The sequence below is a fragment of the Seriola aureovittata genome, chromosome 8 (genome assembly GCF_021018895.1).
Source record: "Seriola aureovittata isolate HTS-2021-v1 ecotype China chromosome 8, ASM2101889v1, whole genome shotgun sequence".
Taxonomy (NCBI): domain Eukaryota; kingdom Metazoa; phylum Chordata; class Actinopteri; order Carangiformes; family Carangidae; genus Seriola; species Seriola aureovittata.
The window spans coordinates 3,964,284-4,036,372 of NC_079371.1; the positions used below are offsets into that span (position 1 = coordinate 3,964,284).

General features: G+C 42.1%; 2 protein-coding genes and 1 long non-coding RNA gene across 3 annotated transcripts; 2 read left to right on the plus strand and 1 right to left on the minus strand.

The window, feature by feature from the left end:
- The first annotated feature begins 8,130 nt into the window (after positions 1 to 8,130).
- On the plus strand, positions 8,131 to 10,603 carry LOC130173716 (cathepsin Z-like). The gene is made up of 6 exons (XM_056383173.1): positions 8,131 to 8,294; positions 8,806 to 8,969; positions 9,513 to 9,692; positions 9,777 to 9,927; positions 10,101 to 10,263; positions 10,437 to 10,603. The coding sequence occupies exons 1-6, from the start codon at positions 8,173 to 8,175 to the stop codon at positions 10,560 to 10,562; spliced, it is 906 nt and encodes a 301-aa protein (XP_056239148.1). The 5' UTR covers positions 8,131 to 8,172; the 3' UTR covers positions 10,563 to 10,603.
- A 5,727-nt stretch (positions 10,604 to 16,330) lies between these two features.
- nanos1 (nanos homolog 1) lies at positions 16,331 to 18,948 on the plus strand. The gene has a single exon (XM_056383722.1). It carries the CDS (start codon positions 16,529 to 16,531, stop codon positions 17,207 to 17,209), a length of 681 nt encoding a protein of 226 aa, XP_056239697.1. The 5' UTR covers positions 16,331 to 16,528; the 3' UTR covers positions 17,210 to 18,948.
- A 10,880-nt stretch (positions 18,949 to 29,828) lies between these two features.
- Positions 29,829 to 31,784, minus strand: LOC130173726 (uncharacterized). The gene is made up of 3 exons (XR_008828479.1): positions 31,298 to 31,784; positions 30,757 to 31,190; positions 29,829 to 30,542 (listed from the first exon to the last, which is right to left on the minus strand). It is a non-coding gene; the product is annotated as an uncharacterized LOC130173726 (long non-coding RNA).
- Positions 31,785 to 72,089: the final 40,305 nt, after the last annotated feature.

The window sequence follows — 72,089 nt, forward strand, 5'->3', positions numbered from 1 at the left end:
TTGATCACCGTGGAGCAGAATGAGCGGGGCTGAGATGAATTGTGGTCCAAAGCTGAGGCACATTAGCAGCTGACCACCTGCCTTTCACTCCGAGCAGAAATAACAGATGCACCAAAACAGGCTCAAACACGCCATGACCACACTGTGGAAACCGCTACTTATTCTTTACCATAAATATCAATTAGAGGTTGTTAGGCCTTAGGAACTTTAATTATCAGCGTTTAAAGTAAAAACTGAAATTGTGCCAACAAATGAAGCCAGTCTCTTGTTTCGGCGAGTGAGGGCGTCCTGGTAATAGATTATATTAATAGGATAATGATAATAACATCTGAACCTGTGATTCATTACAAAGACAAAAACTTCTATTTGTCGAATTCAAGTTTAAATTGTTTAATTATCACTTTAAGAACCAGTTCAGCTGAACTAAATGTCTAATGGATAATCATCAAGTTATCAAGTCATTTTACAAACGTTGTTATCTTGGTTGCATATACAGTACTTCCCAGCATGCATTGCATTAAGGTTAAAATTCCCCAGAAATCCATCTTTTTTCCTATATGAAAAAAAGTTACAAGATGGAGTCTTTCTACATATTGTGTCTCCATGAAGAAGACGCAGTAGGTCTGTAATTCAGACACTTCCTGTATCTCTCCTCCTAACTACCTAAACTAGCATTATTAAATAGTACGGCGCTCGGATGTCATGTGGGTCATTCTAGATGTCAGTTTTTTTGTGACAGTAATTTTGCAGTAAAAGCTTCAACTAATCCAGAGTGCCTCACAAAAATTCAGCACATGCTCTCCGTGCTTCCCTGCAAGTCTCCAAACACAAATAAACTGGAGTGTTTCTGGGGACACTGGGACACATCTGGCGCTGCTGTGAGCCAGGGTCTGGTATTTAGTAGATATGAAGAAATCTTTCGATTAGAACTGGGAAATTGCTTCTGTCAAGACCACTCGACAGGGGGAGATAGCTCGTGCTTGAATTGGGTCTCAATTTGAAAAAGAGAGGAAATCTAATGTGACATCTCGATAACATTTATCATGGAAAAGAAGCAAAGGACATGTCCTGGTTTTGTATTTCCTTGTGCTGAGTAGAGACATGTCCCTAATGTGGTAAATGTGTTTAAAAGCCGTCAAACTACCTTTTTTATACTTTAACTGTTCTTGATCAAAGAACGTGAGACTGTAGCTCGGGATGATTCAGATTTACAAAATAAAATCAAAGCTTGCTCAGCCGCACCACTTTGGGAAAAAAAACCTCATTATCACAGCACTGCGGATGTAGCCTGCACATGCTCCAATTAGACTCTCTAAATGTTTAATAAGGACAATCAATGTGCAGAATGAAATCTGCCACACGGGGCTTCAAACTGAGTTGTAGGAACTGTAACTCACTCTGTGGGTTACCTTTACCTTATGGGTAACAAAAAAAAAAAAAAAATCCTTTGTAAAGGACTCAGGCATTCCTTTTGTAACCATTTTAATGGCCAATGCCTCCTGGTCAAGAGGTGGTCGCTGAATGGACTAATTCTGCAGGATTAGTCCTCTGTGGTGGTGATCTAGCCAGCCAAACAAATGTGACCTTACGGTGCAGAATCTGTGCATGCACAACTATACACTGACTCCATAGGAGGGGGCACTTCAGTCAGGGGATTAGTGGGAATCAGCCACTGAGGCATGCCCTACCGTTTTCAGATTCTTTTTCTTGACTTTCAAAGACTTGTTTAACAAAAATCACAGACGAGGAGGGAGGGTCTTTTTTTTGGGGGGGTGGGGGCGGGTGGGCGGGTGGTGCAACTAGCGAAATACCAGCTGAATGAAAAAGAAAAAAAAAAAAAGAGAGGAAATTCAGGGTAAGGTAAACCTATAGACGGGAGAGCTAAGCAAACTCATAACATCCCCAGTTTGTGCTCCTGGGGTTGTGTTTTCAGTCTCCAAGGGCCTAAGAGGAGAGTGGTGGGGGATAAAAGCACAGAGAGGTGGACATGCTAGAGCTGCAGTACACAAAACACAGGCTTCATGTGTGTCAGGTGACCTTTTGTTCGCAGCCGGGCTCAGTTCTGCCGGACTGCACAGCCAAATAAACAGTAAATGTTCCAGCAGGGTAGTCAGCGCTACGAGCTTAGGTAGCATCTGACAGATGATACTCGCCCAGAGATAATACACAACTCTCCTGCTCGGTGCACAAGATAATGAGTCACCGTGTCCGCTTTACAAAAAAAGCCTTTACGTTAGCTTTTCTTTTAACAGTTTCTGGTCGACAAAAAAAGTCCTCTGGCAAACCGGAAGCGGTGCCTTTTGTGACGCGTTCTACATTTCTTGCAGTAACTAAAATGTTGTTTTTTTTTTTTTTCCTATTGTGATGGAGTGGAAAAGATGGAGGTGGTAGAGGGTGAACGATTGGAGAGACTGAAACTACATTGATTTTGACATCTCCACCCATTGCATGGGTGCACATTGAATTTTCCTTCTGCAGAGCTCCGGTACAACTGAGCAGCGCACACTGTGATTTCCCCGAGCAGCGTGCATGGGAAAAAAAAAAGAAAAAAGTGTTTAAACATAAACAAACCAATCAACCAATCAATAAACACAGTGAGCCCTGAGGTGCCGCTGAGCGACTAATAAACAGAGCAACAATGAGGGAGAGAGCGCAAACAAGAAAAGAACACCACAGACAGAATCTCAAACATCATTAACCGGAAAAAAAAAATCCACAGGAAGACGTCACGGCGCGGCTCCGTCTGATGGATAACTTCTCTCTGGGAAAGAGCAGAGCAGAAACATCACAGCAACAGCTGAAAGATGAGGGCGACAAGAACGATCCCCTCGGGAGGAAATATCGCTTCACATAAGCACTTCCAATTCCAGGATTTCTCCCTGCGACACTGTTCTGCATTTAATTAGCCACATACTGTAAATAAACTCAACCAATAAACCTCCACATACTACACATGTACACCTCCAGCAGGACAGCACAGTGGTCTTAATGTGTTAACGTCTGTGGCGCTGTGGGCTGACAGACCCACAACCAGTGAGTCATGGTCATTTAAGCTGCTACAGCGCCCCCTATAAGTGGCCTGCACACAGTCTCACACGATCACTTGGAGTAAAAGTGTGTACCTGCCAAAGGTGCTGGAGATTGTGAAGTCTCTTGTGAATAGAGACGATAGCCAGGTGTCCATTGCAGCTTTGGGTTTTCTCCTGTCGCGATATCGTTCCCATTAAACCCATTAATCGGCTGGAACTGGCTCCCTGGGCCACGATACAGCAGATAAGCGATAAGCTTTCACTTTTATGAAATATTTCTCCGTCAAATCGTCTGGAAAAACCACCTCGTGCGAGCGCATACATTTTTTATGCAAAGTTTTGAGAGTTTTCTTTCTAAAATGAACGTGTCTTTTAGTTTGCAATTTCCAACTGCGCATTAAGCAGGTTTATGGAAACACAACTGTAGATGATGCAAAGATTCACAGTCGTAAAGCGAAGCGGTGGTTTAAGGCCGGTGTTGTTTGGTGCATAATTCTGTGCAGAGACGATTTCTTCGCTGCACATTTTAAGCATCAATCTCACATTAATTACTGATGTCTCTCCGAGTGAATGTATATGCGGCCTTCTTATCTGCTTAACTTCTCTTATCCCCCCTCACATCCCACGAAAACCACAGGGGCCGTCAACATCATCGGCTTTATGACATGACCGGTAAAGATCACTGGGATTCCTCCGAGCCCCCCAATTCCTCAGGTTTAAGTCCTCTGACCATATTCTAATGCTCTATTAAAAACCATTTACCACTGAAATGTACTTAACAAGTCTGTCATCGCTGCAGCTTTGTTATCATCCGTTGAGCCGATTGAATGTGAAATGGCTCGCTGGGTGACGAGGGTCCCGTGCCCCCCCTCCCGACAGTGAACTTTGAGGCTGGGGGATTTGGCGGTGGTGGACAGGTGGTTCCACTCGGGGAGGCAGGAGCTCGGTACGGAGCCTTTTGAAAACTCCTCGAGTGGAAAACGCGGCCGCTTTCGAGACGGCGACAGAGATCCAGCCTGCGGATGATAACAGAGTTGTTCGGTGCGGCGCAGGATCTTAAATGTCTTCACTTTATTTTGTAGAACGAGTGGTGAAACATCCTGCAACATTAATGAAATCAATTCCCCCGTTTCTAAATTAATCAGATGGTTCAAGGATGTTTTTCAATTAAATTAGGCTCCTCTACGTCTTTTTTTAAAAGACAATGTCACCTTGAAGAAGGTTCAGATTCACAGAGGCAGCTGAAATGAGTTGAACACATGTCGCAGTAGAGCATTTAAATTTTCTAACATTTCAGTCCCAGGTCATATATATATATATATATATATTTATTTAACCAGCTTTCCCTCCGTGTTTTTGTTGCTCTCTGCTCTTTTCGGTGCAACATGTGGCATAAAATACGTGTGGCGCCGACTCACATTGATCCATTTAGTAGCTGTTCCGCAGCTTTAAATCACATCACATGACCTTCATCAGCAGATGGGGTTTGTCAGTTTGTCATGGATTTGTAGATGTTGAAACTTATGGAACTTGAAAACTTGGAAAAAGTTAACATTAATATATTTCGCTATAATTCCATCAACAACTGAGACAATGACAGAATTTAATTTATTATTTTAGTCACTTTCTGTAATAAAACATCTAAAAGTAAAGATCTTATCAGATGTTGGACCCTGGGATGTTTAGGGGTCTTTGATGTGAAAAAGTTTGAGAGCCACTGCTGAAATACTCCAAACTCTGCTGTGAATTTTAGATGCAGAAATGCCATAAGATCTATATTCAGTTCAGTTACTTAGCCACAGTTTTCCTTGAGCTAACACACGCAGGCCGAAGATCAGATGTACGAGCTGTAGAGTCATAAAGTATCTCCTGGCATTGATCACGAATAAGCTGCAAAAAATCTTGACAATATTGAAAATGCAGCTGCGTCTCCAGGACATTTCAACTGCAGGGAAGAATGTGACACAGCTGGGGTGCGACTTAAACATGATGCAGCCTCATCCGTCAACATCTGGAGGTGAAGTTACAGTATGACGGTTTACCAACGATGATTTGAAAATGTGTCTTGCGAGAATGAGGAAGGAGAAAAATGAGCTGGTATAACAAAGTTTAATAGATATCTTTTGGCTTTAAATCTGACCTTGAGCAACGGGCCGCACTCTCTCCTCCTCCCTGTCAATACAGTATCAATACAGTACATGAAGAGATGGAGTCGAGCTGCCTGAGCGAACCTGCCTCAGGCTGCTCCTTTGAGTGAACTGTCCGGTTATCCCACGTTCACTCCTTCATGAGAGGTGACAGGTGAGCGGAGGGCGAGCGGGGGCGAGGTGTCTTCCTGCAGGAAATGCCAAAGAAACTCAACTGACCTCTAAGTTTCACACGGATCAGTGAACGGGGATATTATCTGGTCCACACGCGCACACACACACACGCGCACACACAGACACACTCATCAACAGTCATGTGTGCATGTGCCCACACATCACACACACACACACACACACACACACACACACACACACACACAACGCGCTCGCTTATCAATCACCTGGCTTGCGAGCATGCTAATGATGTTGTTGACATTAATGAGGGAGGGGACACGCTCGTGAAGGCAGCTAACGATGCTAATCACAGAGATATCACACTGATGCCCCCGTGACAGGCCGTCGTGTCCGGGAATGACTCATCGATTAACTTGCATCTGACATGTTTTTCATGTGCGCACATGTAGAGCACTTCCTGATTCAAGTCGAGCGAGCCAATCACAAGAAAGAGGAGAAATAAAAGAAAAAACACCATCTGCAACATGTGGAGGGTAGACATTGTCATATCTCAGACTCAGTTAGATTAGCTTAGCAAAACAGCTGTAAGTGAATGTGAATTCTTGCCGGGAGCGAGTGGCCGTGATTGTTGCTTGACATGAGCTTCAGCCGTCGTTGTCTTTATAATACAACAAATTATAATACGCCGTCTGAGCGGCGCTACGTCTTCAGGGCAGATTGGAGGCTGCAGTGAGTCGCTATCGGCCGGAGCTAGATGGTTAGCGTGCTAACTTCAGTAGGAGAAAAGACGTCACCTCTGGAGACGGCGTTCTAGACTGGTAAGTAAACAGCTGTTAATGCTAACGTTGGCTACGTAGCAATAGCAAAACTTACAAATAGCTCCTATAAAAAGGAGCACATAAGCCTTCAACTGAAATTTAAAACCTGAAAACCATTTTAAACTTTCTAATCTCAGCGATGCATCTGAAGAAAAACGTCTGTATCACTTAAAGTACTTGGACAGCTCAATTCCAAAACCATGGGCTATAATCTGCTGCTAGCGGCCTCCACTCTGCTGGTTTTAGGCTTTCCACAGGACTTTTGATCCTTGTTGCAGGGATTTGCTCCCATTCAGCCACAAGAGCATTAGTGAGATCCAACACTGATGATGTTCGGTGATAAGATCTGGCTCACGGTCCCCCTTCCAGTTCGTCCCCAGAAATGTAGGTTGGGGTTGAGGTCAGGGCTCTGTGCAAGCCGGTCAATTTCCTCCACATCAAACTGAGAAAACCATTTTCTCAAAAAGGGGCCTCCCCCAAAAATGTTGCCACAAAGCTGGAAGCACACTATTGTATAAAATATAATTATATGAAGCAGCGCACCAGGAAAACCACAGGAAAAACAAACAAACACGTGTGTCCACATACTTTTGGCCATATTGTGCACAAGAAGGTGAGGTTTCACAGCATCAGCCGTCAGAGTTCACGATAACTGAGAGGCTCGAAATATATAACGTGTAAAAAAAGAGAAAGACAAAGTATGAAAAACATACAAGAGGAAGGAAAAATGTGAGAAACTTATTTGCATTGCAGCCTGTGGTTTCCAGCTCACTGGCACCCTGAAATATCATTTACCATCCTCCAGCTGATTGCAAATCTGGGATCTGGTTTCCTTTCTATATCTAAATATTAATAGTCTCCATTACATGAAAATTACTTTCATCTCCGACTCACATGGAGGGATTAGATTTTAATCAGCGCATTAAATATGACTTTCTGTTCCTGCAGATGGGAGAGGATGGCAGGCAGGCAGTCAATTAGTATCATGCTCTGTTTGCGGTCTCACAGTGAAGCCTGATAAAGTCTTTGTTATCACAGAGAGGCTGTAAGAGCATAAACAAAAAGACACAGTGACATGTGGGGAATGAAGCGACGTAATGATGAGCTTCTGTCAAGGATCAGTGCATCAATATCACTTTAAAAAACCAATAAACCCTCAGATTCTGACCATAAAATTGCATCCATGGAGCGTCTGTGTTCTTCGGCTCACACTACTAAAGATTTGGTAATGTGACTTGTTTTCAAGCCTCACTCTGCAACACATCACTATAATCCAAACGATACGAAGTCGATCTGTTGTACTGTCGGCTTCCTTTTGGTGGAGGATTCCCTGAAGCATTTTGGCCACGAAAATCAAACCACTTCCTTTTTTCTGACACTATATCAGCGACGGACATGTTTTAAATGGTCTGCATTTATGTAGAAGAGAGGGCAGAGTCACGTTTACACACACCACGGACAATTACGGTGTTCAGCATCAAACCTCGCACTGCAGGACCTGGGGATCGAACCACCGACCCTCTGAGCGGCAGATGACCCACTCTACCTCCTGAGCCGCAGCCGTTCTCCCCCTCCAGCACTTCACTTCACTTTACTTTACTTTCTTGTTCATTCGAGGGAAACTTGCCTTAAAATAAAAATCTTAAATAAATAAAAACATACAGCTTTAAAGCTTTTAAAAACAGGAAGTGTTTTAATCAATCGTCATATTTTATTTTATAAAGTAAACTGGGCTACAACATCAAACATGAGCAGTTCCGTGTTAAATCAGAAGAACAGTCACAGTTTGAACACGTGTTTTAAAGATAATCTCAACCTAACTGAATGTGTTCACCCATTTTCTCCCCTGTGACCTGCTCCCAGTGATGGAGGCTCCCAGGTGAGATCAATGAAGCCCGATTGGCTTCATTGATCTCACCTGGCACCGCAGGTTTGCTCTCTCTCTCTCTCTCTCTCTCTCTCTCACTGTCAGTAGTTGTGGTAGGTTATTTATACCAAACCAGAGGTGTCTGTCGCTTGCTGTTTGACGCTCTGTGGCTCAACATGGCTCAGCAAATCATTTTTATTTTCATGCTCATGACACTTGCTGTTTCAGGGAGACACTTTTTTAGTGAGAAGCCAAGTTGCTACCAGCTGGCACCCAGGAAGCCCAACTTTGGGGTGAAGTGAGTTTACTGTCAATTTCACCCTTCTGTGTTTTCGCTTCTGCTTTATACTAATTATCACAAGATAGCTTCTCAGACTGAACCAATTTAGTGTATCAGGCTTGAGTGGAGTCTAATTGAATTAAAAGTTTCAAGCACCAAAGAGCCTTCTCTGTATCTCCAAGGCTATTTTTGCACATATGTGAAACTAACTTAATATGGATGTTTGTCCTGAACTTGGATGCTGCTTGATTTTCCTGGAAAGCTCCACTTTGCATCTTAAAATCAAGAAAGGAAAAGTCCCTGCATTTTCATCCAGTTATCAGCAGAGGAGAGGGTTTTCCTTTTCGATCACCGACGTCATTCTGCAACTTCATGTCTTGTCATTTCCAGCTTGATTTTAACGCCCTTTGTTCAGTGGTTAGCCGGGGATTAATGCTAGACTTGACTTAATACCTCAGCCGCTGCTCGTTTGTGACGAGGCCTGTCGTAGCTCTGTGCCGTTACCTGGCTTTGCTTTCTCCTGCTTCAGAACCGCAGTCCGTCCTCACGAACTCCTGAACGTCGCTCAGCTGCCAAAGTCCTGGGACTGGAGGAACGCAAATGGCGTCAACTACGCCAGCACAACCCGTAACCAGCACATCCCTCAGTACTGTGGCTCCTGCTGGGCTCATGGCAGCACCAGTGCAATGGCAGGTGAGGTTTTTCTCCTTGTTCCAGCCTGACTTAACTTACTTTAAAATATCATCTAAGATTTCTGCTTCCACCCCAATAAATGGAGCTGAATAGGATTTAATTTGTGCTGACATCATTAAATTAGAGTCAAAATTCATCAGCAAAAAATGTCTGTGCAGAAACGGCCTCGGTGCTTGTGGGTAAATCCAGAATATGCTGTCAGCTGTTGGGGAGTGTTTCCTGTTCCTCATCATTCATGCTAAAATAAGACTCGTAGATAAGATTTGAGGATAATTTGGGTGAACCTGTTTTCAAAATTATGTTTTTTTTTTTTTTTTTTTTTTTAAACCAGCTCTGTCATGTGTGAATTTGGAGCTCACCCACTTGGACTGAGGCCTTGCTGGTGGGAGCAGAAATATAACCATTTTCTCAACAACAAAAAATGCAAATTAGATCTTGTGACAAAATACCAGATGGGATTCTCAGTGACATCAAATCACTTGAGCTGAGATTTTTCCAAAACAAATATTGCATTTGTGTGGAACTTGACTCTGCCTTGTGTAGATCGCATTAACATCAAGCGGAAAGCAGTGTGGCCATCTGCTTATCTGTCCGTCCAACACGTGGTCGACTGCGCCGAGTCCGGCACCTGTCACGGAGGCGACCACGGAGGGGTGTGGGAGTACGCCCACAAGCATGGCATCCCAGATGAGACGTGCAACAACTACCAGGCCATCGACCAGAGTAAGAACTCAGAAACAGCAGTGTCCTGTTTCATGATGCGGCCATGCATGAGATTTTTATTTTAAATCAATGTTTTCTCTCCAGAATGCAAACTATTCAATGCATGTGGGACTTGCACAACTTTTGGGAAGTGCAACGTCGTGCAGAATTACACATTGTGGAAGGTGGGTGACTTCGGAGCCATCAGTGGACGGGAAAATATGATGGCAGAGATCTACGCTGGAGGACCAATCAGGTTTTTAAAACTGGGAGGATTAAAAAAAAAAAAAAAAAAAGGTTGATGGTTTTGCAGGGATTTGTTTTTCCTGCATGTTTTGAAATGTCGTGAGTTTCAGTTTCCCTACAGTCTGAGGCTGTCTCTCAATCATGTCTGGTCCCATCATTTCAACTGAATCCTCCTTCCCTCAGCTGTGGAATCATGGCCACAGAGAAACTGGACGCGTACACCGGGGGTCTGTACTCGGAGTATGTCGAGACTCGTGACATCAACCACATTGTGACGGTGGCGGGCTGGGGAGTAGAAAATGGCACTGAATACTGGGTTGTGCGCAACTCCTGGGGAGAGCCATGGGTGAGTCATCGCAGCACAGTGACTTAACAGCCTGAGTTTTACATGGTTCAGGAGCTTTTTAAACTTGGCATTTTAAAAATTGGATGTTAGAATGAAATGCAGTGGGTGTGCTTGATTTATAATCCAAGTGACCTTGAGATTTTTTTTTTTAATTATTTTTATCCTCCCTCTAGGGTGAGAAGGGCTGGCTCAGGATTGTGACAAGCGCCTATAAAGGAGGAAGTGGAAGCCAGTACAATCTTGCGTTGGAGGAAGACTGCATGTATGGAGATATGATTCTACCCTCAACTTACCAATAGAAGTTGAGGACCATGTCTTTAAATAAACTCTAAGAAACTTGTATCATCTTTGTCCTTTTTTTCTGTCATGTAGACTTCATGAACTAAGATTCAGTACTGACTCATCTCAGAGCCTCATGCATATTACAGTAGTCCACATCTGCACCTAATCAGTTCGTGTAACTAGAATTGTTGTGGTTGGATTTTGTTCAAGCTGGTGAAATAAACTTGTTTGTGCAGAATTCACCTTTTTTGACCTGTGAATTTGTGCCAGGGGCAGTGGACTCTAAAATGCAGGTCATCATCAAGTGGCTCATTGTTCTCTGGTAGAATAAAGCTGGAATACAAAAGACGCAGTTGAGTACCGTCTCGTAACTGAGGCTGCAACAAACTCATCTTTCATGGTGAAAGGAATTTAAAGAAGTATCTGACTCACAAGGGTCAAGTGCTTTTTTTTCCTTAGCAAAGTATAACCCCCCCTCTATATCATGCAGCCCTTCTGGATCCACCACAGTAGCATATTGTGTTGCTTACTCACACAGGAAGTCCTGGAAACTTTGGCTCCCAACGCTTCCTTCACACAGAAAATCAAAGCTTTTGAGAAACCCTCACTTCAGTCCCTCATGGGTCAAGATTTCCAAATTGCAACTTCCTGTTTGTACGCCCCCACCTCTGTTCCTTCCCAAATACCACCTATTATTATTATTATTATTATTATTATTATTATTATTATCAAACCCAACAGTGTTTTTTGTAAAGCAGGTTTTATATTCTAAGCCCAGAGAACCCTGATATTAGGGTTATGTATTCTAACTTTGGTGAACTCCCTTCAGAACCACAGAAGACAAAACTGTTTTCACAACCTAAGTTCTCCTCATGATGAGTCAGCAGAAATACATGGGTAAACTCAGTGGGCTGGAACCAAATGAGGTCAATGTTAATAGCAAATGGATCAGTTGTATTTTCTGTGGGGGGGGGGTCATGACTACTACATTTTGGGGGTGCTTGAGGCTCGGTACACCCGAGAACCTTTTGCCCCACAAAACTGCATTTTAAGTTCCTGCTCTGTGCACATGAGGACGAGCACTCGGCTTCTGCTATCTGCCAAAAAAATAAATAAAAAAAGGAAAAAGTTGTGAAATGAACTTCAGATCTCCAGAGGGAAACTTGCACAAATTTGCTCTGAAGGTGCTTTGCTACAGTGATTCAGAAGTATTTTTTATTTTTTTCTCTCCCTCTCTCCAGCTCTTGGCAGGAAACCTTTTACATGTAGCCTAATTTGCATCTGCCTAGATGTGCATGTGGATTGGTACAACAAGGTCGATTTGTAAGCGGGTGTAAATAAACTGTCAGGGGCTTCAGAGCTCTACACTGACAGTTATCGTTTTCTTTTTTTTTTCTTCCTGAGACGGGGGATGAACGACACAACAACCTCTCGTCTTTTACCTTGAAACCGGAGGCGGGTCACAGGACGACCGAGCCGAGCCGAGACATTTGTTTGTTTCTACACCTCTGAGCTTGATAAACGGACCCACCTCCTTTATTGACTGACATGCTTTATTAGTTTCAATCCTGTCATGCTTCTGGAGTAACATTCAGTTTAATCACCAGTTATCTACAGTGGCACACACAACGGCACAAAGGCATCCTCTGAGTTTAAATGCAATTATAAAGAGCCCATTTTCTCGCTGTTCAGCTGGGGAACAAAAGAAAACGGAGCACTTAGATATTTGGTTCAGGGGATGCAACAATAATAAAATTGCATAAACACAAGCTGCAGTGCTTCTGCTGCTGATATGGAAATGCTTCCCATTAACTGCAGTTTCCATTCAGCATCTCTGGGGAGAACAAAGGATAATCAAACCTTATGCAGCGCTGTTAACTTCAAGCCTCCAAACCAAGGCGAACCTTAAGCCTATAAAGCTGTGGCGTGTCCAAGTGGAGACCCACTGCGAAAAACAAATATTAAACATAATTTGGTTGCTCAATATTATGTGATCAAGCCCCCGCCCTTGAGCAATCTTTCACGTGAAATTAAATTTGCGCTCTGATTAAATTTCCTGCATGTTTTTCTCATTTGCATAATCACAAACAGAACTCTAGTGGCTGCGAATGAAAACACGTGGTAATCTGTGAGTCTGAGGCTCAAATAAAATAAATAAAAGAACTAGCAAAAAAAAAAAAAAGAAAATGTGTGATAAAAATGCAGGTTGCAAATGCACATGAGCCATTTTCATACTGAGTGATTCAGCATTCATCTTCATTACAGCAATTGATATGGCAAAATGGATTTTTCAGCAATTCCTGCAAACCCATTATGCATTGTTTCACTGATCAATATGTTGGTCTGAAAACATGGAGATGGAAGGGGGGGTGGAGGGGGGGGGGGTGGTTGTTATATGAAAGGAGTATTACCCTTTGGTGGTGCCGAGGCCTGGATTATCAGCTTAAATAGAGTTGGAGGGAATATCCACATCTAAAGTATCATTGAGCAAGGCATTGTAATGATTTATCCATGGCAGCTGCCTCTAGCAGCAGTGTAGTAATATGCAGAAAGCTTCCCTGAGTGTGTGCTCCATGTAATCCTTCCCCTTGCATTCACTTTTTCCAAGGCCAGAGCTGGAGCTTGCCTCCCTGAAATAAGCAACAGAGAAGAAAGGATAACCAGACAGCCACAAAAAAAAACATGCTCCCTGATTTAGCCAGAGAGGTTACAGACGCCGTATCTGATTTAAAACATGCCCCAATGATGCATTTATATTATTACTAGCAATAAGAGCAGAAGCAATAAAGGTGGAAAGAAAAGGATCATTCCGCAAATACGTCAATCATTCATTTCTTTTGTCAAATATGAATCGAGCAGACGTCTTCACCCCACATGTGACAAATCTCATCCTGTTTGCCGAAACACAAAGGACCGGATCACAGCACAGAACGGGCTGATAGCCATAATCACAATGCATGAAGCATCAGTGGGAGATTAGCTCTACGAGATGGTATAAATCACACATTATTATTATTCCCCTAACTTCAGCAAAGGGCTTCGTCTGAGCTGATTTGCATTGCATAATGCATCTGAAGCACAAACAGCAAAATTTAGATGTAAGTCTCACATTGCTAATGAGCCCGTGTAGGAAATATGATTTGATCATTAAAAACAAAGTGTCTTGCTCAGCCAGCCACCACTTTTCATGATGAGCTGTGGGTTTCCCCCCCCCTCCCCTGTCAAGCAAAAAAAAAAAAAAAACACTTGCACAACAATCACTTAGTCAGTGTGATTCCTAAATCGATTTACAGCCATAGCCACCCCGCTGATGTTATGCATCATTCCACTGCTAATCTCACTTCCTTGTCCAATATACCCATGCAACCTCGAGGCGGCTGCAGAATTAGCTTTAGTTAATGGACGAGTATTAATCCCTCTTAGTCACAACAAAATTAAGGAATAATGTGGCCATGAATATTTCAGTTACACTGCAGCAACACAGGAATCTGTTCACACAATCTGCCCCGGCTTGCAGAAAAAGAATTGGCGATTGCATACATTATTAATGCTTCATCATAAAATTCATATTTTGCAGCAGCTGAATGGGAGCCGCGGAGTGAAAATCCAATGAGCAGTCGATACTGTTTTAAAGCATCTTGCTGAACACACAGAACAGAGAGAAATGGCCTCTAAAAACATCAGAGGTCACTGAACCGCGCTTTTGTTCTGCTATTTTATCGCTCTGTCTCCGACGGTAAGTGCATTCTTATTAGATCCCTTAAAAATAGATGCAGAGCTTCCAAGTCAGTGAGTTTGCGCAGCCTCCCCCTGGAAGTTTTAATTAGAACACCAGTCACTCGTGTTATCGTTGTTTCAAGAGGGCCTGCTTCCACATTCCTGAGCTGCCTGCTTCATCGCAGGATCAGAGGCCCGCGCTGAAGTGGACCGTTTAGGACGGCTGCCTCGCACTCCCTCTGGATTTTACCTCAAAAAAAAAATCAAAATATGGATCAGCGCAGGAACTGACAGAGAGCCAGTGTGCCGTAATTTCACTGTACATTTAAAAAGACAAGGGGCTTCATAATGAAAACAAACGGTGCAAGACATCCCGGGATCAGTCTACGTGCAATGAGCTCTCCAGATATGTTCACACCACACAAACAGACACAGACAAGAAGAGACACTCTCCTTATATTAAAGGTCTACGGCTGCTGAAGTTTGATTTGTCCCACAACTCAGTGTTTTCAAGTAAAACTAAAGCTAAAGTCAACGTGATCAATCTGTCACAGTTCAACCAGGTCTACCAACATCATTTAGACATCAGACAGTCCCCATGAAAACTGTTGTCAGTGAGTTCTGTGGATTAACAACAACAATGGGGAAACTTGCCTCAGTCTTCTCTCACTTCCTGGAGAGAAGACTCATATTTGAAGTCAATGTAAGAGACAACTGGAGGTGAGTGAGAGGATGCATTGTTCTGGGATTTGTGTGAAATGTCCCATTGACAACAACGCGGAGTGCTTAATGTTTTTTTTGTTACATGGCTTCACGTTCGTTGTACATCAGACCTTCATCCAGGTGTTTATCATTCAGGTTATGAGTCTTCCACTCCATCGCCTGAATCTCTGTGGTTTGGTTGTGTGCTCCTCTCTGCTGTTTCAGAGGGATCAGGACAAACTAATGACATCTGGCGTGAGGGACGTCACGGCTGACTTTCATCTTCCAGCCAGTGGCCGTCATCATTACTGAAGGTTTTGTTTGGCACTCTCGTTCACTGAAGGGAGGAAGAGAAGGGAGGCAGGGGTCTTTTCGGTTTAAAATGAATTGACCTGTAATTGCACTATGCTGCCCCCTGTTGAAAAGCCGCTCTGCATGTCATGTTTACATCACGATTACGTGGATGGAGGTGATGTTTTGTCTGGATTTTATGGAGGTTTTTCATGCCGGGACGGAGAAAATGTCACAAACAGACACGAGTTTAATGCAAACTGGGATGTCATGAAAGGTTTGTTTGATTCTGGAGGTAAACAAACCTTTGATTCCAGAGGGGATCACACAATTTCTGCAGATTTTTACTGTCTACAAACAAACTTTTCAAAGTTAAAGCAGATTGGATATTTCCAGAGTATATTTCTAAGAGTACACCCTGTATTTTCAGCTGGTAGAATGTGTTGTGATGAAGAAAAAACACTTTATTGTGAAAAATCGTAATTGTAACCACCCATTATATGATCTAAAATTCACCCTGTGCAGATTAGTAGTATAAATGGAGCCATAAAACCTCCTCTGCGTGAATATATTTGCCTCATGTTGATTCAATTTTAACATAACATGATGCATCAGCACGGATGATTCCTCCCAGGACAGTGAGAGGATGCCTGCTGCATGGAACAAAGGGCCTCTGCTCTTGGCACACAAAGGGTTAAGGTGTGTGAAGGCGGGTATTTTTTTGTGGCGTTGATGGTGTTTGTGCACAACGATATTAATTCACAAAACACGCAGCACTGCACTGCACTGTTCTAGTGACGTGAGTTTTGGGGACAAAGATCGGAGCCATCCTCCTCTAACTGGTTACTACCAGCGCTGAAATAATGCCATGAACTACAGTGAGGCTTTGTGCGCCAAATTATTTCTCTGCACAAATCGTGAACAACTTTTTGCCCCCCCCCCCCCCCCCCCGAATCTCTAAACGCCAGAATGATGCCTGATGTGGACAAAAGCTCCTGCCCACAGGAAAACAAATGTGTCTGAATGTGGCTTTGAAGAAAGGGAGTCTGCTTTCAACCTGATCAGAAACTTGGTTTTGAAGGGAGAGCGCCCCGCCCTCCTGGTCCTTATAACCAGAAAGCCTGTTTGCAGGACGCTCAATCATAACAGGAGCACAGGAGACCACACCGCTGTACATGAACCATTCCTGGAGACGTACTCTGGCTACAAAGACTTTACGGATTACTCTGGTTGTTTCACCTTTTTACCGGCAAGCAAACGACCAGAAGTGGCCATGGATTTTCTCAACCACAACTATTTGAACGCGCGCAGCCCATATGACTACACTTTCAATTTCTGGAACGACTATCTCGGGCTGACTACGTTGGTTACGAAGAATAATAAGCTCAGCATGCCCCAGAACCCCAACTCCATCACCGAGTCCCTGAAAGCGACCCTGGGCTTGGACGATTCCCCGGCGTGTCCGTGCGTAATCGCGGGCGGCGTTGGAGAGAGCGGGCACCTGGACTGCTGCTGCCCGTCCGGGAGCCCCCCGCCCGCCTCCATCCTGGACTTGAAAGAGCGTTTCTCGATACTGAGCCCCTTCCAAAACCAGCTCGGCGTCCAGCTGCCGGAGCGGGAGGTGGGCTTCGGTGGGAGCTTCGCGGGGTTTGACCTGTTCGGCATGGAGAGGAAGATGCGCAAACCCGCTTCCAGGAGCAAGCAGGAGCCCAAAATCTGCGTCTTCTGCCGAAATAACGGAGCGCCCGAGGAGGTGTACGGCTCCCACGTCCTGAAGACCCCGGACGGAAGGGTCGTGTGCCCGATTCTGAGGGCTTATACCTGTCCCCTGTGCAGTGCCAACGGGGACAATGCCCACACGATAAAATACTGTCCACTGTCAAAAGACCAGCCATCCCAGCGACCATTAAAGGGGGGGAGGGCAGTGGGTGGTAAGAGGATGAAAATATTCTAAAACAGACGAGACTATAAAGTAAATTGAATTGCACTGAACAATTTCCAGATGACTGTTTTGATTTCGGCTGTAGCCTTTATCCCAGTTTCATAAACATATTGATTTTATCTTTTTTGTTTTTCTCTAAGATCTCTTATATTTTTATAGTTCCTTTATCCACATAGAATAATTTTATGCTTTATACATTGGATTTTATTTTTCTTTCTAGTTTGTAGTCATTTGAGCGTGTGCATATAAATACACCTATGTATCAATAATCACAAAGTGTGAATAAATTAGAAAAAGAAGTATTTTGGTGATGTAGGGAAACACACTGACATTGGCAAAAGGGGATGAATGTCATATTTCTACCGAGTATTTTTGTACGGTGAGCTAAGCTCGCTACTATCTTTTCTTTCTCGTCTTAGAAAACCAAAGTTATGTTTTGCCATTAAAAGAAGCTCAAGAATGTGTCATTAATGAGTACTTGTGTGCGTCTGACTGGAGGAGGAGGAACTCTTTGATCCCATCTGCCTGCCTAAAAGCTCCACAGCATATTTTCCAACTTGCTTTAAAAAGTTGACATTCAATCTGTGAGGCAGGAAGAAAAGAGAAAGAAAGAAAGAATGAAAAAAAGACAATGTGGCCTCTGTTTAGGGCTCATATTCTCTGGGGGACATTATAATCAGTTGTTGCTAAGCCAAACCTCTTTTCCAATCCTATGTGATGAGAATTTGACTCTCCAAGCAGACAGAAATGAGAGATACTAGCCTTCATTTTTTTTATGTTTACATTCCCAAGTAAGGGCGACACACTGGATTTCTTTTCTCTTTGTCAGGTCTCTCTTTTTCTCTCTGGCTTTTTTGTTTTTTTTGTTTTGATTTGCCCTGACATTGCATTCACTAGCGAGCCTCATGGGCAGGTCTGCTCTGCAATATCAAGCAGGAGCGAGTCCCATTTACCTTTTCAGCTAGCTCCGAGTGAGTGGTGCAAAAAAAACAAAAAAACAAAAACAACAAAAACAAGAGCAAATGAATGTTAGCAAACCAAGGCAACATGTTATCCCATCATTTCTTTTCTGAAGAACCCAAAAAAAAAAGGAGAAAAAGATGCAAAAATGTTGTGAATGTATGATTGAAAGTGTCACTTGCAGGACTGCACATTTCTGACAGTTTTGTTTACCAAAGGAAATACAATTGCATTGAAGAAAGAAGAGAGATTTGCTGTATTGTATATAAAGTGATGTTTATTCAGTATTTTAACATTACAAGTGACTTCAGAGGGCGCTACCTCAACAGGATTTTGTACTTAACATGTAAAAATGTCAACAGCAGTTTATTGATATAGTGCTGCCATTTATAATAAGGGTTTTGATAGTATTTTTGATCTTTGTATAACATAATTGTATTTTCATTTTGTTGCATTTAACATTATGGAAGTGAATTTCCATGAAGCTATAAGCATTGCTCACCAAAAGGTGATTGTCTGTAAATAATGATTATACCCATACTTTGAAAGTTTAGTTGTTCAATGTTACATTCTCGAGAGAGTGTGCAAGAGAGTGGATATGGAGAGAGGCTGACGAAATTTGCCACTTTTAACAGAGGATTTTTTTTTTTTTTTTGATTAAATGAATAAGAGAAAAAGAAAACACTGTTGAACTTTGTTATTTATATTTTACCACAATTTCCTGTATGCTGCTGTGCAGAATAACAACATATGAATTCACTAGAGAAATAAAAACTTATCAAATATTTGGAGCTATGTGGTTGTGTTTGACTGAGTCAGTGTGTGTGTGTGTGTGTGTGTGTGTGTGTGTGTGTGTGTGTGAACCCTCCCTGAAAACACAAAAGTTGTGTGAGCGTCTCAAATGACAGTTTAGCTGACTGGAGTAGTGATTAGCAGATGGGCTGATTAAATGAAGCAGGGAAGTGGAGTAAAAACACATTTACAGCAGTGGCTCTTCTCGCCCTAATTGGCCTGCTAACTGACTGACTGAGACACACACTGGATGTGGATCAAGAGCTGAGGCCTCACGCACATACTGTAACTTCACTTTCAGTAAAGAAAAACTTTCCCTTTAACCTCTGCTTGGGGACAAACTCAAACCCGATCTGCTGCTCTCGAATCTTAAAGATTTGTCTCTGAAGGACAAACACAGTGCCACGGTTTGTTCGAGGCTGTTTAGGGAGGTCTGCCCACACAAGAATGTCTTGGCTTATGCCTCGCCATTCAAACAGATCATGTTTGCACTGAAGTGGATTGAATAGCTGGCCCTCCCGGCCCTCTCCGCCTGCCATCTGTGGAATGGCTGCTGCAGACATATTAAGGGGCTCAAAAAACAGTCAGGAAGCTTTTTTCTGCCGCTTCTTGTTTTTTTGGGGAAAAGTCTGAGCTGTGCACAGTCGTGCAGCTGGGAGGGCTTATAAGTTACTGCAGCAGGGAAGGGAAACAATAAATAGAGTCAAACCATGATGAGTTCATGAATGGCTTTACTGTCTGCCCCAGCAAAACAACCTCAGACGTTCATAATTGCTGCTGACGTTGCACATACAGTACAAAAACACATCAAGAACACTGTACATACATTAGCCTGAAGCATCCGGCTGGTGTCATCCACACCTTTGCTGTTCCCCCCCCCCTTGCTGCCCCCCCCCCCCCCCCTCCACTGTCTTCATGCATCTCTCCAGCTGAGGCTCTGGCATTAAAAATGGATGACTACTAAGTGCAACAGGGATTTGTCTCTGTGAGAACAGTGGTGAAAAGGCCTGGCGGGCTAGCATTTCAGGCAAACACAGTCAGCTAACAGGTCTTATTCCCTCTACGCCACAGCTTCCATTAGCCGCTCTGCAGCCAGGGCCCATATAATCTAGTTAGCTGCCCCATTTATGTGATATGTATCTGCCATGATCATATAATATGTCTTAGCTGGCTGCTTTTTAAGCAATGCACAGTTTGTGTGCACAACAGCTCTCTCTGCAGAGCCCGATGACCAGAGCAATGTGAGACAGCAGCAAAGTTGTGCAGAGAACTGTATTTGCCTTTTATATATATGTATATATATAAAAACAGGACATGAGTGAGGGAAATGTTTTAATTAAAGGGCAGCAGTATCGGTCAGGTGTTGGCTCTCAGTAGTTATCGCCTAGAATGAGGCACCTGGATCCCCTCTGGCAGGTGATTAAGATTTAGCTAATGCCCTGCAGCAGTGGTTAGTCTTTGCTGTTAATGTGATTTAGAGGATTCATTAATTCACACGTGGTGGCAGCATTAGAATGCTTCCTGGTTAAATTGCTGTAGTTACTGTAGAGTTCATTTGTGCTTCTCCAGCTTTTCTTTTTTTTTATGTCCAGTGTTTCTCCACAGCCTCGTCAGATTGGCTCATGTTCTCCCACGTTAAATGGGATGGCTTCGTGGAATTGCTTCTGCAGAAATTGGCTGTGTTGGATTTATCAGTGTTTGATAAGAGTGGCAGAATTTGGACATTTCACTCACTTATCAACTGCTTTAAGCTTCTTGCTGGCTGGTTTTTGATGCACTCTCAGATGCAGCACTTGAGTTACGTGACTGTCCTGATAATTACACACTATGTGATTATTTTCCTCTCAAACACAAATATATTGATGTATGCATGATTTCTATTTTTGCGTCTTAGCTTTAGCCACCCCATGATCTTCCCGTGTCGCCCCTGGAGCTGTAACTGCAGAAGCACCCTGTGGAGTGCACGTGCCCCTGGTTGGGAACCACTGCAGCAGATTGGTTTGTGGTTTTTCTTCTCTGCACCTTTTCTTGAGGTGTCAAATTTTACATTTAAGGGTTAAAAAGCTCACGTTTCTCACTCTGTCAGCCCGGCTGAATATTGCAGTCATCAGCGTGCTTGCTGTATGCTACGCTGTCTTATCGTCGACTATATTGCCATTGACTGAATGAAACAAAAGGCCATTTCAACAGCATCCCTCTTCTGTATCGACCCATGCAGTAATGTTGAGGGGAAATTATAAGTTGGAGATCTGGAGAATCCATTTATTGGTCCTATCGGTTCCCACAATGCACTTGCAATAATGATGTACAGTTCTCCTCCCTGATGCAGCTCTCAGAGCCTCCTGTCTGCTGACTGTACGCTGCAGAAATATAGGTTTTAAAATGTTCTTGAATAAGTGGCTCTATAATGAAAATAAAAACCCTTCTCAGCTCACAGACTTCCCCTCTTTTCCTGTTGTGATAGAGCTGAACCCTTCAAACCCGACCTGTCTGCTTCTCCCGGCAGGACAAAGCAAACAGTGAAGTGACTCTGCTGAACGACCTAAAGGCCCATTTGCATAAGATCCTTCTCTTTAACCGACCCACATGACACCGGTGTTTAAGGCTGAGAATAAGTTACAGATCTGCTATGTTCAGTTATGGTCCCATCATTTCCCAGAATACACTTGTAATAAGGAAGCTCCTGTTGCCTAGCAACTCCTGGAGCTAAAATTGGACAGCAGCTGAGCATGAAAGTCATTCCATGGAACAAGGTAAAGAGGATGCCATCTTTAGCCCTCACATTAGACGGCTTACTGGTGCTTCAGTGCAAGTGTGATTTTTAAATTGGAAGAAAAAGCCTCTAAAAAAAGGTTTTTGGACTGTGGTGTATTTTCAACAAATTAAAGCCCCGTGTGGCGACAAGCGGTATTACAAAAACATTAATACCTGTTCTATGACACTTATTGTAGGCAGTGTTATTCAAAGCCACCAGCGTGGAAGGAATCGTGATGACGAGTAATGTCGCTATTGAACTCTCTGTCAACATGGCGGCGCTGACCATTCGCCGGGCTCGGCGATAACGACTCTGTCCCTCTGAGGGCAGATTACAGCTTTGATGCTGTAATTGAAATTTCACAAAGGATTTATTTGAAATCAAAACTCGTTGGCGTTTAAGTGAGGCAGACAGGTTATTAAGTTTCTTTCACAGCATGATCAGCTTATTTCTCAGGGGCTGTTTCATTGGTGCAGATGTACTGTCAGTTGGAATAATCCTCCAAGTCACCGGTGCGTATCCTGGTGAGCATAAACGACATTAAGCAATGTTAACATTTACTCAGTGAGTATCAGTGCGTTCTCTTAAAAGGTTTTTTCCTGCATTTGAAATGAATTGTCATCAGTCTGGCCTCAGTCACAGTCTGGCTCTGGGCGTTTTCAGCTCCTCCAATATTATTGGCATATTCTTAGACTGCAAACAGAAATAAAACAAGACAGCAGGGGGCTTATTTTCTGTTCATATCTGCGTCTCTCTGTATTTATAAATAGTTTCTAGAATCAGGAATTCAATTTCCTCCTAGGGCCGTCTTCCAAACAATGGCGTTTTATGTGCTTTCTGCTGAAAGGACACAACAGGAAGTATGGAACTTATTTACTATATTTACTAAAAGCATCCGTATTTAAAAGTGTGTCGACACTCACATTCCCTTCATGGTCATGTTTTTAAAACTGCACCGCCGCAGCAGTGTTTTGTTCCAGTGTTACGTTTGGCTACATCCCACTAAGCCCTCTATCAGCACAGATAATCGAGGCTGCTTAACATAACAGGAGATACCAGCCATGTTCCCTCACCTTGTCAATAAAGTAGCAGACCAAAACAGAGATTGCACCGCAGTCTCACACAATTCAAAGAGGAACAATGCTCTTTTCTTAGGCCTTCGGAACAACAACAACAACAACAACAACAAAAGAGAGAGATTTTCAGATTTCATAAACAGCCTGTGCGTCAGCAGCGGAGTAATAGTGTTTTATAATATAATAGTGTCAGTAAAGTTCATTGGAAAGTTTGTAGAGGCACATGAAACAGGAAAATCCACTGATTGTTTCCCATAAGTCACATACTGTATATACATAATACATTATGTTTTCTTTATTTAATCTATTGATCACTGAGCCGTATCCCAGTCAAGTGAAGTAATAAAATAAAAGAAATAAGTACCGTAAACATACACGTATACAGGTTTGTAATAAGCGGTTATTCTTCAACACAACTACTTTTCTCAGATGGCTGTAAAGACTGTAAATACAATATTGATAAAATATACAATCTGCAGCGCTTCATGGGCTCACTGAGCGGCACATCCATCCATCACGCCTCCAGTGTTTTCTCAATACAAAGTAAAGATGAGGGAGAAAAAACATGATTTAATTAAAGGGCAGCGTTATCAGTCAGGTGTTGACTCTGAGTAGTTATCTCCAAGAATGAGGCAACAGGATTCCCTCCGGGAGGTGATAAACACTAAGCTAATGCTCTGCAGCAACAGTTAATCTTTGCAGTTAATGTGACTTAGAGGATTCGTTCTTTTACACAGTGTGAAATATTCCCTGGTTAAACTGCTGTTTGGAAATTGAACTTTTTCAATGTTCTGAAGCGACAGCTGTGGTTTTATTTGCTCGACCTTTTCAGTGACCCCCGAGGAGTCAATTTCAAAAATTCAAAGAACTAAATTGTCCCTTCTCTCTTACCATCCAGCCACTGTATTGTCACTGTGTGCTGACTCCCAACACTAAAACAAAACCCATTCACATAGCATCCTGATTCTTCATTGACCCATATGATGACAATGCTGAAAGCAGATAATAAGTTACAGATCTGGAGAATTCATTTACTGGTCCCATCATTTCCCAGAATACAGTTGCAATGAGGATGGTCCTGTCGCCTAGCAACTCCTGGAGATAAAATTGGACAGCAGCCAAGCATGAAAGTCAGTCCACAGAGCGAGGTAAAGAGCATGCCATCTCCAGCCCTCACATTATGGCCGAGTGGTGATTGGGTGCCACTTATCCGCACAAAAATTTGCAGAAAAGAAAAAAAAAAAAAAAAAGTGGATCTGAGGGTAAATATTATTTGGAGACTGATGATGAAGCCGTGACTGTGAAGACTGATGGGGATCATTTTCTGCAGTGTTGAAAAAAAAAAAAAAAAGGCTCCAGGTGTAAGAGATGAGTTACTTCTGTTATATTAAACTGAACTAACGGAGCACGAGGTGCGAGTTCAACTTTAGTTCAGTGCTTCAGCTCTATCATGCACCTGAGCAATGAAAACATTATTATAGTATGAAACAGACCATATGAACTCCAGACATGTTCATTATGTAAGAATGAGCGTTTACTAAACCTTTAGTATAAAACTGCGGAACCTAATGTTTGTCTAGACGACTATAACACAGGTTTATAAACTAAAGTGAAATTGCAGTAATGACGTTAAACATTTAATAATCCTGATCTATCACATTGAGGTTAACGACATTAAAGTTTATTTTACCCTCATCCTTTTGCATGTTAGGACGGAGCCACGTTTTATTATAAACTAAGTGAATGTATTAATTATTCTTAGTAAAGTCATTTAACAATACAAATTAAATCTGGTTGAGTTTGGAGCAGGCTGAAAAAACAAAACTGCAGTTTGATAAATGCCTTGTCAAATCATTTCCTGTTAGTAAAAATCAACACTATACCCTGTTAACACTATACTGCAAACTAATTCTAAGCAGGTAGGACACACAGATATGTCAGTATACATACATGCTTGATATTGGAGCGCGCCATTGACTGCAGCTGTTGACACTCTTGTATCACAATGTAAAACATAAAGCGAATGGGGGAACTACTCACACCTGCAAAAGAGAGCGAGACAGGTGCAGGAAAACCGAGAAAAACAAACAATAAGTAAATAAAGTAAAAAGTTTGTAAGTCTGCAAGACTCTTCAGACACTTTCCTTTCCCTACAAACATGTATATTATTCTATATATTGATCTTTTGTGTGCTAACTGCAAAAAATATATTATCACAACTGGTATATGTTGTACATTAGTATGTAGTATGAAGGTATACCATGATAGTTAATATATAGCACACATATATATACAGCATATAAAGGGTAAACTACCGGTATAGACTTTAGAGAAAGGTCGGTAACCTCCCAGAGCAGCTTCTTTTTCAGGTCAGACGTTCTGACTTGTCGTAGGAGGAGAGGCGCAGCTGAAACCAATTTGGTTAACGATGCCTCGGCTCCGTCAAGTGTCCCAGAGAGCCGGCACAGAAGGACCCATGTCATCGGTCACACCTGTGCTTCTCCTTCTTATGACACGCCAACATGTCTGCTGTGAAGAAGGTCCACAGCTCCACCCACTTTCAACCTGAGCACCATCTGATCAGACAATGAGAGGAAACACTTGACAATACAGGATATGAGATAGTTTCAGATGGTTGTAAATCACAGAGCAGGCACTCCACTGAACACCCTGCATCTGTTTTTCTATTGCTATACTGTCGGTACTTTACTGGGAGTAAACTGTACATTCTTTACATATAGAAAATCCACAACTAAGACACTGTATTTGTAAATACGACCACGTCTGGCGATGCTCGCGGGGAAGTTTGGGAAAGAACATTTTACGGACCACAATTTGTCTTCATTCATACCGTCTTCATGCCAGTAGACAAAATGTTCATTAAAAATGGCCCGGGGTTGTTTTTTGGAGATCATGTTGCTCACCGTCCAAGTGGTAAATTGATCTGTTTTCTATCTCCTCTTATTTAATAATGCAGTGGATTAAAACTGCCCGGGGGTGGTCTTTCCCACTCACTTGAGATTGTTTCTGCTTGAAACCGATGGAAAATACCGCTGTAGGTTTATTTCTGTGTAGGTGGGAGCAACAGCAGCAGTCTGGCTCGTCGTGTTTGACCAAACAAATTCGTGTAATGTGTAATTTGAACTGTTTCCTATCTCTGAATTTGAACATAGACCAACAAGCACTTTTAAATGTTTAATGAAGAATCAGGCAAACTGTGGTAGTGTGGTAAAACATCAGAGGCTGACAACCGAAATACCAGGAAGAAGTCTCTGGAAATAAGAAGGACTCGACGGACATTCAGATGTAGTAGAGGTAATACAGTAGAAAGGCAGATTTCGACAGACACTGTACTTCATTTGTTCCTACAAACACCCGACAGGTGCTGCTAAGAAGAGGCTCATTCATCGACCGGATCACAGCAACAGCTCGGGCCCTGTGATCCAGTCGGTCTGTGTAGCTCTGCACAGTTAATGTGTTTTTGTCAGTGGGAAAATTCCAGCGCTGCACCGGGTCCCATGTGGTTGTGGTTTGGGTGAGAGGCACAGTAATGCGTTTGTGACGCAAGAGGGAGGAAATTGCAGAAGCTTCCTGCACAACTGTGCTTTTGTACCACTTCCAGGTGGATACCGGGCCAGTCTGCAGGCAAACAAGACCTCAACAAGTTGGACCGGAGTGCTCTGAGAAGGTGCAACAGCACCATCTGGAGGCCGCAAGGGCTACTCCATCTGGGAAACCAAACGCCAGCAGCTACCAAACAGGAATTTGATGCAACAGAATCTCATCACACAAATAAATACTGTGTCTCGTCAGTACAACAGGGTCTGTAGTAACATTATTGTGGCTTGTGAAAGGTCCAGTATGGCATCCTGACCACCATGTCAATCAGGCGCAATCTTTTCTTTCATCTGAAAGACTTATGGAAGCTGTGAGGTTCAAAGCAAAGTAAACAGGAAAAGCCTCCTAATATTTCTATTGCATTATTTCCTTTCAAAATCAATTTGCCCTAATGCAAAGAAAGTAGAATTACTGATTTTGAGGAACAGTACAGGTACAGTAACCAGGCTGATACCTGCCACTCATACCATATCATGTATATAAGTAATCACCTACTTTTCTTGGTCTTGGTCAGTGAATTATTCGCCTGATTCTGAGAAGCTTGGTTGTAAAAAGCTCGGTTTCTATAATGCAGGCGCGGTCGATGCTCACATTGACCAGGGTGCAGAGAATATGCAGCTCAAAGAAGCTTGAAATCGAGCCTTCAACTTAAAAATCTTTGCACATTTTGTGATACGGATCATTTCTCCTCAGAGCACGGGAAGGTTACGTACATTGACGTGACACCCCCAGAGGAGCGAAGCACAAAACGAATGTTCTGTAAATGGAACAGTGAACGATTGTGTGTGACTGTTTTAAATGATTTAATTTGAATATTTGATTGTGTTGCAGTAAATGGAGTTTGCTGCACCGAGTCTTCTGACTCTGCATATTATGTGTAACTGTAATAAATGAGTAGATGTCTGAGAATATATGACAAAAGCAAGATGAATGTAGTTTTGACTTGACGAAAATCCATTACCAGTCAGGCCACTGGTATTTAATGAGAATAAAGTAGAGGTAATACGCATTAGTTTTATCAGGATGAATGAAGATACATATTTTACACCCAAATTACAAAGACTTTCGTTGTTTTTGAAGATTCTCAGTCGTCATGGTCGTCCAAGAAAAGTTGAATCAAGGGCAAATGGACTTGAAGAACCGAGGCTTCTTCAGACCTTAATGGATGAGAGGTGAAGTATCTTCAAGCCCGGCTGCCCTTGATTCAACTTCTCTTGGATTTCTTTAAGTTATGCAGGAAGATGTTTTAAGTTGGGGAAGTGCAGTAGTGGGAGGAGCATTTTACCCGAACCCATAATACATGAATTTCCTCTAGGGGATAAATAAAGTATCTATCTAAGCCATACAATACAAGCCATACAAATACAACACAGGCCTACAACAATACTACTACAACACACACCAAAAAAGCAGCAGCAGTAACAACAACAGCAGCCAGGTCTATAAACAAGGACTCAGTAATGCTATTGCACAATAATAGCTCACAATAATGCCATAACATTGCAATACACATGTCCAAAAGCCCATTGCGCAGGGCACACGAGAACATATCCAAATAGTGTTATATCAGTGTGGTGTTCAAATTAAGTGACAGCTGAATATTAAACTGCTCGGCGGCATCTTAAACCAATTAACTTACCTTGAGCTGCAGGTCAGGCGCTCCAGTAGTTATAAAAAATCCAGATGTGGCCGTCAGGACGCGCTGGGTCCAGCTCCTCGGGAAGGTGAAGGGGCACCAAATCGACCGGTTTCCCTCTGCTGCTGCTGCTTCTTCATGTAAACACACAACTGGACCAAACTTCCGCTTCCGTTTAGCAAACCAACTTGGTGTGAATGCGCGGCTGAAAGTTTGTTTTCCCCAAAATGTCTGGTAATGCCGGTACATTGAAGTTGGCTGGAGAGGCTCCAGTCCTAACCTCAGTCCTAACCTGACACCTGTGAACAGAAGACTCCTCAATGTTAGCGGCGCTGACGCTGATACTCCGGCAGGTGGTGCAGCGGCAGTCTCCGTCTCCGAGGAAAAACTACAACCAAACAAAAACGATGCTGGTGGGCTGGGCGTCATCTGTTTGCATCTCTTTAGCTGGTGGTTTGCCTCAATAAATCGGCACTACGCTTTTCCTCCATTGTGATTTTATCCATCGATTAGCTATCAATTATACAGCAGCCGGATTTAAATTTACATTCCCTACTCTAGAGTTGACACGACCCGCACTACTCTGCCTCTGATTGGCTAATGAGTGTTGCCTCGCTGGTTGGATTGGTTAGGTTTAGGCATGAGGGGTCAAAGGTAAGTCATTCTGAGGCCGAGTAGAACTGGTTATTGATAATTATTGATAATCAGTAAGTAAACAGGACTTACTGACTTTGTTTGTATACAAAACAAACAACAACTGGATACAGTAAAGAAAATAAATAAAAGAAGCACCAGGGATAAATTAACATACATTACATAAAGATATTAAGACACACATAAATTATGTTTCCTATTAACCTGCCTTTTTATTTTTATTTATTTATTTAATTAATTTTTTTTTTTTTTTTTTTCCTATTAACCTGCCTTGCAATCAAGTGGCAAACTGCCGTGACGTCACCCATTGGTTTGTGAACTTCCGTTTTGAAGCCTCGAGTTTGGCTTAATGGACGTCGCCATCTTGGTTTTTTTTGGAGCCAAAAGAAACTGCATACAACCACATTTGGCAAATATCATATATGTGAGGAGTAACTTGTAATGTTATTGCAGTTGAAGTTAGCAGTTAGCATGTGCGCTAACGTTAAACTGTAAAACCACCGCAGCGGCCGTGGGTTCGAGTCCGACTCATGGCCTTAGCTGCATGTCATCCCCTCTCTCTCCCCGCAACTTTCCTGTCACTCTTTGTCCTTCTCTGAATAAAGGCAAAAACTGCCCAAAAAATAATTACTTTACAACCACAGTGTAAAACATATTCTATCCTTGTGTTTTAATTTGGTTCTGCAGAACATGAACAGACTTCAGAACAGCTTCTCCCTCAGACTGAGAGTCTGCTACAAGTAAACTGTCACACACAAAGACTGATGATGAATAAATATTTATTTTTAATTTGTCAATTACAGTTGATAGTAAATTGCACACATTTAATTCATCCATTTATTAAATTTTTTTGCACACATCTCCAGTGGAGTAAATTGTTGAAATTAATGTAGTTTTAATGTGAAATAAAGTCTTTTATGAAGCTTTGCTTTGCTGATGGTTTTTATGGAGTGTGTCTGGTATGAATTTTACTATTTACATGCCGTAATTTCCATATAGAAGACGACTAAACCGAATAAATATACAGATTAATAATATATGCCTTCAAGGCTATTGCATTGCAGGCACATAACTAGAAAATTCCTTAAGAAATTTTGCTCTTCTACAGCTCAGGAGACAAAACTGTGATTCTCATTTCAGCTTCACTTTGGTTTCTATTTTGCGCGAAATGCTGTTTCTGGACACCATCATATATAAACTAACCCTATATACTGAGAGGTGTTCCTAATATTTTGTCCATCCCATTTTTAGGAATTAAATTTGACAAAATATTAGGAACACTTCTCAGCATATGCCAGTACACTTAAACATTACCACAATTACAATCGCAGCCTCCACAATGACCATTAAAATAAACCAACACTTCTCAAACAGATTCAGTAAATACTGAACATTATAATCCTCATGAAGGAGGATTTACTGCAGGCCTGTTCCATTATACTGCATTAGTTTCATCTAGGTTCACCTAATACATATATATGAATTAAAACTACAAATCAAGGACACTTACAAATGCTTAAACAAATCAGCCCTTTATTTAAACTTTATCCAATATATAGCAATGCTTAATAAAATACATTCCTTTGAACAGAATAGTAATGGGGTTACTGTGTAACTGCTGCTAGATGTCCTGAACAGTCCGTCTCATCTTGTAACACCACTTTGTTCCTCAAGAGGCGACACTGAGTCACTGCAGCACCATAAACTTCTATAACTTACTAATGGAACTTGAGGTTCAGGTGAAACTGATGAACTCTCTTCAGGGCTCCTCACCTTGTGATAGTGAGTCATGTGATGACCTTAGTTTCTCAACCAATGCACATCCATCCACTGTACCACAGCACATGATGTGAGCTGCAAGAATAAAAGAAAGCACAAATTACAAATGAATTCTTACATACAGTAACAGCATTTTGCCCAATGGAAACTATTTACAACATTTTTACCAGGGAAACAGTCAATGTCCAGTCTTTGCACTGCGCCATCGTGAATGCAATTTAAGAATATAATTAAAAAAGAAAAAAAGAACAGTTCAGTAAAAGTGTTTGTCATCTTTGAATATACGTACTTTTTTGGGACTTTTTTAAAAAGTTATAAATGAAGACAGAAAACATTGTCCTGTCTTCTCTTCATCTCTTCCCTCCACAGTCTTTCCACCAACAGTCACACAGTGTGACACACCTGCAATGAGAGTGAGGTCATTGTCAATCCTTCTGGGTTGGCCACACTTGCTGCAGATGTATGATGTTGGCAGCCGGAGGGGTTTTTCCTCCAGGCAGCGGCCCCCGCTCTGCCACAGCAGCTTCGGGCCGCCTTCCTCTTCCTGTACGTTCTGGTCCTGGGTACAGGGAGTCCAGGCAGAGGAGGTGGCTGGAGCGAGGGGAGGACCAGTACTGGATGAGGGCCCAGGCTGCTCCTCCGGGACATTGAAGTTAAAGGGCTGTTCTTGTCCCACCTGTACCAAGGACAGACCCTTTGCTGAAGGGAGAGTCTGGCCAGCAGCTGGAACACACAAACAAACAGACTGTTTTAGGATTTTCAGCTTTCATTAAAAGATAATCAGAGAACAGATTACAACACACCAACACAGCTTTATGACAAACTCTTACCACTGAGTCCTCAATTCAATTCAAAGAGCTGGATGTTGGTCTGAGCCATCAACCTCAGGCTGGCCAGCACTGCCTCTCTGATGGCCACATAATCCTTGAGAATGAAAGACCACCAAGTCCTCACGGTCCCTCTAAATGACATGGCCACCGGGTGAAGACGCAGAGCTGGTTGCAAACGGCCTCCACCAGGCGGCTAACACTGGCCAGTTTGCAGGGCCCGAGTTCAGTCCAAGAAGACAGCTGAAAGATAATCAGAGAGCAGTGTGTGTTAATATAGATCTGATATTCATTAGAGGAAATTGAAGTGAATCACCTCTGGAGACTCTCCTTCCCAGGACAGGAGGTGTTCTTCCCCCTCGCTGCCTTGAACTGGGAAGACAACTCGCTATTTCTCCTGCTCTGTCTGGCAGGTGTTGCCAGGAGCTTGGAAATACTTGGCACTGGTTTGACAAAAAAGGTTTTGGATGAATGAAATTGAATTTCATGTTTGCATATACTTAGTCGCAAGCTATGAGAGACACACATGTACCTGGGATGAACTGGTTAAGGTGGAAACCGCAAGGCTGACCCCGCCCTTTTACCAGTCTCCGTGTACAGCTGCACACGTGGTGGATCCTGGATGTGGAGAGAATCCAGCAAAGGGACATCAAGGGTGACGTGGAGATCCTGGATGAGGAGGGCCGTCTCTTCTGCCCCATGTGTCCTCCTCCAACAGTGCAGCCTCCACTCCTCCCAGGAGATCCTCAGGATCACCATGGCAACAGTCAGGCCGAGCAACTGTTTCAGAAGCAGCACCAGCGAGCTTCTTTGTCACCTGGAGGGAAAGAGAGAGACAGAAAGATTTCAAATGTTAATATCACAGCAGTGGTGTGAAAGCAGCTGTAAGATGAACAATGAAAAATGCCAACAAGCTAGCTGCTAATGCTAGCGAGCTAGCCCCCACCCCACCCCACCCCCCCGTGTTCTTTGTCCCTGTTTCACCAAGATTAAAAAAAAAAAAAAAAAAATGCTAATGCTAGCTGCTAATGCTAGCAAGTTGGCAAGCTAGCCCCTCATCCCCCGTGTTGTTTGTCCGTTTGACCAATAAAGATTTTTTGTTAAAAATGCTAATGCTAATGCTAGTAAGCTAGCCACCCCCACCCCACCCCACCCCCCGTGTTATTTGTCCCTGTTTAACCAATAAAGATTTAAAAAAAAAAAAAAAAAGCTAATGCTAACGAAATCGGCGGCTAGCCCGCGCCCCCAGCCACGGCCCTGCGCCCAGCAAAAGCAGAGCTAGCCGCTAGTCTGAACGACCTAGCCCCCGATTTAGCCCCCCGGTTCAAATTAGGCTCAAAATTATTTTGATCTTATAAAGTGATGTTCACAAATAATTCCAATATTTGTAGTTGGAAATCAACCTTTGTAAACCTGGAAAATAAATCTGCAAGAGAAATTCAAGTTTGTGCATGTGAAAAAACAATTGTGCTTGTGGCAAAGAGATTTGTATTTGTTAAGAGTGTGAAGCAAAACTGAACAAATGACAAGTGGTGAGGTTCAGAGACAAACTGTGTGGTGTAACCGCTTGTATTAAAACCATAGACGGAGGGAAAACATGTTATAACGTGTTTTAAAATGAGTTCCGCAAAGCGAAGGTGACGTCACCGAACTTAGTGTTAACAGAGACAGCGGGTTGTCAATGTCGGTAAGTCACGGTCACTAAACGATCCCGTTATTACAGTGAACTGTCGTGTCTGGACGTGCTGTTAAAGAGCAGAGCAGCAGACGTGTGTGTCGTGTTTGTTCATATTAAGTTTGGTTCAGTGTTAGTCGGATAGTTTTCAGCTCTAGTTCATTTCATTATTGATGACAGGAGTCAAAACATCTGCTGGAGTGATTCTGTCTCTGTCAGAATAAAGAACATCACTGAGAGCTGAGAACCATCATGACATGTTCACCTGCACAATGACACCAAACTGAGTATTAGTTTCTATTCTATTATTTAATGTAAAACAGTTCTGCAGACTGTTTATTACAACTAAGCTGCGGGAATAATGTATTTTCAGATATCTGTGATCATCTAATCAGAGTGCTGTTTTTCTCTAAACTCTACAATATGATATTGATATGATTTGTCTCCAATGTTTTTTTCCATCCAGCCAAGGTCTGGATCTTTGGGGACACCTACAACCTCTTGCAGCAATGATGGAGGCTCTGCACCACCTCCACCTGCAGTGTCCACACATGAAGATCTTCTCTTCTCAAACACAGACACAGTGTCTTATATGATAATATAGTATTTTTTAATGTAACACCAGTGGCCATAACATTGTTCAGTCTTATCAGCTGTGCTCTTCCTGGTTCCCTACACCCTCACTGTCCTATTACAAGATAAAGCAAATAAATATGAACAGTCTCACACATTAGGACTCATGATGAATAATTATACTTGTTACTAAAAATTCTGTTGATTCAACTACTTCTTTTTATTAAGCAAACTTACATATGACAGTGAAATTCAGCTTTAACTTCCCAACTATTTTTCGATTTTAAAGTTAGTTGATTGTAAATTGTACACTACAGTATTTAATGAATCCATTTATTATTCTTTTATACATGTGTCCAGTGTTGTAAATTGTTTAAATTAATGTAGTTTATAATGCTGTTATTTATGAAGCTCTTGCTTTAACTTTGTTGATGGTTTTAATAGAATACATGTTAGCTTAAATCAACAACATAAATACTAGAAATATTTAAATATTGTCCAACAACACTGACAATGAATGATCAAAAAACATGCAGATGTTAATTGGTAAATACTTTCACCTATGGAGGTGGTGACAGTGCTAGAGATGATCCATCACTTAATCACAGTTTAATATTTATAAATTCTGTTCTTAAAAGTGTTGCTACCTTCACCTGTCAACAACAGCAGAAATTAAGTTGCAAGTAAGAAACTGAACCTGTGAATACTGAAGACAGAGAATAATAAACAAACTCATCAACAGTCTGTCATTTCGTCAGAGGAAGCTGAAGTGGTTTTCTAGCATCATCATCATCATCATCATCATCATCATCATCACAGCACATTTGAGAACTAAGGATGTCCATGCAGTCTCCCTTCTCCACAACCAGATGAATGGAAACAAATGTGCTGCTCTGTACATGAGGTCCTCCTTCTGTTGGCACAGATCACTCAGTTTTCACAGTGTGGAAACCTTTCAAATGACAATAAAAGACAAACACTTGAGTTAAGATGCGGTGGATCAGTTAATCACAAATATCTATCAGCTGTCAGGACAGGTGCATGAATGTCTGCTTCAGTTGAGGACTGGTTTGAGTATTAAATGAACAATCTTCTATATGACAAATATTTGTCTACACATTTTGTATACCTCACGTTATCTGAACTTGAACTATCACTATAACTATCACTATAACTAACATTAACGCTGCGCATTACACTAACACAGATCACTTAAACTGGGTCACATGTGGAGAAACACAAACCAAACGTCTTTAAATAAACGTCGATTAAATTGACCTTTTTACTGGGCTTTGACTGAACACCTGCATGGACTAACCCAGGTTGACACAGGTTACCTGCCCAGTGGGCCCAGGTACCGTTAGCATAGCAATCGCTAAGTTATCAGCTAACGCTAGCACTAGCTAGCTAGCTTGGTTAGCAAGGTGCATCTTCACCTGAACTGTGATGTTAACAGGGAAGCTAATTTTGGCTAGCAAAGAAATATGCTTAAAACAAAATGTACTTACCGGAAAAAATTGAACCGCCGACTCCTCTGAGTGTCTTTTAAAACAACCGAGCGCCGAACAAGATATTTTCAGGCAAACAACATGTTGGAGCTAACTTTGATGAACTGAAAACACAATGACAAGTCAAATGTCCGACACATTGCTCTGACCTCGTATCTGGATTAACAGGCAGGTCCCCCTGTGTGTCAACCACACGGTAGCCACGCACTAAAATCACTCTGCTTTAACGTATATTTTCTTTTTTAAAAAGGACCATAATTTAAAAAAATGTATTGAAGAAAACTGAGTTTACTAAGGTAACAAATCAAGTGGCAAGTAGGGTTATTTTCCTCATAGACTTCAATACAATCGGACTTCTTTTTCCAACCAGTGGAGTCGCCCCCTGGTGGTCATTCGGTAGAATGCGAGTTTAAGGCACTTCCGCATTGGCTTCATTTTCCAGACCCGGAGTAGACGTCCATTTTTATATACAGTCTACGCTTGCAATGTGATTTCTGATGTTTGGGGTGGTTGGTGGGAAACAAATGTGAAACCACAGCAAGATACAGAAAACAAAAACAAACGGAAGCAACAATTTCTTCTTTTCACTTCATTTGGTTTTAATCAAAGGGGAGTTTGAGTCAGGAGTAATAGATCTTCATATTCTACCATCTGCCTTCATATAGTTTTGTCTAAATTGTACTTTTTCCTTCATAATTAACACACAATATTTCCCAACTGGTAGAACCACGGCAAACACTTCCCATCTGCTACAGTATATTTTCATTGTATTCATTCTTAACTTCCAATATCTTGCTCTAAAGACCTTGATGGCCTCTTCTTGCACGTGACAAGATGCTTTCTGTGAAAATCTTTCACTGTAAAACCCTCATTTCTAATGTGAATATATTAGATGTCCTGCTGGTTTGTAACATCACATTTCAGCTGTTATGTTGTGATGATGAAAACGCTAAACTGTGACAGAACCTGTTAGATTTGTAACTTGAGCTGGTGTTTACCAACATTAGTCTCTAAGGACTTTCACTTCCATAAAGCTCTAGCACCATCTGGTGTTTGATTGTTGATACTGACAATGAAGAAAATATATTTTCTCAGTGAAGAGGCTTTTTACGCCTTTTGCATAAACAAGTGAGATCCCAACATTTTCAGACTATTAGCAGTTGATCGAATAATAAAAATGTTCTGCAGTTGTTCTCAGGAGGCAGTGAGGAGAAGATCAATCTGTGACCTGTGATTTTGACTTCACTGCAGTTTTAACATCTGTGTGTCCATAAATGTTGAACTAATTCACGATTTTTGGACTTCTGAATATCAGATTTACTACATTTTTTATTGGAGCATTTATTGGATTTGAATCACATTTTGCTTTCACGCTAACTCTCTCTCAGCCTTCAGAGCCATCAGAGAGAGGATCTTGTTGATTTAGGAGGTTCTTCATTGTTGTGCAGTGTCTACAACTCAGTGTTAGTGAGATGAGATGATAAATCTGTCCTTTTTGACTCATGACGGTGGTGAGAGTTGCAGGTTTAAATCCTACAACTGGCTGATAAAATTATGGTAGATGAGAGGTAACAAAAGTTCTGACAAAGTGCACCTCAGAAAGCCACTGAACTACTTCTCATGTTGTGAATATGTTAAACTGAAAGCTGATGGAAAACAATGATCCTACTCAGCTGATAAGTCAAGTTAAAAACACGTCTGAACTGAGTAACGTGTAATTGTGGTCTGAACGGCTGTTAATCAAAACCACCAGCAGTGATTCTTTTGAAATATAACAGCTGTCTGAAACATACACGAGGAAGGAAATCAGGCTTTTCTTTTGTTTCCCAGCCAAATTCTGACATCTGAAAGCAGCGGGAAAAAAGCTTCACAGCTTAAAGAATGTGTCTGTGTGTGTGTGTGTGTGTGTGTGTGTGTTTAACTATATGTGTGTGTTCTGTACTTGAGAAAACATGTCAAAACAAAGAGCCGCACATAAGATCACTGGGTTACACTTGAGTATCAACAATATCTTGTTACCGTGACACAACAGCGAGAGATAAATACGCCTCTGACAAAGGAACCTCCTGATTAGTCTGCTCTCTTGTACTCCACACCACATGTTTGACGAATATGTTGCGGCTTAATCTGCTGCTGACCTATAAAAATCTTCCATTAACAGCTTCCAAACACCTCCAGCAGTAAAACAGATGTAACTACAGTCCAGCCATAAATCTGAATCCCACACCTGCATCACTGAATAACTCATCACCACAGTTTGTTGTTGTTGTTATTTGTCTACTTTAACTACTTTTCCTGCACTTCCCCTCCGTGTCTGGAAGTCAGTCTGGTAAAACTGTAATATCACTGGGCGCCACAAGGTGTCAGTGTCACACAACCGTCAGGAGTGAAGCAAAATCTTTGCTCATGTCGAGACAATGATGGAAAAAGTGGATGACTACAGAAGTGTCACGTGGGACTGACGCTGACGGACTCACATGCAGTTACCTGCGTGATTATCACTGCTGAGTATTACTGTAGATATTTAGAGGCTGTATAACTGTCATTACATCACTGGTCTCCAGACACAACAACAAAGAACAGCCGAACTAAAATTAACTCCCATATTTCCTTCCCTCATGTTTTCAGTTGAAAAAAATAAAAAATAAAATCTTAAAGGTATAATTACACACAGATTTTTTATTTTATTTTACCTTCATACTGTCACATATTTGAGAACTTATAGTTTACTCTCTCACGCAGTTTATTTAAACAAAAAGCAAAAATAACAAATATTTTCTACATAAACTAGTTTAAACTCCTCCCACCAGAGACGCGTTACTCTGCCAGTGTCTGTGAATGTTGTTGTTTTAAAATAAATAATAATTTTCAGTGAGATAAGATTAGCAGAGATAATTACCTCAGCAGTAAACTCACAACTGGCTCATGATTTATCATTCACTATCTACAAACTTTCCCACAGAGGGGTCCATGTATTAGGTTTATCATAAATAAACAAACTGTAGAGACCAATGAGACATTTTTGAGTAAATAAATTTATTGTTTGAGTTTTCTTTCTGTGGAAATGAAAAACATTTTATGCGTTATCAGAATTTTTGTTCTTATCTATGTTCTGAAATAAAACTAATATCAGTGGTGAATCTGATCTGGGAAAACATGTTGGATAGATTTCCTTGCAGATATGTGAAATAATCTTTACTTCTGTCCCTGAAGCTTAGATATGTTGTGGACTTGTCATAAAAAAAAAAAGTGGATAATCTCAAAATAAAATGTGTCTGAATCCTCAAACCAAACCATCTGTTCCTTTCTGTTTTATTCCTCCCTTAACTTGCTTGACTTAACTCGCCACAGCCAGGAGGATCCATATCATTTCCAAAGGAATTTAACCATTCACAGCCTCGAAAAACTCCACCTACCTCTAAATAATAGCACAGCTTTTTTATAGCCCCACTCACTCACACACACACACACACACACACACACACACACACACACACACACACACACACACCCTTCAATGAATGTTAATGCAATATGGTCGCAGCCTGGCCAGGGGTGGGGATTGACTTGTTTCCAAACACTTAATTCAATTTGTCATCGCCATTCAGGGAGGCTCAAGTGGTCTAATTTGTGTTAATGAGGGGTAATAAAGTCATAGCCCCCTATATTACTGCCAGGGGGGTGTAAGCGAGTGTGTGTTAAGGGTCTGCGTGTGTGTGTGTGTGTGTGTGTGCAGGGATGGGGGCTGTAGGTACGCTGTTGACTTGCTTTGGTCTCAGGCGGCCTGCCTGGCTGTTCTTCTTCATGAGTGCCGTCTATCAGGAGACCCCCCCCCCCCCCCTTTCTCTCTATTGTACCCCTAATTAGATAGCCTTTGTTGGGCTAATGCTGCTGCCATCTGGTTGGCCGTCCAAGGGTGTCGGCCCCAGGGTTGAGGTGGGAGACCCAGAAGGAAGGGTCCTCTGTGGCGGGGAGGCCCATCTCCTCCCATCCTCCTCTCATGTCCTCCCCTCATTCAATACCTCCGGCCAGGACCTACCACCCCCCCCCACCCCCCACCTCCTTTGGCTGACACCACAAGGACCCTTTCACACTTGAAGGAATTAGTGAAAGATTGATGTGTCCCTCTCCCTCTGTCAGTGCGAGAGGGCGTAGCGACACAGCGGTGAGACTTTCTCCCAGCAGCCGTCGTATTGTGTTCCCCACCCAGAGTGCAGGAGTGCACGTTCCAGCAGGCAGATAAAATATCAGTCTGAGAGGTTACGACTCCCGGATTTGAGTACGCTGGTTGTAAAATAGCCAGAAGTGTAAGGCCGTGGTCACAATGTGTATCTGCCAGGTGTGTAGGTGACTGAATGTGTTGCAGGTGGGCGCTGAGAACGTAGAGCGACTCGAGTGAGGTTGCTGGTCTTCTTCTTTATTGAACTGCGGACAAAAGAGTCGAAAACGCAGATCAGATCAGGAAGTCTGTGCTGCTGTGCGAACTGGTCTCTGATGGACACAGACAAACAGACAGGTCGACTACATCAAAGCAGACGTCGAACTAAAATATCTGCCTGGCGTCTCCGTGGTTCAGCAGGAGCCTGTGACCCTGCGCGGGACGAGCAGGTTTACAGTAGATAGTGGATTGATGGGTTTCACAAGGAGATTCTTCTTCTTCTCCATTTATAACCCTGTTTCATCGCTGAGCAGCTGAAGAATGTGAAGCAGAAGCGTCTGGACAATCCAGTGAGTTTGGGCTTCTGGAAACGGAGAATGCAGAATTCAAAGAAGTTGAAACATCTCCCACCTCCAGCTTTCACTTGTATTGATCGTCATCCTCGTATAAAAAGAGACTTTTTATACAATAGAAACAGTCACATGATCTTCTCAGTGACACTCGACTTGTCTTGTCAATCAGTGTGTTTGTTTTGTTAATAATGTTTGTGTTAGGGACTGTGAGTGTGTGTGTGTGTGTGTGTGTGTGTGTGTGTGTGTGTGTGTGTGTGTGATGGGGGGGGGCGTTGTTAAGATTCTGTGGTTGGTGTCTTGAAGTCACGCTGCCTCTCTCTCTCTCTCTGTCGAACGCAGAGCACAACCCCTACATGACCCTGAGCAGTTGGCTGACTGTGCCTCCTTCACGCCTCTTTCATCCCACCCAGAACAACATCGTCCATCTGCCCCCCCCCCCCTCCCTCCCTCTCCCCACCCCGACAGGCCGGGACACAGGCTGCCATGTGCCTTCACAGACAAAGACTGAAGTCAGGACGTATACAGGAGGTTTCTCTGGGTGAGAATTTGGGAAGGTTACAGTGACGTTGCTGTTTGTCCGCCAACATTTGTGAAAGAAAATTTTTGCTACTCCTTCGTGCTGATTATTAGGAAGTGATTAAACCCGTAACCAGTCCTTGAAATCGCTGACATTATCGTTCACGCAGTGTGTGTCTGGTGCAAGTTCAGTGGGAAATCTGGAGGCATGTTGTGTTTCAGGAATGTTTGAAATAAACAGAAGTAGTGAGTCACCGTGGGGGGAACAGATAAAAGAAACAGCACCACCTACAGAAACCCGAGTCTCAGGACGAACACACGCTGATTGACAAGTGAGTGGAAAAGTGAGAGGAGGGAGATTTTGAGGACGAGTTATGTTCCTGATGTCATGTTGAAAGACAAACAACAAAATGCAAACCGGCAAATGGACTCTCCCGTGGCATTTATCCCCTCGTGTACACGGATGACAGCTTGTAATCTTACATCTCTCTGATGATTTCATTTGTTTTTTTTTCCTGAAGCTTTGCAGAATCTGCTGTTTTTACAGTTTTGTTTTTAAAAATCAGCTTCAATCTACTGTCTGGTGAGAATTTGAGTATTTTATCATCAGTAAAAAAAATAAAAAAAGTAAAGAAAATAAAAACATGGTAAGAAAACAGCAAACTGTGATAACTATGATTCATAGTTTACAGATTACCACCAGCTATTTTAATACTTGGATCTTCACATGATAAAACAGCTCCCTGCACAATGTTAATGATCTTATTCTAGCTGTATATCGGCCTATGCATGGAAAACCGTACATTCCTCGCATGCTTTGGAGACTCTGAACTTCATTCCAGCCATTTTTTTTTTTTTTTACACCAGCAACACGTCCCGTTGAAATTCACAAAACACAGCAGAGACCAAGCGTCCAACAGCGAGCAGCTTTGAAATGTATTATTTTAGCTGTGAAAGTTTTTCTTGGAATTATAAACTGTGCATAACTTCAGAGCAACTTGGGCCTAAATTCCCTAATCCTGAGAGTCAAACTTCATTAAGGCGTTTGATTTATCTTCCAGTGTTCAAGTCAAATCCTTTTTTTCTCAGCCACATGTTGAGCACACCCTTCGTGTAATGGTCTTATTAAGAGGGAGTTGGTTTCCAAGCAAACTGGCCCGTGTCTCCAATAGCAAAATTAGGCTTGAATGAAATCAGATACAATTAAGGAACTTATTAGTTCTTGTCATGTTCTTGTGGGTAATACAATAAACATGGCCCTCAAATAATCACAACCATCAGGGCTGCAATCATAATAACAACTGAACTTCCCTGAACAAGCATTATCTCGGTTCAGCTTGATTCAGTGTTACAGTCTACACCGACTTCAGTACTGTAAAAACATTTTCATAGCCGCGGCGCAAAAGCCATTTTCAAATATAAACATAATTTCACCAGTGAGCAACAAGCTAAGTTATATGTTAACTGCGCTGAATGTAAACAGGCTCCTTAGAATAATTAACAAATCCTTTATCAGGGTCTGTTCAGGTTTGGTATTACAGCGGTGAAAGAAGCATCCAGGGCCCTGAGAAAGAGTCAAACTGCACCAGCTGGAATACATTGTTATGACCAATACAGTGTCTTATGAAAAAGTAAAGTCACCTTTTTTTTTTTCTACACAGGGTAGGTATCTATGGATATTAATTAATCACTCAAAATGTTCAGTGGAAAATACACAGCAGAAGTTAAAATACTTGATTTTGTTTGAGCAAAAGTCTAAAACCTAAAGTGTTCAATTTACAAAAACAAAAAAACAAAAAGCAGCAATAAAATGGTCTAATTATTTCTGTTAATTGACTAATTGCGTAATGGACTGATTGTTTCAGCATTTGATATATCAGTAGATTTTACCATAATTCTCTGATAAAGTCTAAATCCTAATCAGCAAAGTAACTAGTAACTCCACACAGTGGTTGTTAAGACTGTTGTTAAAACCTCTAAAATGCAGCAGTGCCTCTGCCACCTACTACACCCCATGGTGGCGTGAACCACTACACCCTGAGATAAACGAGCAAGGAAAGAGTCTTCACCCTTGAGCGGACACACACACACACACACGCACACACACACACACACACACACACACACACACACACACTCTCTCTATCTCCAGGCCTTTACGCTCCTGCGACGCTCGCAGGGTTAAAATAAACGTTGCTGCTGAACCATATTGTGCCCTCCCTCCTCTCTCCATATCCTTTATTCACAGGCGCGTAATTGGTAGTCAATTTGAGCTCCCCCTTTGCCTATTGTGGGCACATTTTGCTCTGACAGAGTGCGGAAGATTAATGGCTACGAGCAGCCAAGGGAGGCTCGCCTCAGCAAGCATGAGTGCCCTAAATTCATTACACCAATTTCCCCCTGTCCTGCGCTCCCCTACTCGCACCCACAAGACAGAAAAAAGGGGGAAAAACAAGAATGAAAAGGGGATAAAAGCAAAACAGTCAGATGGTGCCGGTGAAAGAAAGACAGAAAGAGGTGAAGAAACAAAAGATTAAAGAGGTGGCTGTGTGTTAATGGTGTTTCTGAGGTTGCACAGTCTGGCGCTGAAGAGGCAGAAGAGAGAGCTGTTCATTTATATTATTGTTATAATTTATATATATAGATATATAAATATGTCTTTTGATTTGGAGCTGAATGTCGTCTGTTTAAATATCAGTTTCCTGCTGAAGTAGTTATAGGAACTGGTGAGGCACCTCCCACATTCACACTCTTAAATACACACACACACACACACACACACACACACACACACACACACACACACATTGAGACTGTAAATACTCTCTTTAACTTTCTATCTCAAACACACGAGCACAAACAGCAATCCTGAAGTGTACTTTTAGAAAATTACAATAGAAATCTGTGTAAAAACAGCTTTTGAGTTTGATTTGAAGTAGAATATTTAGGCCCTGATTTCTCCAAACAGTGGCTGGCAGCGGCCATGAACAACCACACCACACCATCTAAATGTTCAGATTGTCGCTGTACGTCCCCATCGCTGCCATATCGATATCTAGTCAACATCAAAACGTCTGCTGGGATGTGAAGAAGCAGCGCTCTGCTTGTGCCAAGTGTTTCACAAGGATCCAGGGCACATTTAAATCTCTGTCATTGGCCGTGGGTCTGTTGGCAACGGGGCCTGTCTGGCTCAGATGAGCAGGAAACACCTTGAACTTGGGAATGATAAGGGTGACCTGTCCCCATTTACTTGGGCCGGCCCATAATTGCGATGATTTATTTCTCCTGTCAAAGCCAAAGGGAATGCCCTCAGCCGCCCCTCTGCATTTAGACTCTCTCTGTTTTTCCCCCTTTTTCTCTCTCTGACAGACGTTCTCTGGTTCTGCCTCTTGGCTGCAGTCTCCTCTCTCTGCTTTGACAAATATCAAATGTGGGAATTTGTATGTGTGCATGCAAATGTGTGCTTAATGTGCATATGATATTTCTCTGTTTCTCTGCATGCATGTGCTTGTAAATGCTCCCGTATGCATGCGTGCATGCGTTTATGCAGCTCTCTGGTCTCAGCAGCCAATCAGGACAGCTGTGTGTTTCACTATCAGATGCTCCGTGCCCCCGGCGATGGCACCACGCCCCGAGGACTTTGCACATACCGCTGGAATAGGAGCTGTCTTGCGCTGGGGCCGAGTCCATTGTTCTGCAGTGACAGTGTGCGTGGACAGTGCCGTGAGGGACGCCACCGGGAGCCCAGCAAGGTTTCTAGGCGCCTACAGCTCCACAATGAACCTGTCTGTCACACGTGCCCCCCCCAGGCAGTCCTGCCACACCACAGCCAAGAACTCCCCACCCCCTTATGTTACTGACACTTCCTGTCTGCTGTCGGGTCCACAAAAAAGATGGAAGTTCTGGCTTTCAAGGTGCAACACATGTACCCTCTAGCAGCCATGTTGGATGTCCTTCCCCTGTGGGAAACAACATCAGAGAAGAGTTGGCAGCATTTTCCACATGAACGGGTTCTGTGGTCTTTTTGATAAGGAGCTAATTGCGTGCTAGCATATGAATTAGCTTGAGCTTAGGTAAAAACAGCATTGGTTAACTAGCTATCACTATCCCAACCCAACTGCACATGAGACTTACAAGTTGAAGGAATAATTGGACAATTTGGGAAATCGTTAGTTTAGCATAAAAGTAGAGGGAAACGTCTCACCAATTTGTCATTTAATAAAAGGTGTAACTTCATCGCTCAGTGCTAGGCTACTTCTTCAGGGCAGACTGGAAGCTACAGTGAGCCGCTAACGGAAAGTGAGGAGATGGGTGGAACGGGCCGGGGCTAGCTGGTTAGCATGCTAACTTAAGTAGACGAAAAGTAACAGTAACAATAGTTAACACTGGCATTTCTTTCCACCACTGGAGACAACTCAACGTTTCTTCTGGACTGGTAAGTAAACAGCCGATAATGCTAACGTTGGCCATGTAGCGACAGCAAAGCTCCTTTGAATAAGCCTCCGAGTTGCTGTTTTTATTTTGACTCAAGACAATGTATTTTGATATTCTGTACGACATTCAACCTGACACTTCTGCATCTACTATATGTTTTCCGCTGCGTGAAGATGGCTGAGATACAGAGTGTTTCCACTGAATATTTATTATGTTGCATGTTCTCCAACAACACAACAGCTGTTAAAAATTCAGAGATAATTTGCTGAGCATGCATTCACTTCCACAGAGAGCATCACACTTTCAGCTGAGAGCCGCCCAGTATAACAACAGCAGATTTAATAAAGCTGTTGTGGTTTTAGTGCCTTGCTCAAGGGCAACATAAAGATGTATTGATTAGGCTCTAATCTTTGGTTGTTTGGTGGTTAGAGATACGAAAACAACCAACCGGGATGGGGTATTGATTTTATTGATGCTTACATTAGTGACAAAAAGATTAGGTGATTAAATTTAAATATATGAAATGTAACTTTTCTGCATTAAAATGTATAAAAAAGTAAAAACTTAGACCTGTGTAATATATGTTGTTGAGTTCTGTTCTTACATTATCACAAATGTTGTCTGTGATTTTAATCACGGTAATTGTCCGTTTCATTTGGTTGCCTGTCAATAGCGTCACATGCGTCAGTGTTGTGGACTTTATATCCAGTTTGAAGCCACATTACTTTTTATGTCTTGGTTGTTTTTAATTATAGATTTGTCAGATGAAGGATTTTGGTCACTGAACGCTCGGATCTTAAATTCTCAGAGAAACAAGCCGAGCAAAACTCAGCCGCTCCACGATGATTTTAGTTTATTTTGTTAATGTTACCAGTTTAAATCACCTGGTTCATGGTTCAGTTCTTTTGGAAAAGACGAGACACTGAATCCGCACCAGGAGAAGGTGACGGCAACGGGAAAATTCAAGAGTTGAAGATCTCTACTTTTGGTTTAACGTCACATTTTCAGTTTGAGGTTGATTTTTATAGTTTGTTTTGTATGTTCAACCTTCATCGATGATGACATTTCAATATGAAACTGTTTCATTTTCATATTATAAAAACACATACTGTAAGTTTTACTACGTAAAGTTAAAAGCAATGGTCTCCAACACCAAAGTTGTGGTTATGATCAAATGTTTTAAGAGTCTCAGCTTTGCAGTTCAGTTATAAACTTTGATGGTGGCAGTCCACTCCAAAAGGAAGAGCTTTTGTTTTTTTCTTCCCAGGGTGACTTCACTTGTCCTGGCCTTCAAAGTTCTTGGCAGATTAACACAGCAACAGCGCTCAGTGATTTGGCCTGCCGTGTAATTTATGTACCTTCTCTGGCTCACGGTTCCCACTCTGCACCTGTTCACAGCCTACAATAAGCACTGTTTCCATGCCAGGGCCGTTTTACAGAGATGGTGGCAGTACAGGTCAGGGCTTCAAAAAAACAAAAAAAAAAACAACACACCGTTCTCTTATTTTATTCTCCTTTGGACTTGTACAAGAAAGGGAGAACTTTAGGGGGTTGGAGGCTTTGGGGGGCACTTCCAGGCCAACTAATAAATCAGTGTAGGCGAGATAGATTCATTGATAGGAGAGCAACATAAAAGGCCTCCATTGTAGTAATGTAGACAAGGTGTGCAGGTTCCTTCCTCTGCCGCTCACAACTCTCTCAAGATGGATCCAGAGTAAGCTTGCAAGGTTCTACTTAGCAGCGCCTTTTTCGTCCAGACGTGGAATCGGAAGACAGTCCAAATGTTTCGCATTAAGGGTTGACCATCGCTGGAGCTCCAGAGTCGGGAACAAGGGGTGAGTGAGGAACGGTCACGGGTGTGAGTTGTGGGTTTTATTGCGAGAGATACGGCCTGAACGCCGGTGGGTGCTGTGATGGCTAACAGCAAGCGTTCATAAAGATGTCACAGGAAAACTTCAGGAGACACAAAGTCTCAATTTCAGCCAAGGTGCTGCCAGCCAGATGTGGAGGCACCAGAGGAGAGACAACTGGATCACAACCTGCCCGTCCTCCATGCCAAATCTGAAGCTAACAGGCAGAACCTCAGAACTCTTTTGAAGTGGGTGCCAGGAGGTGTCCAGGCCCTTAACGACCTGTAATTTATTACAACACCGTCTAGCTCGGAACGAGAGGTCGAAGTTTGTCCGGTGAAACGTCTCTTCATCCCCTCTTTTTCACAGCGCCTCCCTCCGCTCACTTTTATTCCTCCCACTCTCTTCTTCTCCTGCACCTGTTTGACACCTTGACTTCATTTATGACCTTTGTCGAGCTGCCGTTAAGTGTTTCATGTTACTTTTGCCTTCGTAAGGGTGCAGCTGGCTGAGCAAACAAGGGTTGCATGTGATCTTGAGGCCCACTGGACCTTTTTTCTCTCTCCCAGAACACTTCCCTCCTAATAAACAGTGTCAGGATCAGACATTCATAGCAAAGAGCGAGAGCCAAACAATGTCTGAAAGCAGATAACAACGGTATAATATGGTAGTTAGCATAATACGACAAGAATACAGCTGTCGAGGAGGGTTTAAATTATTTTACTTTAGAGGAGCAAAACCAGAACAAAAACAAAAAAGTCTCTAGCACTTTAATTTCTTTAACAGAGCTAATATTTTAGTCCTTTAAAGGCCAAAGAGTGTGCTACACTTACATTTAGATTTATGACTGGGCCACATGTTATTGAAGTGTAAGGTAGAAATGTATTTCTGTATCATTTAAAAGAGTGAAAAGACGGCTTATCCCAGTTGGAGACGTGCTAACATATGGGATTATTAGCTTACGCATATCTGTTATCACACCGTTTTATATTTTGAAATGTTCCCTGCAGTCCACGCCTGAAGTAGAAAGAAAAAAAAAAAAAAAAAAACCCCTCTCTGTTAATGTGAAGTCAAAGTACTGTTTGACCTGGGAGTGACTCAGGCCAAGACCAGATGGCCTGGTAAATTAATAAAAAAAGAAAAAGAGCAAAACCATGTGAAACAAAGCATATGGACTGGAAACGGCGAATTCCAAGGGGGATTCCCCCGCCTCTCACTGAGACAAGTGTGCGGCCGACAACGTTTAACTGAAACAAAATGTGAGCAAATTTGTACCCGTAAACGTGAAATTACTTTTGCTCATTTTAACCCCCCTGTCTCTTCGCTGCTGCCAAACAAGCCTTTGAGGCTTTGCACAGTCGTCAGCAAAAGAAACACAGAGTGATGTGCACGGAGAGAAGAGAGGTGGACGAGGGGGGGTGGGGGGGGGGGGGGGGGTGATGGTGGTGGTGGTGTGTGGGGGGGGAATCAAAGAAAAATATCTGGCAAGGAGATTTACAACTCTGGTGAAATGTTTCCAATGCTGCTCGAGCAGAAGCAGCGGCAGTAAGTGTTTTGAACCTGAGGTCTGACAGCGCAGGAAGGGTGGCAGGGGGAGAGGGGGACGCCTCAGAATGGCTTTACGACTCTTGTTATCAGGTCTAAATAAATAAATAAAAATGCCACTTAAGGGGGGGCTAACGTATTTCATTCTTCAGCTGGTACTGATAACTGCAGGCCATTTGGCCCGCCTGGAGTTTTATATTTTAAAAGTCACGATGCTTCAATTTGTATAGATATGCAGCTTGATGTGCTGCAGGTGTGTGTGGGGGGGTGGGGTGGGGTGGGGGGGTGGGGGGGAGTTGATGTCTGAAGAGCGTAAACCTGTGGTGTGAACCGCATGGAAAACTCCACGACCCCCTGTGGTAACAGCAGATTATTTGTAGTCTTACTCCATTATTCATATGGCAGCATCATTTAATCAGTTTTTTTTTGGTGACACTTTTACTTTATGGTAGCTATAGCGACAGTGGAGGGGAGGGAGGGGTTGACATGCAGCGAAGGGTCCCGGCCATAAACACACCTAACCAGGTGAGTTACCGGTGCACCCATCATTATTTCATCTGTTAACTACACTGAGCAACAGCGTTAAATATGTTTTCATTATTACATAATATCATATTACTGAGACATCGTGCTGGAGCAGGACAAACAAAGGCCAATAGATTCATTTCACAGGTGTTTCATTTTCACCTGTTGTGTTCCAGACAGACAAATAACGTGATCAGGTCAGACTTGAGTGAAAACACTCTTTAGCCTGATGATGAAGCATTTCTGTTTTTATTACACGTGTTGACAGAGTTTCACAGTGTGGAAACACACTGATGTGGCGTATCCTCTCGTGGAACTCGGCTGATGATTTAATGAGCAGAAATGTTTGGACTGAACTTTTTTTGGAACCGATGGGAAATTATTTTTTTAAGTTATTGCCCGTTTAGCCGACTGGGAAGAAGAAAATAATATTTAGAAATAAACTGAGACAGACAAAGACAACATTTGCCAAAGTTATGTTGTACAGCATCAGGGACGCAAGTATAAGAACAATGAAAATCAATGGAATTATTCATGTTTTTCTTACATAGCCATATATGATAATATGTAGTAGATGAAACAGGAAATGTAATCATGCTGTGTAAGTTTGTGTGTGTGTGTGTGTTTTTCATCCTACTTACACTTTCATAGCACACACTCGCCTTGTGAGGTTCATCTGTCTCCACTTCTTCCTGTAGATATTTGCTGTGAGTCGAAAATAAAAACTGTTAATTTTTAGTTTAATACTGTCAAAAATGTAATTGCTAGCACGCTTTAAATATAGTTAGGACAGGCTTTGTTAAAACGTACCATAGATGAACATGTGCAACTGTCAACTGAGATTTATCACATTCATTTTACATGTTAAATAATGTTTCTTTGATCAAAACAAAAACATAATTGTACTTTCTGATAATGACAGGATGTATGTACGGGTCTATGTTCACATGCATGCTTGTGCTTGAGTGTGTTGAACGTATGTCTGTATGCGTGTAATGTGAGGGGGTATCCTGTCTTACTATGCAGTGAATTACAGCATGTAGTTGTGTTAAGAAATACTGTGGAGATACTAGAGACAAGATGACTGGAATATGGGAGTTGGGAAGGGGGGAGGCAGCCATGCTTCCCACTCATGCCTCCCACACCCCATGCCTGGCCCAGCGGGGGGTTCCTGGATGGCACTGTTGCCCATATGGCCAATCACTCAAGCAAGGCCGAGGTGTTTTCAAAGGGACCTGGCAGCAACTTGACGCGGGACTGTCTCCACGGGGGTCAGCGGTCGTCTGGGCAGGAGAGGCCAATCTCCTGCTGGCCTTTGAGAGACAGACATATCAAGTCTTGAGTTGTAACCCCCCTCCGCCCCCCTCCGCCCCTCCTCTTTACCACCCTCTCCATGCACACACACCACCACCAACCCTTTCCATGTATAGCACACAGGGCAGCCATGGTCTGCTAATGGGCCAGCAGGGACCATGACCTTGAGAGGTGGACAAACAAAACAAGGAGGGAGTCTCGACGCGAGACGAAGCCGACTAACCAGCCTCTTATTTACGACTTTATTTCTACTGTTTGATTTTTTTGTGGCCTTTTTATGTGAATAAATACTGTATCTATGGATTTTAAAATAATAATTTACAGGTCTCACAACTGAATAATTAGAAGGTCAATTAAGGAATATAAATATTTTTTTTAACTACCTTTGCCACTTTATTTTTTAATCATTTACGACCCATAACTTGCAGGTAAGGTGGCTAGGTAAGCTAACTAGCTAGCTACGGCTAAAGGCTCGTTCGGCTAATTTGAACTTGAAAATTAGCCTTTTTAAAAACGAGCAGGAAGCATATTGTTAGCATAGCTCCGTAAACTCCTCTACTTGCCCTACTGTGCATTTTAAACCCACATTCCATAAAGTTTGTATAGTTAAATTTATTGTTAGGTGTTGTATCGAATAAAAAATAAACAGGGGGAAGTATTCAGCATTACAATGGATGGAGTCTGCACAGGTCTATCTAATAGACCCTTAACTTTAGTCGCAACTCTTTGAGCTTCATTTTAACTCAAGAACTTGTACTAATAACTGTATTTCTGCGTCAGAGAAGTGGTGTTTTGTTGTTCTGTGCGTCTTTAGTTCTTGATGCGTGACAGTCCATCAGACTGCTGACATCAAGGAGTGTTTCAAATACAAAAATAAGTGAAACTAGACGTGAGGTTGGCTCCACATAGTGTCTCCAAGTGCTTTTGCTAAACGGTGCCAGGAAATGTTGTAATAAATTGAAATGATTTGGAAGGTGAGATATCACCCCCAAGGTTATAGATTTCAACAGTAACATCTTTTGTTTTGTTTTGTAATAATAAAGGAAGGAACTATTATTCTATTCTATATTAAGACGTTCTCAGTGATTTCAACACACCAGACGCTGACAGTCACAGCAAGATGCACAGCTTGACATGTAAAATTTGAATATGGATCAAATTTGACTTCATGTGAATAACAAAAGTCAAAGCATTAACATAATTTACATTTTTAGTGAGATCCGTTCTCATGACGACATTGTTTTATTTTCAGCCCCATCCTTCCAGTCTAACATTAATATCTGAAGTATTTCTTGGGGTCGGAAAGGTCAAGGGATGAGCCCCGCCGAGAATGCAAGGGAGCGACTATAGATTCAATTTCTCAGTCTCAAGACGGCGTTTACGAGTCTGTGACATTATCCACAGCGACAAAGTCTCACATCTGCACAGATTTTCAGCTGTTACAGTCATTCACACGGGCTGCAGACGTGAACAAGTGTCGGCCCACTGAGTTATCAGTGAACTGCAGAGGGCAACAGGGGAAAACAGCCCCGTGCTGAACACAGGCATATTTGATGACCATTTATGAAATGGTATAATAACTTGGATTAACTCGGATAACTTGTTTTTGCTTTGAAAGCGGTGTGAGGAATAAACGAAATGCTCTCGCAATTAAAACGTCAGGAAAAATTAATGAGCGGCGTTCGTAAATCTCAAGCTTATCCTGCTTATGAGATCTGATGGATTGATGGATCAGGATTTAGCAGATTTTTCCTTCCTCCTTCCAGAATTCAGTCCCTCTGACAGGAATCTAACAGTTTCCCAAGGCAGAAAACATAAACCCAGGGTTTTACAAGGATAACACGGTTCATGGCAAATATGTCCTTTACTCAGATGTCTGGCCCTATACCACACATGGAATAAAAACCTGGTCTGATTTGAGTGAATGCCAAGCCTGGCTGGGTCTTTTTTTTTTTCTTTCTTTCTTTTCTTTTTTTTTTTTCATGTATTTTTAGCATTATAAAAACCTTTCCAATTCAATCTAGAGCCACACAGTTAAAAAAATAATTTTAGTCAGGCTATAGAGAAATAAATAAACTCATAACTGGTAAAAAGAATTAAAAGAAACTTGCCTGAAACTTTTCCTGAGTGTGTTTGTGCATTTGAGCTGAGATAAATTTAATATTGCTCATAGAAATGACTGCAGAAGCACCATGTTAGAAAATATATAGACCAACACTTACAGTATAAATCAGGTGAAACTTGCTTGGGGAAAAAAAAGATCTTTAACATAGAAAACAACTAACTAAAAAGACTGAAATAAAGAAAGTGAATGGCTGAATCAAACAACTGTTGCCATAAGATTTTTTAAAAGGCAAAAGGTTGATTTTTCCCGCTCAGATCCACTGCAGTCACTGCTGCAGAAAGCAGGCGCTTTATTTTTAAGTCTTACTTCCTTGACTGCCTTGAAGCTGAAGCACACGGTTTCTACGTGGCGACGAATTGGCAATTTGCTCTTCTTGTGACACTGTCGATATTGGTTGAGTTGTATTTAATATAAACCGTCTGTGCAGTTACCTCGAGCAACACAAGCACCAAAATAAAGTTCATCTGGTTCTTTGCATTGTAATCTTCATGAATCTGGATGTGAATCACTATTAGCTCCAGGGTGCTCCTCTGCACTGCGGCTGACCCTGAGCTCTGACTTTCCTCTGGAGGGCGTTCAGTGAGAGGAGAATTTTCCCCATAAAAGTGGCATGAGCTTCACAGTTTTCGTATATATTTTTGATGCTATAACAAACAGGAGCAGCAGAGCCAGAAGAAGAGCGTCTCTCTGCTGCTATACATGGCCGTGGACTCTGTTGTCAGCATTCCCCTTCTGCTCTCCACTTTCAGCTGCCCGGTCGCTCAGCGCGCCCTCCATTCGGGGTGATCATGAATCATGGAAATTGATTATGCTGTCACATCTCAAATCCCCCTGCCCAGGGCTTGACCGCAGAGTGTGTGACTGCAGGTCGGTCAAGCCTGCTTAAGGGATGGGCTGCTGGCTGCCCTGGAGAAGGGCCAGTCAGCCGGACTGCCCCAGCAGGGTCACGCAGCTTCCTACCGTGGCGAATGGAGGAGGATCACTCACGTCGGCAGGGAGGAATGAAGATGTCCCGTTTAAAATACCAGCCCAGCCATCACTGCTCCTGACTGTTTTCTACCCTTCCAGCTCCTCGTCACCACTCTCCTTGTGTCATCTGTCTTTATCAGCGCGCTATGCTAATGACTTCATCTCTGACTACAGACCATTCCACGCCAACTTCCAGTCGAATTCCTGAAGAAGTCTTGAGTATCATCAAGAGGTGCCAGAGGAGTTCTTGGGGTTTTGAATATCTTTGCCTCATCACATATGACAGACATGCAAGAGTGATTCAGGGAAAGAAAAATGATGACGGCAATCCCTCCAAAAGTGAAGAAACTATAAATTACTTTTCCCAGAACTTCAATTTGCAGAATCATGTGCAGTTACCAAATTAATTTAGTACAGCCAAAATTTGAACAGAAGCACATGTACACCAAGAAAAAAAAAAATGTCTGCACAGACGAAAAAGAAGCGTGTAAAAGATTCTTTACAATCAGAAGTTTACCTCATTAAATTGGACCAATGCAGGATATTAAGTCATTCATACACAAAAGTGCTTTTCGAGAGGGTCCTTGCTTAACGTCCCAGTGTTTATAGTTTATCATATCAACATTATTTTTCAGCTGCTTCTGGCACACCTTCGCCTCTAACCCCAGACTTTCCAACAGACTCCCCTTAATGATTTCTGCAGATTGTTGTTCTTTTTTATTGTGAAGATAAATCTGCTGTAACAAGCTGAAAACACCCATAAATCTGGGCCTGGGCTCGGGTTGCAATGAGACTTTAAGGGTCAATGTTGCTATGGCGACACATCAATCCTTCCAGGGGCCGAGGCGCGTGCAATAAAAGAGGTGAGTGTCTGTGACAGTGTTACTGTTGTTATTGTGGGCTCGCCATTAAAGCCTTTTTAAACGACACAGACTGAAGGGCCACTTAACCTCTCGCAGGCACGTCTGCACTTCAGGCCTCTCCAGATGATTGTTGAATCAGCAAATTTCCAGCTCCGCTTGTTACTGTAGTGAAATCTTCCCACAAAGACATTTATTTAACGTTTATTTATGCGCAGACGAATCTGCCGCAGACCTACGTTGTTTCTGAGGAATGCCTTGATTCACTTTCATACCCTTCCCTCTGGAAGCTGCCCGGCTCTATCCAAGTTCTTCCCTTGCAGACAGAGGTTAAGCGCCTTGCTCAAGGGCTTCTGAACAGAAGCAGACAAGAAAAGGGAGGGTGTTATTCGTTCACTTACACCTGCCAAGAACGCCCCGGCTGGAGTTTCCAACTTGCAGCCCTCCAGCAACACGCTTTCATTCCTAACTTTTAGGATGCTTTCCAACACTTTTTTGGAAGCCTGCAAACTGGCAGTTCAGTCAGAATGTGTGTGTGCTGAGCTCCACCTAAAAAAAAAAAAAAAAAAAAAAATGGTTTTGATGTTATGGGTTTGTCTCCAAAGCGTGGTGCACCCCCAGACAGTGCACCTGTACGAGGTACTGTGAGGTCAGTTTCAGCTGAAATGTAAACCACAAAGGAAAAATACTTGTGAGCATTTCATACTAACACCAGGTTTGGCATTATCGCTACTGTTAGGCAAAAAAGAACAGATCAGAAGAGCAGAGAATAACATTCACACAAGTGTTTTCTGTAAGGGTAACAAAAGAATGGTGCTTGTGGTGGTTTTACACTTGTTTGTTGTTGTTACACATGTTTTATTTGAAGTGTTGATCCATAAGAAGATATATTTGTGGTTTTAAGAACCAAAAACAGAAGCACGGAAGTCAGCCAATCCTCTGTTTGGCTGACTGGTTTCTGAGTGATCAAATAAAAATATAGCAGATTTCGGGTAAACACTCAGAGAAACCGGATCTTGCAATGTTGGATGGTGGGTCCAGGTGGGCTGTGCTGGGGCATGGAGAGTTGTGACATCATAAAGTCACGTTAGTCCTGACGGCTGGTTTTAAGGCTCAGTTTCTGAATACTGACTGTGTGCATTTCTCTGTGGACTGAGGCTTTGATACTTTCACAGTATTAATAAAGAACCTAGACCTGATCTATAATCAAAAATGACATGGGAATCTACCTTTATACAATATAGGACCTTTAACTTATTTAAAAAAAAAAAAAAATTGTGTAACATCAACTCTCAAGCATTTTATACAACTCTGCTGGATGACTTTATAAAATAAAATCAGTGTGATGGATGCAAGAAACTGGATTTCTTATTTCTATATTTATTTGTTACCAAATAGTTGATACAAAACAATATAGTGAAGAAGAAATGATCGATCAGCCAGCACACATAAATGGGTCCTTGCAGAGCCTTTTTGTATTTGATTGATCCGTGGCCAAATATGAAGTTCCTGATTGTGAGCCCCAGAGACAACTGGCATTCATTAATATGTTGGAGAGCAACCTGTCCCTGGGAAGATAAATGAACAAGAGAGTGCTTTGCTTGGGACCAAGTGGAGTTTGAGCGTGAGATGTGTCTTTCAGCACAGGCTCTGGCTTTTTGCTGGGACACCTTGTTGGGAGTGCTCTCCATCCAATGGATGCTGCCGCTGGAAGCTCAAGAAACAACGAGCAACAGACCAGATGATGACTGAGCGTTTTTCTTTGATCTGCTGATGCGAGTTTGAGTCTGTCTTTTGTCTGTAATGGCAAATTAAATTAAATTTAAAACCAACGCAAACTGCTGGACAAACACTGTAGATACTGATTGGATTGGGTTCAATGAAGATGTCAGTTGGGGTTCAATGAAGATGTCAGTTGGCGTTCATGTCAACATGTTTTTACTGTTCTTCTGATTCATAGTACAATTGTGAAATGCGTTACTTATCAAAGTTCAACCAGGAAATGAATTTCAATAAGATCACAGAGAACAAAGCAATGTGAGCACAAATGAAGATGAGTTTAAGGTCAATCAGAGAGAGAGAATTGTAAATCATTGAGGTATAAATTCTCTCTTCTTCTGTCGACAGGTGTTTTCACTAACCAATCAGATTTTCGGCCAATCACGCTGTCATTGTCAAACTATTAAAAATCTGTTCTCATTTCTTCTGCTTTCAGCTGTCATTTAATATCATGCATGTCATCCTCCACCCCATTCACCATCAGTGTCCATGTACTGTGAACTGTGTAGAAATGCACACACTCTGTATTCAAATACTGAGCCTTAAATCAGTACTTCCGTAATTTTGTGATGTCACAACAAAGCAGTCATTGATGTCAGCCATGACCGAAGCCCCGCCCACCTGGACCCACCATCCAACCTTGCTGGATTCGGTCTTTACCTGAAAACTGCTATATATTTATTTGATCACTCAGAAAACAGTCAGCCAATTGGCAGAGAGCCTCAGAGCCTCCTCTCTTCTGATTGGCTCACCAACCTGTTGTTACTAGAGCTCCAGAGAGAAGCCTGAGAGAGGAGATGTAAAACTACACTGAGATGGTTTTTGGTTCTTAAAACCACAAATATATCTTCTCATGGATCAACACTTCAAATAAAACACAGGAAAGAAAAAAACATGGGACCTTTAAGGCTTTACACATATCTCGTATTTATGCACAGCCTGAAAGACAGACTGTTTTTCTCTCCACACAAGTGGGTGAAGCTGGTAGTCAGATTGAGGATGTTAAGGATTATGAGTCATGCTTTGTGCGCCCTGCAGAGGGAAACGGTTTTCCGAGCATTCATTTAGCATTCCAGTGTAGGAACTTCAACGGGGCATCTGCTCGAAACGTACCACTGTCTTAACCAAACCCTGAAGAGGTTTTCACACTTTTCCTACTATTGTTTAACTGTGCAACATACTCACATCTGTTTCATCAACTTTCCCATCTTCAAAGCCAAGGTAGCTCTCTCTCTCCCCTCCTCCCTCACCATACTGTGTGTTCTTTTGCACTTTTGATGCATTGCTCACACTGATTAGAGGCTATTGGGTTCAGGCTCAAGAAATTTTCTGTCCACTCCTCCGCAAAGAGGACCCATGAATTACACCACAAGCGAAACCCTTCATTTTGGACGTCAATGTTTCAGAGCCTAAGCAGCTCGCCACATCAAAATATGATTGCTTTTCAAATACTCCCGACCCGATGAAGGGGTCGCCATGATGCCAGAGTTGCCTTGAGACTGAGTAAACACACAGCTTAAACGCACTGCAAATCCCCTATCAGCAGCTCCACGCTTGATGACAGCTAAGTGAAATACACATTTCTGAGCATTTGGGGGGGTTAAGAGGAATTAAATAATGAATTCAAAATAGCTGTGGTTGTATGCCTTCCTACCAGAGCATCTGTTTGAGATCTGTTTTTATTTCTGCTCGTTAGATCCTTCCTCATTTTTAAGATCAGGATAGTCTCCTCTTAGAAGCTCGTCACTGCCGCAGAACGCTACAGGATACGTAGATTCTTCAAAACGGCTGCCAGAGCTAGTTATCACTCCAATCAGGCTTTCATCAATTACTTAGCTCTTCCTCGCCTTGCAGATCAAACGCGGCGGCGATTCCTCGGGTGACATTTCATTCTGCACCGTTCTATCTGTGACAGGAATAAGAGACCGGAGAGGAAAAGAGAGAGAGAAGTGGATGCAGCGGATTAATAGGAACCATTCAAAAATGCAGTCATAAATTGTAATCATATGTGAAATGTCTTCGTCATCATGTGTTGCTAAGAAGAAACATGCAGCTCGTGGAAAGGCAAAATATGCATGGTAGAGTTGAATTTTTGTACATATACGCTACATTTGAATTCTTTAAAATCAAATGGTAAAAACCATTATTTTGCAACACTAAAGAGCAGAGGGAGCTTTAAACGACACAAACAGGATTGTTGTTATGACACTGCATGCTTGACTGACTTCCTTACACTATAGGCAGATAACTTTGTATATTATTTAATGTATGCTGTTGACTTGAATCTGCACGTTCTCGCATAATGTCATCCATTATGCAAAAGAAAACTATCTTAGGACACAAATGTTTTCTTTCAGGATTCTCTCCAAGTCTCCCGGTTTTTTTTGTTTTTTTGTTTGGATACATCTGCCAAAGCTCATCAAACACAACATTGGATCTTTCAGGCAGAAAAAAGTGTAATAATATCCTGTAATTTCTCCAATCCGCCTCTAATCTTAGCTAATGAAATTGTCATCTGACACTGTGTTGTTTGAGCAGCGTGTGGCGAAGAGACAATTTGTAATTGCCTGCATCGAAATGGTTTCCCAGGAGGCCTATCCATCACTTAATCTTGTTATTGCCTGGAAGATGAGAAATGCATTTAGCTATATTGTCATTTTCCCTCCAAAAAAAAAAAGAAATGTCTCTGCAAGCATGCAAATGTCCCCTGTCAGCTGCGGTTGAGGCTTTGTGCAGGAGGTAAATAAGCATAACACGGCGCTCATTTGTTGCTTAATAAAAGAGGGATTAAAAACAGATTTGGATCTAATTCCCAAGTGGGAGTCTGTGTTGTCGATCTTATTATCGTGATTGTTCACAAACAAGTATTGAAGCACAATGGGTGTTATACAAGTGTATGTGTCCCACCGTGAACTTTTTTTTTTTTCCTCTGGAAAAACTCAGCAGACACTGAATATTTAGAGCAGCAAACAAAAAATAACTTCTCATGAACGGTGGTTTACATCAGCACTGTGTTAAATCAACAGAGAACACCAAAGGCTGTTTCCCTTTTATGAAAATGGCTGATAATTTGTTATAGTTACTGTAAGTGAAGTCAGCCTTTGCTCTTCAAGCCATTAGCAAAGCTGGAAAACTACTCTTTATTAGTAAAGTATGTCCTCTCCCACTTCAGGCCCGTCCCGCTGTGGAAGCCCAGAATTTATGCTCCGTGGGGAGCACGCTAGTGAACAGACGACTCACATGTGTCTCTGGGCTGCTTCCCCCCGCGGCCTCCTTTAAAAGGCATTCTGAACTGATTTGGAGGGATATCGTAAAGCAAATGATAAATTTGTACCCCTGTCAAGTGCGGCTGTGCGCTGACGATTTGCTCCAGGAATCATGTAGGAACGCCATATATCCCAACTGATTGCTACTCCCCGCTAGCTGATGGCAAAATACATTACATCATTAAAGGTATTGGAGGAAATAACTTAGGCTTTGTTCCTGCTATTGTTCTGACATCGAACAGCCCGTTTGATGTAATAAAGATCTATGCTGACAGACAGACACTGAACATGTGTCTCCCTACTAAAAACAAATACATATTCATCCTCTCCCTGCTTCTCTCTGTTTTCCTCTAAAGCCTCAACATCTTGCAAATGGTTTCTGGCAAGTGCAGATACCATATCTGCCACTGTGCCTCTGCCTGCTATTGCATTTAGTAAAATATATCCTCTTTGTTTCATTTCCTCCTTTGCAGCATGTCTCTGATTGTCCTTCAGCTGTTTTACCATCATAATGACTGATTTCATAATCAGAAAATAATACATCTTTGCCTAGATAAACACAAACAAAGCATCTTCTGATACACATTATAAGTGGAACTGTTTCTTGATTCATAGCCCCGTGGCACAATGAATCAATTAAGTGTTTGAACAGGCCGCTGGAGGAGTAAATGGTATACCACCCTGGATCCCTTTGTATTTGGAAGAGATTAGCAGGATTTGAGCCATGGTTTCAGATTAGATGGCGTGAGAAATGCGGCTCGAAGGTTCAAGGGAGCGAAGGGGCCTGATGCTGCCGCCGCCTTGGCTGCCCTATTCCTGCCTCAGGGGTGGCTGGGTAATCCCCCCCCAGCCCCCCCACCCCCACTCTCTCCCCTCCCTCAGGCAAAGGCAATAAAACTCCAATTTCTACTGTACCTGCCAGCTGAGAGTCTTAGTCCGTTCGAAACACAGAGAGCATGAAATTCCCGAGGAGCCATATCAAAGTGCCAGCCCCCTTCATTATGACATCAGAACCTTCTGAAGTCAACAAGCATGAAGGCACACTGGAGCGCTGTGTGGGTTCACAGCCTTGAAGGGGGATCCGTCGCTATTAAGGGCTGTGCGGGGGGATAGCAAGCAGAGGGCAAGAGGGGGAGAGAAGGATTACATCTATCACCATGCATATGTGCTCCCATCTAAAAAGGCCTGCCTACCATTCTCTGCCCCCAGCGAGTCCCCCAACTGTTATGATAGCCGAGACAGTAATAAAGGCTTTGGCGGTATCATAAACACAGCATGATGTTGGGTATCAAATACTTAAGGGCCTGTGACAAAGATCTGAAGAGAAGCCCACAATGCTGGTAGAAATGTAAACACAGTAATGGCGATAATTACAGCTGGTTGTGGCTGTGATCCATTCGTCATCTAAACGCCTTTTAAAGCCATAAAGTAAAGCTGGAGCACACGGAAACCTATAAAGACATAACGACCACAATTTAACACTGAAGTGAATGTAAATGCAATTATTGCATGCAATGTTTTTTTTTTTTTAAAGATTATCTTTTGGCATATTTTGCTTTAATTTGTCAGCATAGAGAGACAGAGAGAGAGAGATACCAGCCATGTGGTGCACGCCTTACCCATTAGGCCACTGTGGCGCCCGGCTGTTAGAAGAGGCCACACATCACATTTTAGAAAAAGCATGTTAAATGTCTAAATAATAATTAAAAAAGTGACAAATAGTTAATGGTCCTTTAAATTAGACAGTTTCTGCAGAAAATGGCAAAAACAAAAACAAAAAATATTTGTGTAAAATCGCCTCCAAACTGGAATTGTCACTTTATATTTCATGAAGTTGTGTTATCAAATATAGAGACAGACACATAAAACTATACATAATATCATATGTAACAAAATGGAAAATACATTTCTCGTCGCATTAAATGACGCATGTCTGAAGTTGTTCTCAAGTGATGTGATTATTTGGCTCCCTGTTTCCAACTCATTCAGAGTGTGTGGTTACTCTGACTTGCAGATGTCTCACACACTCACAGTCTTTCCAGAAGGTGTTGACAGAGGCAGTCTTCACGCGTAGCAACCATTACAGCCCAGCTCACCGAGATGGCCCATTGGAAATGAACAGATCTGTTGTTTTGTTTTTTTTTCTTCTAAGTAATCATCAGTGAATGTAATTAATCATTTGGGAAAAATATTAATCCAGGTGGGGGTGGGGGTGGTTTCTTGGACGTGGTGCGAGGACAATCTCGGACAGGGGACTCTGTTGGCTCCTTCAGAACAAAAGTATGAAATTCTGCTTGTGAATAAAGTTGAACAATCGTCCAGTTGTGGATCAGATTCAGTAACATCAGGATCAAGAATAAAATGGCTAAACTGAAGATTTTTCTAGACATGACAAGCTCATATGAAATACTGAAAAGCTAATGAGCATGAAAGTGTGTAATTTAGATGTTTTCTTTAATATGAAGTCTGGGCTGTAACAGTGAGTTGTGTGTGTGTGTGTGTGTGTGTGTGTGTGTGGATGTTTGAAGAAAAATGAAATAAAATTCTAGATTCCAAAGGAATGTGTTTCTTGACAAATATGATAATTTATTAGAGTACTCATCAAAGCTGAACAATCCATTTCTTCTGTGGGCTGGACTGAGTGGACACACATGTTAATAATCCAAACTGTTTCCACAATTGTTTAAAAGGAAATATTGGAGACATTTAAAACCAGGATCGAGTCTGGAGTGGAATGTGCATTAATTGCCGTCCTTGGCAAAGGAAACAGGCTGGAGTATTTGATCTTGCCCAGTGTTGGCACCGCTCTGGGGAACACGCCTCCATTTCAAACATGGCCAGTCACTCTCTTCCTGCCAAATCAATGAAAGACAATAATAGTTGATGATAACAATGACTGAGCACGCTCGCTCCACGGTCCAATCTGGCCAAATTCTGATCATTTCTGCGGCTTCCAGAACAACACGTAGCCCACATTAAGGAGCAAAATGAAATTCCTCATGATGGATGACTTTAGGAGGCCTCTGGACAGGAATGGCCGTCCAACGCTGGGACGTGATCCCAAATCTCTGCATAATGGCTTCAGCTGCCTTGTCAGTCACCTGAGCCCACTGCGCTTTTTAATCGAGCCGCCAGTAATGAGTCGGTCAAACATGACCTGACAAATTGATTTGGATTCTCATCTGATGAGCCTCTTCCATGAAAACAGTCGCTCTCTGAACACCGGGCCAAACGTTGTCACGGAAAGAAATGAAATGAAGAAATGCAATAAGCAGAGATGCAATAAAGTTCCAGACAGGCCTTTGATCAATAGAGAATGTACAGAAAAATGAATGTGAACTGTCTGATTTAAAGGGGACAGACCATCCAGATTAGCTACAGTGCTGGAAAAAACCCCAATATTTTTGTATGATTTGATTGAACTTTGCACCATCGCTGCCTTAATTGCTCCAAATTAATATTCATACACATGTATCTGTAATTGCAGCCTCATGCATGGTCATCAACAGGGTCATCAAGCACACATGTCCTCACACACACCCACACACACATATACTTAAAAAAATTATATTATTTAAGATGCTTTGGGTCACATTAACTTCCTTATTTTGTTGTTACAAATATGTTTAGTGGCAAACAAAGATAAATACATCTAACATACAAATAATCATTAAAGAGACTTGCTCAAATTAAATCTTTCAGGCCTACTAAGTTTATATATTTACACAAGATAAAGCCTGATTTCACTTTTCTGTAGTTTTTCTGCATGTGTGATCATGTCAGGCCAAGTCTTCCACTGATTTTAATAAATCGGGGGGTGAATCGGGTTCCCAACTGTATCCGGGAGTCCAGAGAGCACAGCAGAGTGTAGCACGAGGATTCAGTTGGGAAGCATTTTTCGCTGTCACACAGACGCACAGACTCTTTATCAAATCGTGTCCGACGAACACATCGCACATTCTGCTTCTCCGTGTTCCCCAGACTCCCCAGAGGAAATGTCTTGATGTCCTATCTGCCTGCCTGAATGATGATATCTAAATCTCAGAGCAGCTGCTCCGCCAAAAACAATGAGGAGAGTGAAGGGGAAGGCGGATCAGGAGCAGTCGGAGACGGAGATGTTGGGACACTCCAGAGATTTTCACAAGGCCCAGTGAACTGGGGGGGGGGGGGGGGGGGTCTGAACTGTGCTTACTATAATGTTTAGACATAAATAAAACATAACATGGAGCTCCTTAAAAACAGGTTTACTGTATGTTTTATATTTGTGAAATATTGTTGTATATTCAGGAGCAACAGGAGTCAGACTTGAGACTTAAGGGAGATACAATTTTACTGCTCATGAACAGTCCGTCTCATCTTGTATTACCACTTTGTTCCTCAAGAGGCGACAGTGAGTCACTGCAGCGTGATAAACTTCATCATATAACTTACTAATAGAACTTGAGGTACAAGTGAAACTGATGATCTCTCTCCCAGGGCTCCTCACCGTGTGATAGTGAGTCATGTGACGACCTTAGTTTTTTCTCAACCGTTGCACATCCATCCACTGCACCACAGCACATGATGTGAGCCGCAAGAATAAAAGAGAGCACAAATTAAGACAGATTTCCCTCAGGAGCCGGTGGAGAACAAACACAGAGCTAAAAGAGAGGGAACACTGGACGGAGATCATCATGAGATGTCAGGTGACACAAACACCACTCTAAATGCAACAAATAAAATATAATAATAATAAATAATGTCAATTAAAAGTTATAAATGAAGATAGAAAAAGTTGTCCTCCTGTCTTCTCTTCATCTTTCCCCTCCACTTCCTCCACAGTCTTTCCAACAACAGTCTCACAGTGTGACACACCTGCAATGTGAGAGTGGTCAGTGTCAATCACAGTAATATCTGTTATGTGCAGGGATAACACCTCAACGTGTCACTGTAATGTTACTGAACCGGACGAATCAGGTTACAAATGATGAACGTGAACGTGAGCTCGCGTTTTACAGTAGTTTCAGCTCACGCTTTACGCTTGCATGACGTCTCCATAGACACGGCTCGACTCGGCTGGTGCCAGTGGTGCAGATGCATCTACCACTGCTGAAGCCAGTTTGTTTGAGCATTTGAAGTTTTATGAACGAACAAGTGAAGACTCAGACGGATTCTACTTATATGTGGATTTTAAATCTAACTAATGTCTGTGTCAGTGCTGTACAATGATTCATTTATTTTGGGAGAGGCAATGATTCGGGGCTGGTGATGGATGGGTAGAAGGAGGTTCTATTGAAAAAGAATATCTGCCTTTATTTATTTTAAAAGAAAAACTGAACAAATGAACGTGAACTAGTTCATTTCCATCCGTGTGAACTGAACTTTGAACTAGTTCTTTTTAAGTGTGAACTGGCACAACACTGACAATCACTACGTCAATACATTCTCACTCTAAATATATGATCATGTGAGAACAAACCAAGGGGATTAGATGTACTACTTAACATCACAATAGACATGACTTGAGGAACAAAATTGAAATGAAAGCGGGAAGCTGAAGAGCAAACAGAGGACGAGCTCAGGACACAGAACAAAGAACACTCCTGGCACCTGTGTGAGCCGCCTGGTTAACACACCTGGGCTGAGGTCGGAAAGTCATAATAATCTCCCTTCCTAACCGCTTTTCCTTGAGCTTGATGGAAAACGTCATGAGCTCAAGGAAAGATGTGAAGGAGAATTCATAAGGACTTAGGAAAAGACAATTGCGGTGCAGAGAGACTGCACTTACGCCAAGCTTTTTTCTTTTTTTACTAACTTTATTTATAACACATGGAGGATAAATCCTCATTTCCTAACCACAAAAACAGAACAAACAGGATTGAAATGTTGAAATAAGATGACATGAAAGAAATATACAAATAGAGAAATCTGAGCCGTTAAAAAAATAATTAAATAGAAATAAGAACTAGAGTAAGAAATCAGAAGAAGCATAGGCACTTTTGACATTTCTATACAATTGTTAACTAGAGAAAAATTCATTTTTACTGCATTCCACAATGGGAGGGGATTTAAATGTTGTGGCGGCAAGGAATTGTGGGCTGGCACTTCTTCTTCTTTCCTTTCACAAAGGAAAGTCCCCAGTGTTTCCTGTGCTAAAGGAGAGAAGATAGGAAGCACTGAAGCTCCTTTCCTTTTCCTTTCCTTTCCTTTTCATAATTTAGAGAATTCAACCAGCTCTCAAGTCGCTCAACTCAGAGCCAGAGCTCACCTGTTGTAAATAAGTGTGTGCCTCAAGTCTCCAGCAGGTCAGTGCAGCATTGTGATAGTGAGGAAAAACTAAGAGAAAGTGTCAGAAGTCAAATTGTTGCTCTAACCAAAGAAACAGTTTCATAACCAGACCAAACTGGATCAGTTCAGTAATCATGCAGACCGAACGTGAACACACCATCAATGCATCAAACTCCCCTGAGAAATAGAAAAGCAACTTCATCACAGATACAGAATTTGCTAAATGTTCCAATCAGCATGTGGTGTCGTGTAGTGATCTCAGAGGACAAGTAGCAGTTTCCAAACCAGCTCAAAGTGGAGACGATGATACCGCAGCGTATCAAACCGACAGTGAACACCTGCGCCGAACTGACTCGACCCCGACCGCGAAGACGCACCGCTCCGTTTCTTCAGAGACATTGCCGGACCCTCAGGTTTGCATCTGCCGACATTGAAAACGGAGAAAGGCGAGCACTATGTGACATCACACGAAGCTCTTTGGAACATGTTCAGCTCATGCTGGGAGAACACGGGTCGACAAACCAGTGGAGTCCATCAGCTGCTGGAGTGCATGCTGTCAAGAGAGGAAACGGGCCCAAAACAAATACCAAGATGCTGATATTCACATAAACTTTTTTTTTTAGTCATTTGGTTTGGCTCATGTTATCATTTAAAAAAAAAAAAAAAAACTGCAACAAAAAAATAGTGTTTCAATGGAAATATATATGTAATATCTTTCATTTTAGGGCAATATTGTGCAAGACTTGGCGCGAGACTGATCTGCAGTAACTTCTCTGGTTCAGTCCTTCCTGTGAAGTTGGAAGACACCCCCCCTCCCTCCCTGCTGAGCGAGGTGAGGCGAAAACTTTCCAAGCACCATTGGGAAGCTAATTAACAAGGCGGGTGTGAAGCAATTCCTGCTCTTGGTTGTTTTTACCCCCCGACGGGAGACACCCACTCAGTCAGTCAGTCAATCGCTCTACCTCAGTGTGGCTTTTACTTACAGAGAGGAAGTTGGATGTGTTTTCCTTTACTGCCCCCCCCCCCACACACACACACACACACATACACCCCCAACTCACTCTTGCCAGTGAGTAGTCTCACACTGAGAAAAACACGCACACGCACATGTGCATGTACATAAACACACGTTTCTATTTGCATACTGTCTTCAATGCTGCTCATAAGTCTGTCTCTCACACACACACACACACACACACACACACACGCAAAAACACAGATGAGGAACACAGAACCACAAATCACGACACTTCTCTTCTAATTATTCTGTACAATACTTTAACTTTGCTGACAGATGTTTGATATAAAAAGGCATCAGAAACAAATTCTAAAATGTAAAATGATATTCTGATCTTTGACACGTCCGTCTTTACTTTTCATTTCATAATTTACACAAAGTTTTGGGACAAAACATAAAAGGAAGAGAAAGGAATTGCATATTGCCGTTTGTTTTGCAGCACTGAAAGCATTATTAAACATTGTTAAATCATTTGTTTGATCAACTTAACAAACTAAAAAATCCTGTTTTCCCTGGCCTCCAGTGGTTTAACAACTTCTCTTGCTGCAGTGATGTCAGGACACTGTGGCTACGTCCACACTACTACATTTTTACTACTACATCTCTTTTACTGCGTTTACATTTGGCATCTGGAGTTTTCAAGCACCTAAAACTGAGACTTGCAGAAACGCTGCTGGACCCGTTGTAGTTTAGAAAACTCCAGAGTTGCGTTGTGGTCTGGACGGGTCGTCTGGACAGAGCTTGAAAAACCTTTTAGTGTGGACGTAGCCCGTGACACCACTGCTGGGTGTGGTTACAGGTTCAACAGACTTGAAAATTGAAATTTATGAACTGGACTTTAAATCACATAAACATGTGAGCTTCCAACTTCCAGGTTGTCACACTGATGCATCATGTCATTGTTTTTGCTTCTGCTTGAGTTAGCGTGAACATGTCCCAAGTCTCAGCTCTCATCCGTCTCCGTCTGTCTCTCAGTATTTTTGTTCATGTGCTGTCCTCCTGTTTCTCTTGGCACCTTATTAGCGCCACAACTGCTCTTAAGGCGCACATCTGGACACAGATTCTTGAAGCAAGTGGCCATGACTTTCGCTAAGTGCTCTATTTAAAAGGTCCTTGTATATTCTTAAGTCTATTAATAACACACAGTAGGCTTGATCTATAAATTGTCTTCAGTGCTCTTGAGCAGTCACTGACTGTTTGAAATGCCTCTCATTGAAGCAGTCTGTGATTTTAGACCTTTTTCCTGCCAGACGGATGAAGTAGGCTCTTGACCTTATTTCCGTATCTCAGAAACGCTGAACTCTCAGGCTGTTTACATGAAAGTATTTAGATTTCTTGCTACGTCTTGGCTCAGTAAATTGGTTTTATACACTCTTTGTTCAATTCATTGCACTTTGTTTATAGTTTTTATGCACAATTAATCTAAAAATTAGAGCTACAGTCAAAGATTTTATCCTCTGACAGACTTCAGAAGGCAGCGAAGTGGAGCAACGAGTCGAGGTTCAAGGCTCCACGACAGCAGGTGTCCTTGAGTACCAGCTCTATTATTGCTGTTGTGTCTGAGTCTGACCTCTGACTCTGCTGCAGAGGGGGCAACCTCGCTTCATTCACACTTCTCTCTGGAAAAAAAAACTGTTTTTGGTTCAGTTTATGTTGAACTAATTTGGTATGAGCAGACCTCACATTTGCAGCATTCCATTTAAAAACTGGACAGAGCTAACACTGTGACGTATATCAGACACCGCATGGGTAAAGTGTGACACACAGTGTACGAAATGGAAAAACCTAATCACCCCCCCACCCCACCCCCCCTCGCTCACTCTTTCTGTTCATCTTTAATGGGAAATTTGAGATAGTACTGAGTACAGAGCTTAGTCTGTCACATCACATGATGCGCTGCAACTAATGCAGCCGACAAATGGGCATATCATGGATCCCAGTTTTGTGAACGATCCCTCCTCAGAAACAGGTGGCAGCCGCTGTAAGACCAGATGTCCCAGTGCAGCCGTGGTAAAACGGGGTCTGTCGCAGTACAGCGGTGAACAATGCGTGACGAAGACCGAAGGTGGTCCGGCTTGTGTTCAAGCCCCAGGAGGGCCAACAATGAGGGTGAAGTCTGCCAAGTGGGGGATGGGGTGTGCAGACTCTCCCAGACTGCCCCAGTTGTGCCCAGTCCTCGGGGTGGGGTGGAGGGGATGGGGGATGAAATAAAGAACATGAGCGACCCCACCTCTGAAAACCATCCACATTCTCCCAATGTGAGGAAGTGGATGCTTTTCAACAATGAGGAAGTCATGTCAAGCATCCCCCTTTGCCCTCCACACATAAGACCGCATATCCATCGGTTCCTTTGTTCAGACATCGCTGCTTGTTAATACCACACTACAAAACCTGCTACGGCCATTTGCTCACACTGTATAAATAGACAGTGTGCATTACCGGTGTGCGATGGAAGTAAGGTTGTGCCAACCTCTGCTCGAAAGCTGTCGCCAGATGGCACGGGATCAAACCATAACTGAGCAACACGGTTACAAAATTAGCCGTAACACTTTTGCCCCTGTATAGTTCAGCAGCTTGAATGTTGTGTTTTGACATGTTGTTAGTATTTTCACACGGACGATGAAAAGGTCTGTCCAGAGAAATAAGAAACAGAACGCACATGTGTGTGTGACTTTGGGAAAGGAATCAACAGGTGGTCTGGAGAGCTGACACCACAAGTGCAATTATAAAAAAAGAAATATTTAAAAGTTAAATTCCTCTATTGTACACTGATAAAAAATTAATGGACATGTTTCACCTTAATGGGACTTTTTCGCTGCAGCTGAAAGAAGTTAAAGTTTTCAGGCTGCTACAATAAATGTAACGGTCAAGTACAGTCAATATACACATTTACAGCACATAGTATTTATCAGTACATGGAGGTAAATAATTCATTTTAAATATTTTGCAGTAAAAGAAACAAGATAAAGTAGATATATTCATGTGATGAGTGTGTAATTGATTCCACCGTGCGGTACAACATAGCAGTGGTACATGGTGAAATGTGGCTGAGCTCTCTGCTAAGCTCATTGTGTGTTTCTAATGTACATGGTTGTAATTCATGTCATAGTTTGAGACAGATCAAAAGGACATGTATTTAATAGAGCATACACTGGCATAGCTTGAAAGGACAAATCATTCTTCAACTACTGCTCATGTCTATTTGTAAAGACAAGTGTGACATGCTTTCATTCTTTCAGGTGCACAGGTGCAAAACAGAAATATTATCCTCGGACTGGAACTAATGCATATATTGACCTAAATCTTCCTCATAAATAAACCCATTTAAAATACTCTTTGATTATTTTAGGGCAGCTTTCAGCACATTTATTTTTATGACTTTAATGGCAGTTGCACTGTCAGAGATGCTCTGTGTATTTTACGGCCTTATACAGTATGTTTACTTGCGTTTACCTCAAGATGGCCACAGCTCAGAATAGAGGTAAAGCAATTAAATTTGGGATTCAGATCAGATTATTCTCTGTTATGAGACATGAGTCTACAGCCATGTTAGCAGCCCTGTACTTTGAGCTAAATGCTAACAGAACCATGCTAGCATGTTAACATTGGCTAATCAACAGTAAACACAAAGCTGAGGCTGATGGGAATCTTATTAGTTTTGCAGATATTTGGTCATAAATAAAGTATTTTAAGTTTGACCAAACGGTGGCGCTAGAGAGGTCAGAGTTCACCAAAGAGATTACAGTTCATCCTGAAGGGAAACTAATGTGTATCAATACTCCATCCAGTAATTTCACTCAACACCATGAATGTTAAACTACTACAGGAAAAGAAAGAGGGTCACCAGTGTCGTTAGGATACATTGGCTCGGCACCATGAACATCTGTATCACATTTTATGCAACTCCATTAAATAGTTGTTGAGATATTTTAGTAAAAAACAAAAGTGGATGAAAACTCTATAGGGATCCCCAGAGTCAGCATCATTCATCTGCTGGGAAAACACTTAATGTTTTAATGCAAGATAACAAAATATGAAATTAGATACTTCATCAAGATTTGTGGAGATACTTAACTTCAGCCCAGTCACAGTATGAAACTATTAAACTATTGTGGTTTGTGAATCATAATCTAGGTGAATGTGAGTAGCCTGATGTCTTATGAGTAATAACAACACATGTTGTGTTTGGCAGGGACTGAGTGTAAAAAGCAGAATAATATTTAACACTTGGCATGCTCATCACGCAGGAAATCATTTGAGGCCTGCATGTAGAAGTCAAGCAAAAAATGTGAGTCATTTGGCTCACAATCAGCTCTAGTGGTCCCGTTTCATGTTTGTCACATTAGACCTGCCTCCTGCCAGGCTGCGACATTGTCACCGGACCATGTAGCACGGCGCTAACATGAGATGTGTTCCTCTGCTTGTGCATGAGAACCCTCTTCCTCTTTTGCCTAATTTTTATTCGTGTCCTCTCCTCTCTCCTTCCCTCATTCCTCTCTCTTCTCATGTCTCCTTTTGTCCAACACCAGCCCCCCCCCCCCCCCCCCCCACCGATATTTGCCTCCCTGTGGGTCTTTTCTCTCCAGCAGGTGGCTGGTCAGTCAGCAAAGACTTCTCTTGCCATTTGTCACCATGGCAACAGGCTTTGAAAACAACACACATAAACAACTGCGTATGCTTGAACACAAATATGAATGGATACACTTCTAAAAAGTTTACTTGCATTCACACAAAAAGAAAAATGTCGACACACATGAAAATAAGCGCGGTGTGAACACACACATTTGCCCACACACACTTGCTCACAGTTGTAATGTGCTTTACAACAGCTCCAGCAGAACGATTTTCCCTTTTTTTAAATCCCTTTCCTTGTGACAACATTTTTTAGAGCAATAACCAATTTAGCACTTCATACCAGACCAGGCAGACTGTATCTAACCGGCTGGAGTTAAATGCAATACCCCAGCAACAGGTCTTAAATACAAACCTCATTTCTGTCAGCAGGGGTCAGACCTAAGCTTGGTGTCTGTCCCAGCTTGAGCTGCCAGCTCCGGGGAGCAACGGCAACGGCAACAGAGGATGCATGGAGAGGAGAGCAGCAGCCAGAATTGGGGTCACGACAAATGTACAGAGCAGAACTGTGACATCTTGCCAAGTAGAGACAGCACAGTCCAACTTTTTTTTATTTTTTATTTCCACATGTGTAAGCTTAACTATTCCTCAGAGTCTTAGCCATCTGATGGACACTTTTATTCAAAGCGCCTTGAGGAACAGTGAGAGCATTCTGTACATTTTTAAAGTAAAGTAACAGCTGAACTTGGCAGTGCCATGAGCCATTCATCCGATTTTATCAGACAAAATCACACAATGTAGTTATTTGCTTAAATGTGGAGTTGTTGGTTTAAAATGATGCAGGGAATCAGAATATAAATAAATAAATAAATGATAATATAAATAATAATTTTGTTTTTTTTTTGAGTGGGAAAAGGTTCAAATGCAAACATGCACAATTAAAGGCATCAAAAATGAAATGGTTGTTACAGATATGTAGTTTTTTTTTATATTACATTAAAATGTTTTATCATTATTACAGTCTTTAACAATGACAGTAAATACATGAAATTCTGTGGTTGCAATTCTTTCAGCTACTAAACTAATTTCACATTACACGTTGATGAGATAAAGGCATTGGGACTATGTTTTAGTTCACCTGCACTAACACAGACATTGAGTTTTATTGTGCATAATATTAATATTATGTGGAGAAAACTGCGTTTCATATAAATAAGAACATATATTAACTATCATATCAGAGCTGGAGAAACAGATAAGATATGACT

Bases quoted from the DNA above. Each gene is read 5' to 3' on its own strand.
- LOC130173716 (XM_056383173.1), top strand. From the start codon at position 8,173: ATGGCTCAGCAAATCATTTTTATTTTCATGCTCATGACACTTGCTGTT. The intron at 8,295-8,805 runs GTGAGTTTACTG...CTCCTGCTTCAG, and splicing joins AAGCCCAACTTTGGGGTGAA to AACCGCAGTCCGTCCTCACG. The intron at 8,970-9,512 runs GTGAGGTTTTTC...TGCCTTGTGTAG, and splicing joins CAGCACCAGTGCAATGGCAG to ATCGCATTAACATCAAGCGG.
- nanos1 (XM_056383722.1), top strand. From the start codon at position 16,529: ATGGATTTTCTCAACCACAACTATTTGAACGCGCGCAGCCCATATGAC.